Source organism: Mytilus galloprovincialis, chromosome 2, assembly GCF_965363235.1.
Source record: "Mytilus galloprovincialis chromosome 2, xbMytGall1.hap1.1, whole genome shotgun sequence".
Lineage (NCBI taxonomy): Eukaryota > Metazoa > Mollusca > Bivalvia > Mytilida > Mytilidae > Mytilus > Mytilus galloprovincialis.
Window position 1 is genome coordinate 69,115,418 of NC_134839.1, and position 72,089 is coordinate 69,187,506.

General features: G+C 31.6%; 1 protein-coding gene and 1 long non-coding RNA gene across 2 annotated transcripts; one reads left to right on the plus strand and one right to left on the minus strand.

Moving 5' to 3' along the window:
* Positions 1-7,075: 7,075 nt before the first annotated feature.
* Positions 7,076-15,638, minus strand: LOC143062382 (uncharacterized). The gene is made up of 8 exons (XM_076234093.1): positions 15,593-15,638; positions 13,846-14,025; positions 13,411-13,532; positions 11,592-11,727; positions 9,750-9,857; positions 9,195-9,407; positions 8,421-8,496; positions 7,076-7,322 (listed from the first exon to the last, which is right to left on the minus strand). Exons 4-8 carry the CDS (start codon positions 11,629-11,631, stop codon positions 7,121-7,123), a joined length of 639 nt encoding a protein of 212 aa, XP_076090208.1. The 5' UTR covers positions 11,632-11,727; positions 13,411-13,532; positions 13,846-14,025; positions 15,593-15,638; the 3' UTR covers positions 7,076-7,120.
* Positions 15,639-21,846: 6,208 nt separating this feature from the next.
* LOC143064249 (uncharacterized) lies at positions 21,847-29,607 on the plus strand. Its single transcript, XR_012975208.1, has 7 exons — positions 21,847-21,999; positions 23,644-23,835; positions 24,166-24,240; positions 25,501-25,686; positions 26,795-26,941; positions 28,345-28,375; positions 29,011-29,607. It is a non-coding gene; the product is annotated as an uncharacterized LOC143064249 (long non-coding RNA).
* Positions 29,608-72,089: the final 42,482 nt, after the last annotated feature.

Sequence of the window (72,089 nt, forward strand, 5' to 3'; positions counted from 1 at the left end):
ATATAAACGGAATGTGTATGCATGACAATAATAAATATCAAAGGTACCAAGATTATAATTTTGATACACCAGACGCGCGTTTCGTTTACATAAGACCCATCAGTGACGCTCAGATCAAAATGATAAAAAAGGCCAAACCAGTATAAAGTTGAAGAGCTTTGAGGACCCAAAATTCCCAAAAAAATAACATATATATCAGCAAGAACAATGGTATAATTTTACTTACTGTACAAAATGCATATCAGTAAAGTCTTAATTCGTATCAAAAGGAAAGTCATGGCTCTCCTTCGTATATATGTGTATTAAAGTTATCTATTTATCATACAAATAAATTATAGAATTAAAACTAACCATTATAAAAATATGTCAGGTGGTTAAAAGATCAAAGTTAAAATATAACCTACATTTTACCATTTGAAGACTAATGGACTTATCATACATCGCATTATGTACAATGATGTTGATGGTACAAACGTACATTCAGTTACCTTTGACATAGACTACATTTGTACTTCTCCAAACATTAACTTATATTCTGTCTGGTACAATGAAAAATTAACCATAGATATCCAACATGTGAATTTCAATGTTTGCATGTGTGTCTGCACATTAATCTTATTTTACGTATTCAATAAAGTTCGAAATAATATCATCATTATGTGGTCCACACATGAGTAACAATATTAGTTGAGAACAGTTCGAACATTAACAGTACCCTAATAAATATCGCAGCAATTTATCCGTCAACGAGACTGCAACCTAAAAATACACACACACAAAATGCCAAATCCACGGTTTATGTTCATACTGAGGTAATTAGCAAGAATAATCTAATAAAACTATCTCTTAGTTATATGACTACATGTTCTTCACATATAATAAAAATATGTGATTATTCTAAGTTAGGGCCATTTGCAGTGTACATCTTTTCTTGTCTGTTGTTTAAATATGGATTCCTTATCTGATGTCGTCATTGGTAATCAAAGCGTGTGTATGAATTTTCAGCTAATATCGCAATTCTACTAGGCCACGATCGCACTACGATCTGTGAAAAAAAAATGCAAATTTCGATGATCGTAGTACAATCGTGTAGATCGCAGTAAGGTCGTATCATGGGCGTGGTGAGGTCTTCAAGATCGTGATGAGCGTGGCCAACTTTGAACATGTTCAAAACAATCGTGATGCGGTCGTGGTAAAATCAGGTCGTAGTAGAAGCGTAGTGAGAGTGCACTAAGATCGTAGTAAAGCTGGGGTTACACATTCACGATTTTTACTGCCGTCCTTGACAGGAGTATTCCCGATTAAAATTTGTCAAAAGTCTGATCAAGATCCTGTAAATCGTGGATGGAAATTCTAACTTTAATTAAAATTTGTAAAACAAATAATTTAATCACGACAACAATCAGATATTGTTCAGGAAGCGTCGATATTCAACCGTTTCCAAGCGAATTTATCCCGATAATCCCATTCTCAATTCCGAGAAATCTACGTATTAAGCAGAAATAGAAAGAATGGAACTGTATTGATATGGAACACGATGTTGACGCTATTGGTGAGAACGTAGTGAGATCGCGGTATGAACGTAGTATAATCGTTGTAGGAACGTGCTATAATAGCAGTAAAAGCGTGGTAAGATCGTGTTGCAATCGAATAACTCTTGGTATGGTCGTGGTGAGAACGTGATGAGCGTAGAATAAGCGCGATGAGAACGTGGTATAATTGTAGCGGGATCGTTGTAGAAGCGTAATGAGGACGTAGTAGCATCGTGAAAGCAACGAAAATTTACATTTTCATGCCGCTCATACCTTGACCTCACCACGATCTGAATTCATTTTACATCGCGATGAGCGTGGTGCAATCGTGGTCTAGTGGGACTGGTGCTTAAGTGAATAAGATATGTGCTGGTAAATGACCTACACTCTGCACAATAGCACAATATTCCGTCAATCTATTGAAATTATCAAATATGACTACTTGTAAGCATTTATTTGCAGTAGCAGGTAAACTTACCACTCTTTTGTTTATCTTATACTCTTTTGAGACGCATGTTCCATTCCTTAAAATCAATGGAATTAAATCTAAAAGACGTCATATGGTTACTAAATTAGCCTTATCTCTAAAATGTAGAAAAAGCTACTATCACTCAAATTAAAAGCAAGTAAGATGGTAAACAGAATCTTCAAATTAAGTTGGAATTACTCGTAATTAGTCGAAGACCCCATATATAGCGGCGTTAGAGCAAACGTATATGTAGGCGATACAAATGTAAGTAAAACTATAACAATTACAAACTTAATTCCTTTTGAAATATCGTAATAAAGCGAGAGTGGCACAGAGTATGGTGCATACAAGTACTTAACCTACATACATGGGACATGTACATGTTATTCAAATGGTAGTTCATATTTCTTTTTAAAAATTTCAACTTTGTTAGATTTTCGGTTAAATATGACGAGATAAAGACTAAAATACTGAAAAAAACATCCACCACCTTTGGTAGTGAATTCACCTTTTTCATATTTCTTGTCACCCAAGTTTATTGTTACTTATATAGGTAGGATGTTCTCATAGGTTACCTGGACTTCTTTGATCATAAACCCTAAACGTTCGATAAGATCTGGTAAGTTAAGACTATTACCATAACGGATAAGTCAATGCCACTTGTCCTATCATAAGATATAACCAAACCAATAGTCAACCGGTGCATGTGAATACTTTTACCTAAAATATTCCAAACTGTAAAGGCTTTTTTTTTTGAAAATTCGATGGTTTCAGGGACAAAGAAAAATACTATGACAGAGACCTCTAAATGATACATCGCCAAATTAGGATATAACAAACAACACAAACAAACTCACACCTACTGCCATAAACCATGACCCCCACTCAAACTAAACTTGACATACTATATCTAAATGTCTTTTAATCTAATAAGCATATATAAATTCATTTTTCAATTTTCCCGAATCATGGTTGATACCATCATCATCAAGATCAGTTAAATTTGCAGTGATGTTAAATAGAATTTATACATGTAAGTCAAAGGATATAAAAGACCATGACAGATAGAAAAAAATACACATCGACAAATTAATATAAATCATATTCAATTATAAATACTTTAACCGTTTAACATTTCCCACTCTTCTTGCCTTTCTCTATCTTTAAATACGATTCAGCTTTTATTTATTGTTTCTTTACAGTTTTGGTCAAAACACATTTTGCTTTCCCGTCTACGCCTACAAGTGTGACCCGACACCGTATTAGAAGTAATGAATTAAGAAGTGACAAATAAAGGTCACAAGCTGTTATGTTTATTTTGTACAACATCAGCAGCATATTGATTTTTGAATGCAGATGCAGTACATGTATTACTAATAGATACAAAATGGCATCAATTTCCAGCAAGCTAAAGTATGAAATTAACAATGTTTTGCTGAATAAATACATATTTTACTAAAAATAATAAAACACATAGAATGTATATTGTATTATCATATTTGCTTTGCTGTGACCTACTGAAATCGGTCAAATATAAGTTATCCTCCTATTCCTGTAAAATAAACATTCGAAAAAAGAATTCTTAATGCGGGGTTCACACATTGCCGATTATTGCTCTCGTTTGAGATCAGACAGCGATACGACACGAAAAGTGAAAAAGTCGGATTACTATCCTCAATTATCTGGAATGTCCTATCATTGTCTGAACGCAGTCGTTTAAGTTCGTAACAGATTCCTACGGGTCGGGAAGGGTCCGAATAGTTCGACGAAGCACTCCGACAGTTAGGTGCGTCCCGTAACATTCAGGGAAACTCAGCCGATTTAGTCTAGTCGGATTACAATCGTGCCTATGTCGTGACAGATTCTGCTGTATCGGATCACAATCCTAACAATGTTCTGTGTATTCTGGACGGTGTCCTGTGGAACGGGAATGATCTGGGATAGTTTTTCATTGCTTTTTTTCTGCCGATTAAGTCCAGATTGCATCCAGATCTTGTCGATTGCGAACCGTTTTTGCCAAAACCGTTCCGGAACAGTCGCGTTATAAATACGAAATTCGTCAATAATACCCACGTCAGAGTCCCGACAATTACAGAATACAATACGACTGAGACCAGACAAAGCCGTTAGCAATGCGATAGAGCGGACGGTGATAGGATTATGTTCCGACAGTACCTGCAGATCCCGATTATGACGACAGTTTTCGAACGGATAACTTCCGTCAGCGTCGGTTTACTGTCTGGTCACTGTCTGATCTCTGTCGGATTACATTCGGTATAATCGGGACGCAGTCGTAACAGACTCGGTCGAAATATACCTGGCGAAAGATACAAATTGGATTAGAAGCAGATTGAGAACGGGATTATCGGGATAAATTCGCTTGGAAACGGTTGAATATCGACGCTTCCTGAAACATATCTGATTGTTGTCGTGGTTAAATTATTTTTTTTACAAATTTTGATTAAAGTTTGAATTTCCATCCACGATTCACAGGATCTTGATCAGACTTTTGACAAATTTTAATCGGGAACGGTCCTGTCAAGAACGGCAGTAAGAATCGTGAATGTGTGACGCCAGTTTTATGCACAATATGTGTGTCAGACGCCCTTTTATCTTGGTATTTTTAAATAATAATCTATTCATATCTACATATTTAAATGACAGTTACATAGAGCAAGGTGATACTGAATTTTAAGATGAATATAATTCAACGCATTATTTTTAACATTAATATGATCATGATGTTTAAAGTTATAATGTTCATTTTATGAGATTGGTATTTGTTACAATATATGGCCATGGTACTAAGATAATATCTTAAAAGCGTTATTTTTATTTTTGCATTTAGATTAAATGGCTTACTAGGTTAAATGTAAAAGTAAAGTTAAAATAACCATGCATCGTGATATTCAAGCTTGATATAGGTTACTAAGTATTTTGAAATCAACACATAGAAATACATGCATATCAAGTTGTGTAAAAATAAGGAGGTATGATTGCTAATAAGACAATTGTATATCAGTGAAATTAGAATGTGGATAAAAGCAACTATATGTCACTGTACGACTTTAAAAGGAACACAATATATATCGAAATATAAGCTATAAAAGGCCACGCAATGGTGAAATGTAAACAAATCAAATGAGAAAATAAAACTGACGATTTATGCTAAAACAAAAAGCAGCATAAACATCACCAAGTTAGTAAAACGGTATTTATCAAATTGAGTTCGACCATGTTGAAAGAGTATGATTTTCTATGCTGATGTCTGATATAAATTGTCTGTGAATAAAAATGTTTAAAGTTTTGGAAGGTAGCCATTGAAAAATATAGATCAGGCGGTTCAAGATGCATAATACATTTTAGGTTGGCGTCAATGGTTGTATTTTCATCAATCGTATTATTGGATATATTTGATGACTTGTTTTGAAGATGAATAAATGAAGGCAACAGTAGTATACCGATGTTCAAAACTCATAAATCGATAGAAAAAAAAACAAATCCGGGTCACAAACCAAAACCGATGGAAACGCATTCAATATATGAGGAGAACGACGACACAACATTAAAATGTAATACACACAGAAACGAACTAAGCATTAGACAAAATTCGATGTGAATGACAAATATAACATCAAAACTAAATACATGAATTTGGGATAGAAAAGTACCGTGACACGTCTTATAATAATGTGAATTCACACTCAATTAATTAAAAGAGGAAACAAACGACACAAAAGAAACAAGACATTTCACAGATGTAATTAAATTTTAGGAGTACTAAATGCGATACAAATTTTCTCAAATTGACAACCCCGACACATCCCACATGATGCCGCTTCAGCAAGTAAAAAATCTCAATTTTAACACAGTTAAATTCTCTGAAAATTCAGTTCTTTACAAATAGTTGAATAACAAAATTACCAAACTCCGAGAAAAATTAAAAATGCAAAGTCAATAATCAAATGGCAAAATCAAAAATCAAACACATCAAAAGAATGGATAACAACTGTCATATTCCTAACTTGTTACAGGCATTTTCTTATGTATAAAAAGGTGGATGACACCTGCTTTTATAGCTATCTAAACCTCTTACTTCAATGACAGTCGCACATCACATTAAACCTGGGTGTAACAATTCTTATCATGGGTAAGCAATAGTAAAGGAGGCAAGTTGTTATTCATAAAACGTGAACAGTTTAGAATTTATCAAGGACTACTGTGTCGGCAAATGAGAGGTTTGACGCCAACAAACTATCATACCCCTATTTCCTATTTTTATATCAAAACCTAGCAACAATATGTACGTGCTAACCCAAGTCATGAGTCTGTAATTTAGCGGTTGTCGCGTGTTGCTTTATCATATTTGGTTTTCGTTCATTGTTTTGTGCATAAATACGGCCGTTAGTTTTCTCGTTTGAATTGTTTCAAATTTGTCATTTCAGGGCCTCTATAGTTGTCTTTGCAGTATATGTGTTGTTCATTGTTGAAGGCCTTACGACGACATTTAGTTGTAAACGTCTACGTCGTGTACACTCTTTTGGAGAGTTGTCTAATTGCCAATCATTCCACATCTTCTTATTTATGTTTGTATATTAACTAGTATGGACAAAACAGTATTTAAAGATTTTACGACGGTGTTTGATTGATAACCTTTGTGATTCAAATGATCAATGATTTTACATTGATCGTTTCTTAAATTATAGGCTTTATATACTGTGAAGCGGTAAAAATAAGAATGTCGAATCCCGTTTGAATAAGAATTTTACAGCTGCAACAAAACCCCATTTTATTATCACGAACATTATTTATTAAACAGAAAAATTTTATGTATAAACTAGTGACACTAATGCGTATAAATGTAGTGATTTATGGACTTTTTGTCTTCTCTTGGTTTTTCTTAGAGTCATCATGTGTGTTGTCTTTTTTCGTCGAAGTATGTTTTATGCCCATTCGTAAGAATTTTACTTAAAAAGTATTTGCATTTTTCTTTATCGGCATATCATTCACAATTGATATATAGAATCCCCTAGAATAATGTTATTATGCATACGACACGATAATACTATGTAGACACAGCAGAACAGCACAAATCTCGAAATTATGCTTTATTTTATTTTCAATCATATACTGTAGGTTGGTTGAAGACTAGATATTCCTCGTCGTACATTTGATTTCTAGCTTTGAATTGATTGGTATCAGATGGTCCAGCTAATTTGTTATATTGAACTGAGGTGTAATAAATGTCTTCACTGTCCTCATCTGTGTTCGTGAAATGTACTTTTGGGACTGCATTGGCTTTTGATTTAATTGGCTTTTCCCTGAAATTAATGCAAATAAAGGCAACAGTAGTATACCCTGTTCATAATCGTTTTAAATCTTAAGTACATTGTAAATTGTAGGTAAGTTGGATAAATAGTTTTTTCTTTATTTTGCAGGTATATCTATAAAGAAAACAACATTTCCATGTGGACACATTTTGCAATTTACACATTTTTGTAGGTTTCCATTAAATAAACAAATTGATTACATTATTTTATATAAAAATTTCAAATTTGTTTAAATACAGACAATATGCATTAAGGACAACTAAATAATTATCCACGAAAAATATTACACATAAATAATCTATGTGTTGTTGATTAGTTAAATAATTTCTGAAAATTCCAAATTAAAATTTAACAATGATATCTCGTTTGAATCATTTCAAAGGAGTAGGTCCAGTAAGACCCCTTTTTGGCCCCAAAATATAGCAGTTTTACAAAATTGTTAAAATGTTAACTTTTAGTTATTTATTGGACAGTAGAATGCTTCTGCTACATAAATATGGGCTGCTTTTGACAATACAATGCACATATATCGGGTACTATCACCATTAAGTCATGCTAAATTACTGAAATCTTCACAATTTTAGCCTTTTACTTAAATTTTAGATGGTTTCCGTGTAAAACGAAAGTGGTCATCGTGTTCATCCTTAATATTAAAATATAAGTTGTATTTGATGATAATACATACGTATATAAAGGTTGAGGATGAACACGGATGCGGCCACTTTCATTTTTGAGAAAAACCATCTGAAAAGTGACTTTTTTCGGCATATTTGGTAGATTTCTCATATTTGAGCTTGAATCGGATCGTTTTTAATGACTAAATCAGTTAAAATCTTTCACATAAACTAATTGAATCAAATGAAATAGACACTTAAGTGTTTAAAAAGTGGTCAAAATCTTTCGTCAGATGAACCTCAAATTTGAGGCCAAAATCGGTCCTTACCGGACCTACTCCTTTGGTTTATTTTCGATTTTAAACGGTAGTGGTTTTACTCATTGTTGAAGGACGTACAAGACATATAGTGGCTGACATACACGTCAGTTTGACTCATAACGAATCATAAATTTAGATTTACACATATATCATACCTAGTTTTAATATAGATAAAAGCGGCGAACAACAACAAGAAAGAAGCCATTGCTACTGCAACACCAATGATTATAACTGCAACAAAAAGAAACGATGATAACATCAAAATTAATACACTTATCTTTTATATAGATAAAATGTATTGATGTGTTTAATATTAATATTGTTAAAACTACTTGCTGAAGACAAAGATTTACTTTGTATAACAATGTAGGCACATGTTACCGATAACGTTATGTTTTAGCATTGCTCCAGTTAAACAAAACATGTTAAATTACTTAACAAAATTTAAAAGTGAAGAAGAGGAAATTACCCTGCCAGGCACCCAGCCTAACTTCTTTTTTGAGTGGCCTTGATTGGAATCTACTAAATCGATTTATGGTTTGCCTTTCTTTAACTTCATATAGTTATTTTGGGAGATCTATAAATTCAATCTCTGTTCAACTTTGAATGTAATGCGATGTATTTAGCATGAATAAGACCCTTCTTGCTAACCAGACAGAGTAGAATTTATGACTTGATGAGATTGGTTTTGTTATCGAAAATCTATGGTAGTTTGTTTCCATTCGTTGCATTGGTGGATACAGTCTTCCGTTTGATTGTGTCAGTTTTATGGACTTTTGATTAACCTTGGAGTTCGGTATTTTGTTAAAACGTTTCTTCTAATTACCGTTGACAGAAAACATAATGTGTTTGTGTTTACAATATGTAGTTCGCTTTATACAAATGTTTAACACGTTAGATTCTATAATAAAATGATATACATGTATAACCTTTTTTGTTAGATTCTTGTGTTTGAGTTAAGGCTTGATTCGTCACTTTACGCCTTATCGTTGATAAAGTAGAACTTCTATAAATTGTGGTATCCCGGTCTATATCGACTTCAGTAATACTGACGATCACTGTATCGGTATTGTCAGAAGTAGCAACAATCATTGTAGGCGTTGATTCATTTAGAGAGCACCTGATGTCATCTGACACACCAACTAAAAAAGTAAATGCTAGTACAATTTGGAAAGGAAAATGAATAGAAAAAATACTCAATATAATGATAAGAAGAATCATATGGTTTCAGTTATTTCAATTCGCAAAAAAAAAAATGTTATTAGGAGATAAGACTTAAAATTGAAATTAATGGGGTACTTGAAATGTTCAACAATTCTACAAATATAGCCAAGTGTATAATATTTGGAGAACTATTTAGACCTACTGTTTTGAAGTCTAAAATATTGAACTACATCGTAAATACTGACATTGGGTCGAGAGAAAAAACACATATTGATTTCATCAAAATACAAAAATGGTAAAGAATCATCAAATTGTATTACCTTGACAAAGATACGGAAAAGTTTGTAAGCAATCTCCAATTAATCTATGACTATATCCATTATCATGCACATTCCTGGCATGACATGATCCAATATCAAATTCGTTATCTACATAAAAAAAAGTATGCATCGGATGAGTGAATCACATTTTATATGAATTATGTTTACGCCAATCTCACTCAATCTGACTCAATTTGAATATGCTTGTATAAACTGCAGTATTAATTACAATGTGTTGCACTTTCAATGATAATGTTTTGAGTATTATGTCTTCTGTGATACATTTAAGTTTTTATGTCACGACCAATCAACACAATTATTCTTACAGATACTTAAATAATGAACGGATTTCCTACAATTCAGACATTTGTAGCCCAAAGACATATTATAGCAATCATGGTATTTATTAATAAAGTACTAGGTATCTAAAACAAAGAATCATGCCAACAACAATATCTAACTTCTGCATCATAATGCTCTGCTGGTTTGTATGTAGTTTTAATTTAGGCAAAATAAAAAACTTATTTACATGGTTTTAAAGAGTACTGGTTTAAAACGTGTCTCTACCGTGTTAAAAAAAACCCACCAAAGCCAAAAAGAAACAGTCTAGTTCACGGCATGGCATCCTCTCTATTGCTGCTGGAGTTTAAATTTCAGAGCCTATCATCGTCTTACTAATTTATTGATTAATTATGTACGGTCGCAATGAATTTGTTTTAAATCAAATCATGCAAAAAAACACTAGCTCTGTGTTAAAAATAACCAAATTTGGGCACTTTAATGCCTTGAAAGAGGGGCGAAAGATACCAGAGGGACAATCAAACTCATAGATCGAAAATAAACTGACAACGACATGGCGAACAAAGAAAAAGACACACAGACAAATAACAGTACCCAAGACACAACATAGAAAACTAAAGACTAAGCAACACGAACCCCACCAAAAACTGGGTGTGATCACAGAAAGATTCATGTTCCATTCACGACTTTTATTGTAGTCCGTCAAAGGATCAATCGATTCTAACAATGTGTAACAAATTTACATGCCCGTCATGTGCGAATATTTAGTGAAATAACTTTTTTTTGTTTATACATTGTAGATGATTCAAATAACATTAATATTCACAGATAAATAATACGTAAGTTCTTTATCTCAAGTATGTTTTCAATAAGTCAACTTGGATCTGCTATTTTCGTCTTTTTTAAAATACATAAAACAAACATCCGACATGTTAGGTATCTAAGCTTAATTGCTATGGTGCCTTGCTATGAACAAAATGCAGTGTGAGCCTGTATATTCAGTAGTTGTCGTTTGTTTATGTGTTACATATTTGTTCTTCGTTCATTTTTTTACATAAATAAGGCCGTTAGTTTTCTCGTTTGAATTGTTTTACATTGTCTTATCGGGGCTTTTTATAGCTGACTATGCGGTATGGGCTTTGCTCATTGTTGAAGGCCGTACGGTGACCTATAGTTGTTAATGTCTGTGTCATTTTGGTCTTTTGTGGATAGTTGTCTCATTGGCAATCATACCACATCTTCTTTTTTATATGAGGTATTCATTGATTAGTCAGAAACCAAACGACACTAGCTAGTTCTTGGTCATTTTCGTTTTTATTTTGATATTCCTTGCAAAATTTGGAAGCAGCAATACTTGAAAAAGAGTTGTGCTTCCAGGATAGGTTTGCTTTAGACAAATATGTACAAATATTAATGACCTTTGATGAAGAGGGTATTCTATAAACTAATTTGGAATTTTCAAACGCATTTTTGCTTGAAAAAGGGTACCAGTGATTCTTCGAATAAAATTTAATCCGAAATGAAAACATGCTTTAAACGTACCCTTTTCATACAAAATTTGATGACGATCCACACCACACATATCGTATAAGTTTCCTGGACATATTGAAACGTCACAGGAATCGGACCTATTCACACTGGTAAAGTCTTCTAGATCATAACAAAAACATTCTGTGGTCTAAAATTATCATATTGTCACATTAAACTACATAAGTACTAAATAAAACATAACGTCAAATATTACAACTGAAATTAGTAATTATATTTAACAAAGCAGTGACACATACCAAAACATCGTATAAAATATTAAAGAAGCTTCTAGGCACATGGATATTGGTTAGTCTGTATTCATCATATTATTTGAACTAAAAAGTACAAAAAGCCGAAGAGTCTTTATCATGTTTTTGCTTTAAATAGTAAAGAACTATCACATTACATGTACAGGAGCAAACTGACTTAATTAAATATAACCAGCAACAGTTACCATTGATATATTTGGATATATCAGTTTCAAACACAAACATTAACAACCCGATTTCCTTACTCAATTACTATGCCCGTGTCCGATTAGATTTCAATAAACGTAATCTGTGTATAACTGGTAAATTATTAAATCAAGGGATTTCGTTTTAATGAATTACTGAACATTTCATTTTATAATTTCAAATGTAGAAAGGTTTTGTTTTGAATTTTAAATGTAATTGTAGAAACCTTGTTACTAATAGCAAAGTGCATTCATTTTTTTTAAATAATTTTACAGTGGTGGTGTTTACAGATCCCATAAAATTCACTAAAAATTTACATGTACAGTGGAGTCATTCTTAAAGGTCATTTATTTGGTACTGTTGTTAAAGCTCTCCAAAGATACCAAGATTATACTCCTTGATTTGATCTGTGTGGTCATTTTTGTTTTCTAGAACTCTTTTGGTAGTTCTTCGTGTCGATCGGAATTAAACAGTTCGTTATTATGTTTTGCTGTAACTTAACTGTCCCAGCTTAAGGAGAGGATTGTTCAGCGATCCCAACGCTTACTTCATGTATACGGAATTTGTTTTATCGTACGGTGACCTATATTTACTATAAAATTCACATTCATTGGTCTTTGGTGGATATTTGTTTCATTGAAAATTCCAATACATTTTTTTATTTAATAACATCTATAACATAAATGACATGTACATCTATTGTCAGTACTATTGAAATTCACGACATTAATCCTGCTACAATGGAAATTGGGACAACTATGCTCATAAAATATTTTAACACATGAGACAAATAAAAAAATCATTGTCTCCCTTGAATTTACAACTGCTGAATCACGAATTTTAACACACCGTCACTCAACGGGTCTAAATCTCATGAAACACAAATAATTATGTTAACATGTTTAAAATATTTCCTTTTCTTAAAAAAAGTGAGAATGGAAATGGGGAATGTGTCAAAGAGACAATAACCGACCATAGAGAAGACAACAGCAGAAGGTCAAAAATACTTCTTTGATGAATGTTATAACATGAGCAACACGACGGGTGCCACAAGTGGAGCAGGATCTGCTTAACCTTCCGGAGCACCTGAGATCACCCCTAGTTTTTGGTGGGGTTCGTGATGCTTATTCTTTAGTTTTCTATGCTGTGTCATGTGTCTTTTTCATTTTTAGCCATGGCGTTGTCGGTTTATTTTCGATTTATGAGTTTGACTGTCCCTCTGGTATCTTTCGTCCCTCTTTTATACACTAATATCAGACTTGTACTTTGGAAATAAAAATTAGATACAGTGTAATCTGCTGAAGCTGAATAACACAATAAATACAGAAGGTAAACGAATATTTTTTCAAGGATTGCATCATACATTGTACACTTACAGTTATGCCAAAGTGAGTAAATTTGTCACTTATGCAAAAGTCAGCACATATAGCAATGCGTTTATCGGCTTTGCGATGATCTGTTGGTGTCTTTTTGCTTCCTTCTCCAGTATAACATCCCTCTAAAATGTTCGAAAATACTTATTACATTTTTTTTGGCAAGCAATATTTTGGAAACTGTCTGAATTACTTGAAAACAATCTTGTATCTTAATATTCTACATAAAATTACTTAAAATGATAAAAATATTTTTAATATGATTGATGATTAATTCAAACCTTATTATTTATTACAATGTTTAATTTCTAATAACAGATAATTTACTTAATTTTCGGGAAATCACTTCATACATGGAATTGTATTAAACGTTGACATTTTTAATTTTTTGTGTGTCTTAAACATGATATATAAAATTAACATGTACCATTGACTTACGTAATTGTTTGTAAACTGGTCTCCCATTCCAAACGTATTGATATCGCTGACATGTTAACAAAGCTTTAACGAATAGTTGTCCAAAACTCAAAAGATTCCCGCCGAATTCTTGACATGATGATTCTGCATCATCAAATATTTTCTTTTCGATACCAGAATAGAAAATTGTAGCATTAGTTCCTAGAATGTCAAAGTCATATAGATTATTAATCTAGAAGTTACCCGACACACTTACAAATTGAAAGAAAATTCAAATTACAAATAAAATAACATGTCAGATTAATTAAACAATATCCCCATTTGCCGTTGAAAAATGTTTTACTTGCGTTTTTTTAAGCCAAAAATAAAGCAATTATGTTTCGGGAAGGATATTTCTGAGTCAGGGAAAAACATATCAACAATGTGTTGGTTTGGTTAATCTGAATAGGACATGACAAAAGATTAAAAGGGGAAAATTTCTTTTTAATTGGTTGGTATTAGTTGTTTTATTATCAAAAAGAACCATTTAAATTGATGTCAATCATACAAAGCTCTGATTCCTTTCACGGATTTGGCTATACTTTTTGGACCTTTTGGATTATTATAGCTCTCTTCATCTTTTATATAAGGTAGCACTCCACAGTTAGAAAATAAAATTAAAAATGAGCCACAAAATGTTTTATCATCTCCAATTCCTGGATTTCTAATACATTAACCTAACTGTTTGTGTTGTACATGTGCATATGTATGTAATCAGTATATTCCATAGATTTGATTTTCAAAAGTTAAAAGAGTGAAAATTAATTCCTTTTATGTGTATCCATGGCAACATTCTGCATTTATTTACCATAAAATATTGCAAAAAGGGGCGTGGACATGTCACATATCCCCCCCAAAATTTGGATCAAACTAGAATTTCAATGCCTTTGAGTGATACCTTTTTAGAAACTGTTTTCATAAATCTTCCAAATGATCAAATAAAAAATGGGTGTCTTTCGCCTCATTTTTTCGTAAAATCCAATTACAAAGTTCGTGCGATAAAAAGTTGGAAAAAAACATTACAATAATTGCCGGACCAATGTATGGTAGGGACATGCAAATACGGACTGTCATACAGAAAACAGCCTATATTACATACATTACATAATCTTGATGTTCATATAAACCCAATACAAAGGCTATTTTGATGCTCAGCTATCCAAAAATGAATTTTGTTGCACACTAGCTCTCATATTTGAAAAATCCACAGGGGCCAAAATGCGAAACTACACACCTAACTGTGGAGTGCTACCTAAGCTTTGGATTTCAAATATTTTGGACACGAGAATCACTGAAGAGACATGTATTGTCGAAATGCACATCTGGTGCAGGAAAACTGGTACCGTTAATGTTATTGCACATTTGTCTGGCCTACCAACTATTTACCAGAGACCAAAGGACTATGATGTAAACGATTATGATATAGGGCACTGTACGACCTTCAACCCATACCATAAAGTAAGCTATAAAAGGGCCCTGGATGACACACATTTGAAACAACTAAAGCTAAAAAAACGAATATCACGGTATATAATGATGAACAATTTTTCACTGACAATAAGTACAAAACTAATACAAGTATCCCCTTTAATAAAAAAAAATATGAAAAACATAACAATAACAGAAACGAGAAACGAGAAAACACATAGTGATACACAAATATATATGTAAAAATTTGTGAAATAATAAATGAAAAACACAAAATATTAAATATTATAGTTGTGCTTACCGCTACATGTAAAAACAAGTATTTGGCAAATTAAAATCAAATATGTATTCATACTGTATCTCCCCTTTCACTTAGAGAATTGTAGCTATTTTATCTCCTCCATCAATCAAATAATAAAATACATTTTAAGGTGACTATTAAATATATTTATTTTACTTTATTTTGTTTGTATAATCAATGATAATAGATGTATGTCTACTCCTTATCAGATTGGATCCTTATGTACGAGCACCCAAAGTATATCAATGCTATATCGAGAGCTTTAATAATCATTATCACTACCATTAAGTTTAAAAAATTTCTACCTTTAATATGCTTCGACAAAACTTCTATTAGGATTTTTAACGAAAATACTTTATATGCCCAATCTTTTCATTTAAATGATTTTCCGCATATATTTATAAACGTGAAAGACAACATTTTGAAATGTACATGAATGCATGTTTCTAAATCAAAATGAAGCTAAGTACTGGAGACGGAATTAGAATATTTACCACCCGTAAAAAATACAAGAAAAGGTAATGGAAGTTAGTTACTGTAATGAATTGACAGCAAACTGTATATGAACCTAAAGCTCATGTAAAAAACAAACTTGAGTTTTCCTCGTCACTCAAAAACACCAACAGAAACTAGAATAACCACATCCACATAAAAGAAACTAGAATTACCACATCCACATGAAAGAAACTAGAATAACCACATCCACATAAAAAAAACTACCCGTGTACTTGATAAGGACAGTAAGTGGTAACGAAAGGTTTAAGTTTTCGGAATTTTAGTTTTTTTTAGCTCAACTTTCCAAATGAATTGTGATATTTTGCCATCGCTTGGTGTCCGGCGTCGTTTTCCGTCTGGTGTAAACTATTTCAAAATTCTTCTCCTATTAAACTACTGCACCAATTCAAACCACAAGCTTAATTGATCCTTAGGGTATCTAGAATAAAGTTTGTGTTTTATTTTCTTTGTCATCAAAAATCATAGCCGCTAGGGATAACATTTAAGGAAATTTTGCAGTTTTCGGTTAATATCTGGAATATTATTACAAATAAAGATAAATTGTAAACAGAAAAAAACTTTCATCAAAGTCAGATCTACAAATAAATTAACTTTTTAAATGACTGAAATTGTCAGTTAACCCCTAAGGCAGCAACCATTTGATTTTCTGGGGGGGGGGGGGGCTATGGTTTTTTTTTCTGTACAAACTTTTTTTTTCGCCTGCGGCGAAAAACAATCTATTGTTTTCGCGACAAGTCGAAAACAATTTTTTTCTTTCAATTTTAGCATTACATATAGTGGCAGCTGAGGGTGAAACAAACATTTTTTTTTCTCAGAATCAAAAACAAATTATTTTTTTCTCCAAAAACTGGAAACAAACTTTTTTTTCCAAAAAAAACCATAGCCCCCCCCCCCCCCCCCCAGAAAATCAAATGGTTGCTGCCTAAGTGAGTTATTGTCCTTTATAGACAATTTTTCACAATTTGTTCATCTAGTTGTTTACTTAAAAAAATCTTTTCCTTTGAAACTGCTGAATCAATTTCAGCCAAATTTGGTCGGAATAAATTTCAGACTATCTAGTATAAATTTTGTATTTTATTTTTTGTACGTCAAGGAACATATCCACTGTGGCTAAAATGGAACATAAGGGTAAACTATTGAAAAGCAAAAATAATCATTGATGACAGATTTTTAGCAAACAATTATAGGTGCGCTGTGTAGGCTATTGAGACCATCTTGTTTTATTTTATTTGTCGATCTGCAATGCTCTTTATTATAAACACTCAGGCTAAAACTACTTACGGTTCCACAGAGCGAAAATCATTAAAACATGCAGCAAAAGATGCCCTTGTTTTTTATGTATTCTCCGTAGCATTTTTCTAATGTAGAATTTCTTCTTGAGATCATTCTCCTTAACTTTGCAAAGCCATCATATTTCAACGTGAACAAGATAACAACTTTTAAAAAACTTTATCCGTTCTCATTGCAGGCAGTTTTTGACTTGCATGCTTTCATAAAAAGTTAAACTAGTTGATGCTCTTTAATTCTCATGTATATCTTCCTTGTCCTGTATACTCAAGTTAAGTATATTTATTGACCATGATACAACATCAATTGTCTCATTCCATTTTCTTTAACATCTTGTACAGTATTGAGATCATGTTTTTTTCTGCATTTGGCATAGCTATAACTGCATACATGATAATTATAGATAATATGCAAACTAGGTGTTCATTTTATAATGGGTTGCTAATAACAGCTTGTTACTTTCATGATTATAGTAAATCATGATATTGTAATTGCAACTTTCTGCGGATTTACATTAAGCCAATACGATCAAAATTTATCAATGATGGTCAATAAACATAATTGTTTACGTTGTGTCTTTAAAACTGTCCATGAATTTATATAATATACTAGCGTGTTGTTTCACCGTAGAGGAAACATGTATGGCCTTTATTTCGAGAATATTTTGACCGATATTTCAGAATAGAATTGAAAGTCTTTTCAGGTTGGGTTTGTCTTGCCAACTTCAAAAGTTTAACTAAGGCGTAGTGTTTCCGGCGTTGGCTGTAAAAACAATTGTTTCAGTTTGTGTAACGGATACTTTGGGCGAGTCATATTTTATCTGCACATCATTTTAGTGCACTATTAAATGATGACACATATTTGGAAATTCATGAGGACTTGTAGATTTTTAAAAAGAAAATCAACTTAAATATACCCGATATACATTCAACATGTCAAAATGTTTCCCTGTAAAATACCATTCAGTTCACTGGCAATATCAAACATTGTTATAAATAATATCTATGTCAATTTTTGTATGAATTTTGACAAGATAACGATAAAAGACTGAGATGAATTGAATAACAATACCCTCTGTAAATAAATAAAAAAAAATAATGCATATTCAATAGGACAATCACTTAATTACGACAAAATAATACCATATACAAATACATCTTGAAGACAAAAACTATTCATACAAACGATTCTTTCGAAAATGGTACGGACGCCATCAGGAGTAGGCTGGCCGTTATGGAATATCTGTTTTACATATGACGACGGATATATTCAAATGACCAAACTTCCTTCCTCTTTCCTCGAATGTGACCTCCGAAATAGGCTTATCAACGGGTTTGTACTTTCATGAGCTACACGAAAGGTACGGTAACCACTAATGAAGAAGTATCTGCTTACCTTGTCGTAGCACCTTAGATCCTCTTTAGATTTTGGAAGACTCGTGTTTCTATTCTTTAGTTTTCTATGTTGCGTTTTCCGCACTGTCTTTCAACGTGTTTTTGTTTTTTTTTTTTTTGCAATGGTATTGTAGGTTTCTTGTCGACTTATGAGTTTGTTTATATATTTAGCCTTTCTGCTAAGGCGTTCCTATCTCGAGAATGGAATACCTTAGCTGTATTTGGCAAACCTTTGAGGAATATTTGTTCCTCAATGCTCTTCAAATCCGTACTCTATTTAGCCATCGTTTTGTTTATTCGAGCGTCACTGATGAGTCTTTTGTAGACAAAACGCGCGTCTTGCGTAAATACAAAATTTCAATCCTGGTATCTATGATGAGTTTATTTTTCTACGGACAAAGCAAGACAAACGTGCATACAATACGACAAGTTGTAAAGGAGAGACGAAAGGTACCAAAAGGACATTCAAACTTATAAGTTTAAAAGAAACTGACAACGTCATGGTTAGAAAAGAAAATGGTCAATAGACAAACAATAGAGCACAAAACGCAATATAGAAGAAGGAGGACTGAACATCACGAACCCCACCAAACACTTAGGGACAATAGTGAACAAAAGGGTAAAACATGCTACAGAGAAGAATAAGTGATCAGTATGCTGGAGTGTCTCATCGACAACATATTTGTTGAATTTGGAGGTAGACCTTTTCAACAAATTGTCGGCATTCCTATGGCAACGAAGTGTGCGCCTCTCCGTTCTATTATAAATTCAAAAATACTTTGAACGACAAACGACAAACTTATTTTACTCGCGTAGTGGTATTAACTTACCCATATGTGGATTCTCAAAAATTCCAACGAACTTCTGGACAATTTTAAATCTAGGTCTATTTCTGAAATTAATTCTAACATTTTTATTTTTTTTCCCTGTATACTAGCATTCCCCATGTGAAATTATAAAATTGTTTTGAATAAACATTGAACGACCAAATTTATTCCTATATGACGTTTACATTTTCTGACACGTTTCAGACACGCGAAGCAATGAATGTGTTTTTTTTTAATTTGATAGATGCTTTTGTGTTTTTTTGTAAATGAGTTTTTGTTTTGAGATTGTAACACAGTGTTGACTGTTGTACCCATATTTTGACTATTTTATTTATTATGTCTGTTTTGTTCACGCATCGTTGTAAATATAACGAAATTTGAAGAATAAGCCATACAAGTGAAAGGTTTAGTGCAACAAAACCATGTTCAACCCACCATTTTTTACATTTGAAAATGCCTGTACCAAGTCGGGAATATGACAGTTGTTGTCCATTCGTTTGATGTGTTTTGTCATTTGATTTTGTCATGTGATTAGGGACTTTCCGATTGAATTTGTATCGGAGTTCAGTATTTTTGTGATTTTACGTTTTTCCCAGGTGCTTTAGAATGGTAAGCAGATCCTGGTCCACATGTGGCACCCGATGTAAACTATCTGTAGTCTACAAAAGTGCACGATTTATTTTTCATGACACACTTTAATTTGTTTCTATGGACATTAAATATGCTTGTATGTAGCGACGCAGTATGGTTTTGTTCAAGGTCACATCGTAAAAATGAATTATCCTCAAGGAAACTGTTCCTGCCTGCACCTAAACTGACAGGATGTTTGACTTTCAATTCAAAAATGTATTATATGACAACGGATATTTAAAAGTATCAATTGATGTCTATAATTAGTTCCCTGTTATGATTTTTGAAATATGGTGTAAAGCAATCGTAAAGGATGCGAGATAAATGTCAATCAGACTACAAACAAACAACATAGAAAAAACACGGAAACTAAGTTTTGTTGTGAACAAGAACCGCATTTCATTTATTTAGACCTTCCATCATTGTTTAGACGACCAAAAAGCGACAAATCACATTGTTCTTTTCGAATCTTATTAATTATATATATTCTTGCTGATATTGTTCCATATATTATTCTAAAGGGATTTTCAAACTGGCTTGTTTGTTTTTTTTAATTTTACGATTTTTTCCCCCATTATTCTTAAAGTTTAGGTCGGGTGGAAATACACACCTATGGTGATTTTAAAAGGACAGAAAGAGGAACACTTATTAACAATTTATATGTATTACAATTTCCAAAAAAAAATCCTAGCTTTTTTAACTTGATATTGTATCATTTCGTACGGAAATGTTATGGCCAAAATTCAGGATAAACTTGATTAGTTTTCCTTACCTTGATCGATACACTTCCTTATTTCCAGTCCAGTTCTTTTCTAATATGAACGTGTTTTCTGTGACATCTTAGGTTTCAATGAAGATTATTTATTCTTACTTAGAATTTATACACCTGATATTTCTTGTTGTTTTTTTGGGGGGAGGGGGTGCAGGGGTTGTTAATAAATTGTTTCTGGTTGGGAACAAAATCAGATTAATTCTTTATGTCCCTGCATTCAAATTTTGACCATTAATATTGGGAATGTTACGTGATAGTGTTTTAATAAACTGTTCATGTTTTTGATTTTTATCAATGTCCTCTGTTTCACAACTTCTAAATTAACATATATGTAAGAGTTACAGTTTGCTTTCAGAAACTACACGCAATGTTTTATAACGGTAATGAGCAGTAATGATTTACTTATATAGGAAATATTTCCATGTCTATGTAATAGTATAAAGCTTTTTTTGAACTGTTTTTATAATTGTACATTCTTGTCTTCACTATTTGCAATGCATCTTCAAGAAAGTAAACGGAAGGAGTGTTATACAAGACAGATGTTCGTGTGTTTTTCTCAAAACAGCAAAATTGGCAGTGGTTTTCCTTAATCGAATTTTATAGTTTTTATTTTTTATAAGATTTGGTGTACATGTTGATCGGAGAATTTTGGAAAGTCTCTGTAAAGTTCCTCCATATCTTGTAAAAAGAATGAATGTCACAGTCACACGATTATAACAATAAGGATTTTTAATTGGAACATTAAAACGGAAATTGTACAATATTTTTCGTTAAAAGTATTATAATTATAGTACTTCAAATAAAAACTTCCCGTTTCGAATAGGAAACATGCAATATTTGTAATTGTTGGTGATCTGGTTTGATGCATTTGATATGATATATAGTTTTTGTGTGATCAAATATATTTACTAGAATATTCATATAGGATTATAGGTCTAAACATGATAATAGTATGGATTCAACTTGTTTCTTTTTTCCAAGGTTGGTTTTTATAGATTCGTGTATATTTAATAGACGAACACTTTAATAAAAGATTTAGTTTCTTAAATCGAAACATGTTTCTTCATCTTTTTTTTTTTTAAATTTTAAGCAATTATTGTAGAAAAAGTGAAATGAACTGTTTTATTTAGGAACATGTGTATTGTTTGTTAAGCATTTTCAGCATTTATATGGTAATTAATCATTCATATAAAGCATGCATTTTTTTAACAAGCAGTTGAAACTAAAATTGAAAACTAAAATGTATTGAATTTTACACTAAATACATGAACCGAATACTATGCTTTATTTCGGAATGACTTTTTAGAAAATAGTTATCAAATAATCAAAAACATTTTTATCCTCTATCAATGGAGAAAAAGAGAAAATAGAGCATTTATAGTTTAGTAAATAATTGAAGAAACACGAGCAAAGAAATGTATTGATCATTAATGTCAGATTTCTGAAAATAAGCAGTCAGCTCGTGACACATTTTTTTGGTGAAGAATGGAAACCATGTTTATGTTTATCACAGGTATAAAGAAAACATACAAAATTAAGTTTTAAAAAGTCTTACATCAATTCATTTGACAAAGACGAATAAACAACTTGTACGACGTTTTTGACATTCGCATTTTAGCAAAGTTTCATCATTGTAATGTCAGATAGCGTAAGCATTTTATTTCATATTTTCCTCTTTCATTTTTTGTTTCATCCCATAATCTCGTTTTATCTATTGACACGTATCTTATTATGATATCTCATTTTATATACGTATTTAAGAAGGAAATTAAAGTTACTGCAGAAAATTTTAATTTGAGGAGATATTAGATATGGAAAAAAAATCGTTGTACGAGTTTTATGAGAAATAAGCAAATAATTTGTGTAATGAGGTAAGTTGATAAATTTTACTGTAATATAAATGTCTGACTACCATTTGTCAAAACCAGCTTAAAACTTAGGAATGATTCCATAACATGTAATTAAAATAATTTTAAAGTGCAAGCCAGCTGAACATTTCATTTTTGATATTCTCTCTTTTTTAATCTGATTAAACTACCTACAAATGTATAACATCACTAGAAAAGAAGGAGAACAGAGTAATCGAAGCAAAAAGAACATCTTATATAAACTAGATTGCTTACTCACACCACTCCTACAATTTCAGCATCAAAGTCATACCATTGGGTTTTTTTCTCCAGCTGCCATTCCAGTATTATAAGTCATTACATCTGTTTTGAACAACGTGAGGTTTTCCATCTAAGCATTCATCTAGTGACAAAATCTTCTTAAATAGATTATTTCTACAAGTAAAACTTTATTATTGAAAGATGTTTGGTTTACATTGGAATGCATATATATATATATATATATATATATATATATATATATATATATATAAGTCTGAAAATTACTCCAAACAGTGTTAGAGTTAGATTTTCTACTGACAATTTTTTGTTCGTCCCTGAGCGGGATTCGAACTCACATCTTTGATACACTACATCACCAATCGTTTAGCCTCATGTCCAGTGCTCTAGACCACTCGACCACATCCGCTATATGTCACTTGTTTAGACTTGTTTGTATATATATATATATATATATAGATACGATTTGTTTAGTAAAAAAATACATCATATATTGTAGGTATTTCATGCCTTTTATTCCTTCCTAACCAAACATTTGACTACCTTGACGCGGTAAAATACTGCGCTTCCAAAAACAACAGTGTTTTGTCAAATTTATCAGATGCAAAAAAAGCAAGAAACCAATGCGTGCTAACTAATTGTGATGTATGGTATAAGAGAAGGCAGGCAGATCCAGATTTAGGTTCGGAAAGTAAGTATTAAAACAAAGACAATTGATAATTTCTTAATATCATTTTACGACTATCAATGAGAAAATGATTAAAAGTAGCAACTGATATATGCTTTGACTTTTGTTCAATTTAGTCCGAGGGTAAAATTAAAAATAGTATCCATTTCTAAGGAAATTTTAGATTTTTCTATTTGTATTTGTTCCTCGTAGAATTATAAAAAGGTAAATGAAAAGTTTAAATGGAAACGGATTTAAAAATAAGATAAAGGTCCGTGTAATGCTGACATGAAGCATTTATCAACAACAATTTATTTACATTTACTTGAGCGTGGCACTGCTCTCTTTTTATAGAGCCTGATGGAATGTGTTATGTGTACGGTAGCTACTGGAAGCCATGTAGGGAAAAGTTGTGGTTCTTTTGTAATGGTGAGAATTTTTAATTTAAAGATAGGTTAAAGCAATATAATCATTACACTGTACTGTTTAATAATACCTAACAAATGTTGGTATTCAATCTGTCCTATGGAAAACAGGCAATCATGAATAAATACTGATTTTGTGACATGGATGCAAGGGACAATAGATACCCATATCCATTGTTTTTCCATTAAGTAATATTTATGTAATAAATCACAAATAATAAAAACAATATTCGTCCGCTGATTACCCCTATAATAATCATTCACCTGCTGTGAATAAAAGGACGGTACAGTTTTGTGAAGGTGATTTTTACCGATCCTGCAGACTTGGACGAAAATATCTGGATTTATTCACACCATGACTGTGATTTTTCACTAGCCAAAAACGTTATTCAAATATAGAGTGAGGTTTAATAAAGAATACTAATTCCAGCGGTATCCTTGCTATCTTCCTATCGAAATATCAGAATTCAACGGTAATTGACCTTCTAGTTATCAATAATCAGCAAATTGGCTAAACGTATGCAAACACTTTAAAATATACTAGTTTTATAGTATACAAAAGCGACTACTTTTAAAGCAAAATATGCAGTTTGATTTTATACGAAAATTGTTCAATTCACAGGTGGTGAGTGTTTTTAAACATTGGCTTACATTAGTCTTCAGTTATTGAGATGTGTATCCTCTAATTATTAATATACAGATTCCTATTCAAAATTGAAGTAACGTTTTAGTATTCCTTTCATGATTAATTCCAGATCTTGTTTTTCTATCACAGAGAAGTAACAGCTAATACAGACACTTGAAATAGAAAAAAACCCTTAGTTAATCCTAGTGATAGATATGAATAGTGCCACATTTATTTTTATATATGAGATTGGCGTAATCATTTGTTTAAATACACAAAATTAAACTTGATTCCATCAACAGTATTTTTAGTTCATCTAGAACCAAACGAAATTTTAATTGGAGAATGAATTAATTGCACGTACTATTCCTGTCGAATGTTCTCACATTTAAACGAGAGTTTTAAAGGAGAAAACAAAACTTTTCCCAAAGGGCTGATTGATCATAAAATGAAAAAATTATATACAAATTAATTTGTACACTATTTTAATGAAAAGTCATTAGAAATAATCACATTTCATCCGTCTAAGAGTAAAAATTCAATAACGTATACACACACTGCTAGATATTATGCATTAACGTACGTTTCTATTAATGTAAACACAGTAACGTGTTTTTTTTAATTTCATTTCCACTTTAGATGGAGAGAATCCGGGATCAGTTCAATGTTCAAGACCGAAAGGGATCCTTGCATGTTCACCACCGGCAGGCCAAATCATTGACAATAGGATGCCTTTCTCATTAATGGACTATTCTGATGACCACTCACGTAAAAACACAAACGGAAAGTCAACAAAGAAGGATATTGGTCAAAACAACTTGATTGGTATGGCTAAACAAGTATTAGCTTGCTTTTCGAAAAAGCTATCTGTCTCTTTGCATTATTATATTATAAGTGTATGTCAAATGAATATATATATACATTCCTTGATTATTGAACATTTACACACAAGTTGAGTGATTTTTTAGGAGTGAAAGTCTTTTTGCTATTAATTTGAATTTATTAGAAATGAGATATAGATAGACTTAGGTACAAATGTAGTATTGTGTAATATGTAAGTTATCTAATTAAAAAACATCGCTGATGTATTATTGACTAACAAGACAATAATTCACCTCATCTGAATCTGTAATTATGTTACTTTCAATTTCAACCCTTAGTTATGTTTGCGTTAGGTGTGTTCAACTAATGAATGAGAGGTTTTCAAGATTGAAGGTGGAACAGGGATAAACAACTTTGCTGACTGTTTCGATTCCCAACAAATCATTATTAAACAAGTAAAAAAATATGATTAATATATCTCTAAACTTAAAATATGAAATCAAAAAGACCTATACTTATATGCATATGCACATGTATGTCAATATTGGGTCATATCAAATGTCAATTGTCAATTAGATGGCGTCTACATAAAATACACATGAAATATTGATGCATATTATCGAGTCAATGTTTTGTTTAATTGTTTATTTTAGACAGTTTGTAACTTGCATAAACGTTTAAGTATGATATGAATTGAATATAAGAATTTTAGTCAAATCAATGAACTTGAATTTGACGGTTAATGACCCCTTTACTATATGGGTAAATCTTCTGAAAGGAAATTGAATTGTCACTTTTCACTTGTCGTGTCTATTGTCTTGACCTTTCACTTTGACCCTATTAACTTCTTGTAGCGTTTTATGTACCACTGATTAACACATTCCGTGGTTGAGTGGTAGTCCAACATAGTTTAAACTGGAGACAAGTTTTGACACAATTCATATCAACATATTGCATCTCATTTCATATCAGCAGGTTACTTTCATATTAATTATCTTATCGACAAGAGGTACTTGCATAATGTATATATTTTTGTTTGTTTGTTACAAAATCTGCGTTTGATTGTATGCTTTTTTGTAGTTTTTTTATTATTCATTTGTATAACTTTTAGATTTGAACTTCTACGAATGGATGATTTTAGCAGGCGCTGTTGTTCTAGCTATCTTTGGAACTTTGGTCGTTGTTGGTGCCATTTTGAAATGCCGCAAACCAAATCAACTTGCAAAAGACAAGTTGCTAACCACCAAAGAAGACACTGGTAAATTGTGATTAAGAATAAATAGGACAAACGTATCACAATACCTATTTTCTGATATTGAAAAAAAAGTAAAGAAAGGAGTATATATTAAGTATTTTCCAGTGTACTGCAAAAACGAAAATATATTACTTTACGATATGTAACAATAGCTAGCTATAAGTATTAGGTATACAGGAAGAAAGTCACCACATTGTACAGCACGTTTACGTGTATAGCTTGATTCCAAAATTTGGAATGGCTTGAATTTTAGTTTCTGAATAAATTTGTATAGGATGGACAGACTGACTAATACACAGAAAGACGGACAGACTTACCAGTAACACCAATTATTTAGATCAGTTCAATACGATGTATTTGTATTATTCTGCTGCATTTTAAAGGGAAGGGAACAGAATATCATTACGTTACATTAAAAATACAAGCAACAACAAACACATTACAAGATTTTGATCAAGTTTAATATCTGAAAACACTATCAATGATTTCAATTAGTGGCCGATTAGTTTTAAAATTTTAACGTTATACTCTCACTGTGCGTGTACATTATTTAGCTGATTCAAAAGTACAATGTACTACACAAAGGATACATGTAACCTATTACTGAGTCTTTCATTTTGAAACAGAACAATCAATAAGCTATTTGATGATAAATGCATCATGCCATAAGATATTACTCACGCCACTGGCAGTTGTCACTAGCGGAGAAGGAAAGGCTCACATACCTGGAGCAACTACATTTACGCCAGGAGTTTATGGGTTTCATGCTGTTCAATTTTAAGTTTAATGTCAAGTGAATGTGGACTGTTATTTGTCTATTCATCATTTGTCCTTTGGGTGTGGTTCTTGCTAACTTTCCTCGTGTTTTTATCGTCTATGATGTTTTACGGAATTCATGTTTGCAGCAATATAAACTCAGCACCTGTATATTGATTATATACGTCACAGTTGATACGATATTCTAGCTATTTCGTTTCATATCATGATTTCTTAATGAAGCTATTGAACAAAGGGTTTCAAACGCTTCGAAAGTTTAACGGATGCCAATACGATTTGGTTGACCGTTAATAAATATGTTTCTCACATATGACCACTGATTGGTTTCTCTATCCCGTCGTGCTTTCATCGATTGTGACCTCACCGAACATGACTTATCACAGAATATGCCTTATTACATAATATTTTCTTTCATTGAGCGACACAAAGAGTGCCACTTACGAAGTTCGGTCTCATTACCACAACACACGACGTCATCATTGGTTTTTGGTTGAGCTTGTAAATCTATATTTGTGTGTAGATTGTTTTCGACTTTTCGTATTCTTGTACTTTGAGGATGAGTATTGCAATTCTTTTTTCGACTTACTATGTTTGCCAACCACTTTATATCTGTTGTCTCTGTTTTGTAGATCTAGGAAAATACATCACTGACAGCAAATGGTGAGTTCTCTTTTAACGTTACAATAACTGAAGGCTTTGCTGGTAAATGAATTATAATTAAACAAGTTCTTTTTATATTTTATATATAAATAAGAAGATGTGGTATGATTGCCAATGAGACAACTGTCCACAAGAAACCAAAATGACACAGACATTAACAACTATAGGTCACCGTACGGCCTTCAACAATGAGCAAAGCCCATACCGCATGGTCAGCTATAAAAGGCAATGTAAAACAATTCAAACGAGAAAACTAACGGCCTTATTTATATAAAAAGAAAATGAACGAAAAACAAATATGCAACTCATAAACAAACGACAACCACTGAATTACAGGCTCCTAATATGGGACAGACACATACCTAAATAATGTGGCGGGGTTAAACATGTTAGCGGGATCCCAACCCTCCCCCTAATTGTGTAAAAATATTTTGATATATGTATGGTCTTTGCATTTGGTAATATTATCATTGACTATCGGAGATATGTTATAAACACAAAAATCTTTTAGAAAAACCATTGTTTATATATAACAAACGACAATTACTGATGACGTAAAAATGAAAAAAAATATGTTTATACACCTAATATTGATAGAAAAGAACAATAGTTTATTTACTTCTTCTTTATTTTAGGTACGAAGGCACTCATAGATTTATAAATGAGCCACCTCATATTTACGACAAATCCATCAATGCACCACCTGACATTTACGACAAATCTATCAATGAACCACCGCACATCTACGACAAAGCTGAAATTACAGTCTATGATTATGCAATTTAAACTCAACTGTCCGAGTGTTCTTACAACGATATGACAATAACTGTTCATAAGGAACATTTTGACGTTATGCTTCAACTAGAACGTAGTAAGAATGAGTAGAAAAAGATATTTCTTTAAAATGTCTTCTCAAGTAGCATTAAAATTCAATGTAATAAAATAATTTAATAAATCAAAAAATAAGAACATAAAAAACTAATTGTTTGACCAAAAAGAGTAATAATGAACACACGCTACGCTCGTCCATTAGGAAAGGTGTTGGTAGGTTTGTGTTTATAGTTGAATTCATGAATTTATATTAACATAAGCAACAATAGCTGTAAATCTATAAATTCTTAAAATTGTAAAATTGTAGGTAGTTAAGTTCAAAGATTTTGTACAGTAGTAATTTTAATTTTCATTTTAACTTTTTTGTTCATATTTATAACAATTATATTTTACAAATTATATTCCTGTCTTTTACTTCGAGACTACTAAGTATATTCTTTCTTCTAATTAAGAACTCGTGACAATAGAAGATACTTAGCATTGCATTAGCAAATCATAATTTGTACTTTCTAACCTCGTTAAAAATACGACCGTCGTCGCAAATTCGATTGTGAAATCAATCCCTTGTTCCCAATGATTATTTGGAAAAATAAAATGGATTTGTTTATCAAGTTTAAGAGGCAATACAGAGGAGAACAGGAAGAATATTTTGCAGAAACATTTACACTGTTTAAAAAATAAAAGGAAGTTGGAGATGTATCTTTTTATCCAAAAGTGTTATAAATCCTAGAGCTGAATATCAGTTCGTTCTTTATCTGAGATTTAGTATCCCAAAAACATTAACGTAATGTATTAAGCTATTTAAGCTTCAATTTGCAGTAAAATGTGAATGTAAGTAAAGCCATAGCTTCATATATTTATATATATATATATAAAGTTAATTTTTAGATTTCTTGAAATATTTTTTGTTATGCAGTGATATTTTTTTGTCGAAGTAATATATAAAATATGATAACAAGAAATATTGCATATCAGATATATTTTCAATTGGTTTCCATATATCATGATAAAAATACTATTGCACATGGCTTAAGGTGTCTATCCCTGATGTCCTGACATGGCATATAAAACATTTTACATACACACATCTTATATAGTTTTACCGTTTTGAAAGAAATCTGTATTGAGATATATTTCGATTATCATTTTAACAATTCAAGATTGCGTAAACTCTAAATAAGTACATAGGAGCGTGATGTTTTTCGGTCTGTGCGTCTGTTCGTTCGTCTGTCCTGCTTCAGGTTAAAATGAAACTCCATACACAAGTTCCCTATGATATGATCTTTCTAATTTTAATGCTAAATTACAGTTTTGTCCACTGAATGTCCCGGTCCACTGAAAAAAATAAGGAGAGTGAGGCATCCGTGTACTATGGACACGTTATTTTCCCTTTAGTATGAAATTCAAAACAGTGTAGCTGTGGCCATTGATTGACCCATCAAAATCATCCATTGACTGGGACAATTTACGTGAACGTTTATCTGTAACAACCACTGTTCATGACGTACCTACGATAGACATTTAAACTGTGGGGTCAACAAAGGTTTCTTAACGCCTTTAATTATAAAATAATTCGAAAAATTAATCAGGAATAACCTTTGTGTTTTGATTTATATAATTGATATAAATCAAAATATCGTGTTATTTCTGATTAATTTTTCGAATTACTTTATTTAGGTGTTGAGAACCTTTGGTGACCCCATAGTTTAAGTGTCTTTAAAAAGTACATAGTGAGCATTGGTCGAAACATACAAACGTTCACCTAAATTGTCCCAGTCAATGAATGATTTTAATGTGTCAATCAATGGCCACAGCTACACTGTTTTGAATTTCATACTAATTTAATTTCTTCTTGTTTCAATTGAATAAAGAAGGAGTTAAAAAGAACGTCATTGTGGTTTTCTTTTAGTATTGAATAACGCTTTGACATTCCATACATGGGGAACTGCTATTTTGCATGTTGCGTGTTGAGTGTTGCGTGTTGCGTGTTGCGTGTTGTATAAAGAATAAAGTTAAATGACATGTTTTGTACACTAAGGAAGTCTTTTCTTTCTTTTTAGTTTGTTGTTGTGCGATTGCTGCTTCAATGAGGTCATTCAAAATTATACTACAATACCTTCGATAGATGAATATAAACTAAAGTTTTACAATACCTTCGATAGATGATAGATTTATGTCATAACTGAATGAATGAGTCAAATTTTTTCTGCAGTATATTATGCTTGTAGATATCCTTCAATTCATTTGAAATTTATAATTAACAACAAAAGTCATTTCAACTTGGATTCTGGAGACTGATAGTATTAATTAGATGATATGGGTACTTTGATAGAATTATATGACCTGTTAATTATTTTCAATGACTGATTTCCTCTCAACATAGAGATTTTTATATTCGGCTAAAATAAATAAACAATTTATCAAGCTAAAGGTGAAATTATCTCTAATAGTGACCCCATACAACAATTTATGAATTAAAAACCATTAAAATTAAGGAACGCGCATGTGAAACGGTTTATTTGTCCCACCCCACCCCCTTTTCGGAAAGTCTTCACTAAACATACTCAACTTTTTTCAGATTTTAACATTTATTACTTTTTATTAATTTTATGTAAACGGACAGAAAGTCACATGACAAAAAAATCTCAAATAATTTGTTGTCAATTGTTTGAATATATAAGAGAAATATCTTGAAATATTTACATTTTAATACATATATTCATAACGGTGCTTTGCTTTTGCGCCAAAAAAATCTTTCATTTGCGCCAATAATTCAGGTAAATACAGGTAAATGGTATAAAAAAATATTTAAAAAAAAAGACGTTTAATGATAAAGACAGTTTTTGTTTGCATAATAAAACATATTCCTCAGAAAACCATACAAAGTATGCTAAAACTTCGTTAAAAAACAGTTATGTTTGAGGGTTTGGAAAAAAAAATCAAGATTAGAGAATAACGGGCAAAAAAAAATAAGATTAGAGAAATGTGTGGTCTAATTTTTTGAAGATAAGAGAAGAAAGGGGTTAATTTTTTAAAGATTAGAGAAAAAAGGGGTGAAAATTAAATGTTTACAGAATAACAGACCCAACATCCAGACCCTCATGTTTCTCTCAACATAATTATTTTAAAAGGAGTAAAATTGCGAGACAGTTTTAAGAATTATACACTATAGTAAAGTTTAAATTCTGTCCATATCAGTTGTTATCCTGAGCAGGATAAGTTATTATTCAAACGCACTATGTTTACATACTTTAAAATCAAGAAGTTAAAACCTAAGATAAAAGCATTCTGCGTATATTCTTTTTTTTTCACTAAAATGACGAATTAAAAATATGTGTACAACATTAAAATCATTAAAAACATACAAAACAGAATGGATTTTCTTAACTTAAACATAAGTGAAAAACGTTTATAACCAAATTTTACCAATATACATGCAAGGTATAGTACATGTACAAGTATTTACTCACCTGTGTTAAACTATTAATGCAATTAGGAGCAAAAATAAAATGGCCGCAAATGAAAAATTGAAATCAACGCAAATGAAAGAATGACAATTTTAAAAATCGGCGCAAATGCCATACACCCATATAACCTTGTGGCGCATATGAAAGATAGGATTTAAAAAAAAAAAAAAAATGGCGCAAATGCAATGCGCCCATTCATAATAAAGCTTTGGAAATGTGTCATTATAATACTTGAAAAATAAAGAATTGTTAAATTGTAACCATGCAAAGGATATATTTCTTGGCACCATGAAGCCATTTGTATCTTATATGAATTTGGGCGTGAAGTGACATTTGTTTTTTTACCATCATTAATATTTTTTTTAAAACAGTTTTAAAAAAATAAGAGTTTTCTTATTCAAAGAAAATAATCAGATAAAATAAATTGTGACTTTTTGTCCTGTGACTTTTTGTCCTGTGACTTTTTGTCCCTGACCTTTTGTCCTGTGACTTTCTGTCCTACATTCTTAATTTTGACCAGGAATTGGATACTTTCTAACATGAAGCATTTAGTTCCAGTTCACACAACTTTAGGAACAGGATATAAAAACAAATAAGTCGGAAAATATAGAGGTAGTAATGAGAGATGATTAGAGTTGAAACAAAATCAGACATTAAATTTAACAGTCAATGGTCAGTCTGCTTAAGTACAGGAAAACAATTAATCTCAACACTCCTGAAAATAGCAAATTATTGTCAACAATTAAATATAAAAAAGAAGATGTGGTATGATTGCCAATGAGACAACTATCCACAAAAGACCAAAATGACAAAGACATTAACAACTATAGGTCACCGTACGGCCTTCAACAATGAGCAAAGCCCATACCGCATAGTCAGCTATAAAAGGTCCCGATAAGACAATATAAAACAATTCAAACGAGAAAACAAACGGCCTTATTGAGCGTAAAACAAATATGTAACACATAAACAAACGACAACCACTGAATATACAGGCTCCTGACTTGGGACAGACACATACATAAATAATGTGGCGGGGTTAAACATGTTAGCGGGATCCCAACCCTCCCCTAACCTGAGACAGTGGTATAACAGTACAACATAAGAACGAACTATAAAAATCAGTTGAAAAAGGCTTAACTCATCAGATGGACAAAAATATAAGTGGACGTGGCCGGGTACTTATACATCCCGACACAAAAAGACACAATGAACAGATCTGAGAGTACTCGCAGTTATCTGACAGCTAGTTCAAAGCCACTAACAACTAATAAAAAAAACTGCTTAAAGATAAGATATAGCCCAAGGACAGTATTTTAAACTTTGATTAAAAGGCAGATATTGAAAATAGTGCAAACTGAGTTGACATTAGTTGACTGATAATAAATTTTACAGCTAAATTTGACAAAAAGTATATGTAATATCATAGGAGGTCATATAACATCCTTGGTATATCATAATTAAACGTTCTTCCAATTTTACAAAAAATGTAAAAGAAATAATGCAACACGCAACACGCAACACGCAACACGCAACACGCAACACGCAACATGCAACACGCAACACGCAACACGCATAATAGTCGATTTCCCATACATGACTCAATGCCAACCACATTCTTTGTCAATAAGATAATACTAGTATGTAAAATATGGCTTAAAATTAATTCAGCTGTAGCTTAGGTTTTCATTACAAAGTTACAGTTAAGAAATATTTTATTTCTTCATTTGAGTACTTCGTTTTTCATCGAATTGAGAGAATATTTCTTTTAGTCGATCGATATATTTATTTATTGAGTCTAACTATATTATAAACAAATGAGTATAAGCAAAATAAACTGAGAAAAAAGACTTTTAATAGGATATGAAATACTGCCGAATACACTAAATTTTCTATTGAGACTTCAACGAATCTGTTGTTTTCTTCTCGGTTTTGTCTTGACCGGCTATATTTATTAAAAAAGTAAAATCACAAAAAAAAACTGAACTACGAGGAAAATTTATTAAGGAAAGTCCCTAATCAAATGGCAAAATCAAAATCTCAACCTCATCAAAGAAATGGACAATAACTGTCATATTCCAGACTTCTTACATGCATTTTCTTATGTAGAAAATGGTGGATTAAACCTTGTTGTATAGCTAGCTAAACCTGTCACTTGTATGACAGTTGCATCAAGTTCCATTATATTGACAACGATGCATGAACAATACAAACAGACACAATAGATAAAAATGTCATAAATAGGAGTACAGCAGTCAACAATGTGTTTTAATCGTAAACACTAAAAAAACAAACAAATGTAACAAAGAAGCACAAAAAGGCATACATCAAATCTAACAACCTTATTTATTGCTTTTTTATTATATATTTACCACATAAAAGGTTTTAAGTACTGGGACTGAATCCTTACCCTGAAATACACATGGTTAGAGTAACATTAACTCTGAAGTCGAATCACGCATTTGACTTCACAGACGTAGAAAGACAATATTGTTTTCGTTTAAAGTATGAACAGAATATAGTCTATAGTTCATTTCGACATATCCTCTGCATAATCTAAATTCAAAGTTTCTCTTGTCCTTCTGGCTGCTCGTCGTTGCTAATTGTGGATTTCTTCTAATAAAAGAACCACGCTATTATGAATCTAAGAAACACAAAAAGGCATAACGACAAAGCACATTTGCGAACATGAAAGATAAGAATACAAAAATTATAGAACAATAACATAATGTCGGGATGCACAAATACATAATTACGTCAAATGGATATCACGAATAACAGACTAAACAGTAAAAATAATATCAATAAAGACAAATAAACGAATACTATAACAGTTATTAAGATGATAAACGGATGAGTTGCGTGCTGAATTTCATGAATAAAACCACAATTAGAACTGGTGCTGAAACACTCTACAAAGATACCAAGCTTAACATTTGGTACTTGTTTTGTCTTCACAAATCCCCTTAGTAGCCTAATCATTATAGTTAGACCAAATGAACACGAAGCCAAAGAGCATACATAACAAGCCATCTTTACATGGGATAGACAAACAAACAAAATCATATCGAATAATCAAATTTACAGAAATGACCATATCACAAAGCGCTGGGCTGATGATACAGTAACATGCACCTCGGGTTCGAAATTACCAACACTGAAATAGACGCACACAGTTAAATATTATGATTCTTATCAGTATAGAGTTATGGTATCTTCTCTACAAACTGTTTTCATTTTGTTTCTATCGGATGAAAATATTTGCCGTCACCGGTGAAGATAAAACACCACTTTTTATACTATCTTAAAACGTAAGTACGGTCAGAATCAGTTGATCAGAATGACACGATCTTTCTCAACTGAAATTTTCAACAAAATTTGCAAAAAAAACAGCAAAAACAAAATCAGCTACAGATGATCTTATTGATTTGACTCAGATCGTTAATCCATCCAATTTAAAAAATTTAATTGATGTTTATATTAATGTTTCATGTTCTGTTCGACTCGGCTTCTGTTAAAATCATTATTTATTTAGGTGGACGATACACATTTTATTACTATATTTATGATATCTGTGGTAGAGACGGCAATATTTTCTTAACCGTCTTATGAACTTGGTGCACGTGTTAATTTTTCAATCTTTGTCAGATTTATTCAGTCAGTTGCATTAATAAGTTAGTAGCAGTATAGCAGTGCAAAATTCAAATCAATCATACGCTTGATGTGTATTTATTATGTTTGAAACATGTTGTATAAAATAAGAGTTAATGACCGTAAATGATGACTGCTTTCCCATTGTTGGGTCTGGAAATAACTGTTTAGATAAAGAGAAACTATAAGCATATAATATAATATAATACTGTATCAAAGAACCACATAAAACTCTATACAGAGAAATACATAATTAAATAATATAATAGTGCGTTACACTATGTAATCTATGATGAGCATATATATTGATATTGCCAAACTGTAATAATAACTACAGTTGTATACCATTGTTCAATAAGCATGCATCGATTTAGGGAAAACAAAATCCAGTGCACAAACCAAAACCGAGGAAAACATGTCAATTTTAAAAAGTTAACATCGGAACAACATAAATTCTGACCTATAACAAAAATAAGCTCCAACATAATTTTTGTAATTTTCTGGTAGTAAGGTAAGATAAAAATAAGAAGATGTGGTTTAATTGCAAACGAAACAACTCTCCACAATAGACAAAATGACATAGAAGTACAACTTCAAATCGATTTCAAAAATTCATCACAATCAAAATCGACAATCAACTCTCTTTGGGTGTAAATGCATCTAAATATCACATTAACCATTTATAGTGTTTTTAATGGCTAGAATAAAACAAAAAATAATACTTACAAATAGGTCAACGTAACTGAATAAGCAATCAAAAGTATTCATTCCCCAGATAGATGACTTTCCCCTGTTTCGTTTTTAAGCACTCTCTTAAAAATTAATACAGTAGATAGAGATGAATAGTGTACATCTGACATGATCAGCAAGAATATAAATATAGATAAAAAATGTATGTCCTTAACTGTATTACTATGTTTAAGCTAGCAGGTCGTTTATTTTCTTTACAATAATAATAGATAACAATAATTAACAAAACTACAGGAAAATACCACTATTGCAATGAAAATCGTTGGCTTCATTTTAAAGGTTTATCAAAAGTTATATAAGTATTTTAAGATATTCTCTGAGAAGGTCTAAATTTTTTTTTTAATCTTTATTCTACTCACAATCATGAATAATCAGATAGAGACTAAAATGCAATAATTGTTTTAATATTTTTCTGCAATAATGTGTGTTCTGTCATAACGGATGATAGTTTATCGTGATGATGTATTATACGATATTAAATATAAAATGTTACATAAGAAAACCTTCATATTCCTTAATGAAGCAATTAAACCGTTAACGATACTAATTTATGCTCTTTAATTTCCTACTGTATTTGGCCTTTTTAACGTTTTTATTCGAGAGATGCTGGTGAGTAGTTTGTAGAATAAAGGCGAGTCTGACGTAACTCTGGTTTGTATTTGAATCTATGGTGAGTTTCTTTATTAACTCCATCAGATTAAAATTTCGAAAACAGTATCTCTTCAATTATGCTTTAATCAAAATATAAGAAAACCAAACACTTAATACTACCATTAAAGAGCTGACACAACCGAAAAAGGCTCAATAGATAACCAAACCCAAACAAACAATCAGAGGTATGCATTGATATAGAGATAATCCTAAATGTTAAATTTTACCCGAAGTTCTTAAATATCAATTTTCGATAAAACATTATTCGTATTTATGCTGTATAGAAGTGCTGTTAACTAGACAATGTATGCCCCCAAGGAACAAAAGTCCAACAGCTCATTAACAGTACCGAATGCAATATCATATATTTACCGTTTATATAATCCAGTGGTTTGTGTGTGTTGTTTGTAATTGCTGATATTTGATGATATAACACGAAAACAACTATATTAGATATAGCTTAATTAAGGTGGTACATAACACTGCATGGAGATAACTAATTCCGTTCTATTATTATGTGAGGCAACGTTTAAATATATGAAGTCGTCATAGTTATATACAATACACCAGGCTGAAACTTCTGTATGTTCATGTACGTTTATCTTTAAAAGTTTCATCAAAAACACGAAATAGAGTATAAAATTTGAAAAGCATTGAAGACCCTTAAATTCTGGATATATTTCATTATTAGTTTGTTGTGTGTTACCAAATACAGCAAACGACATTTTTTTTTAAATCGAATTTAATTATAAGTTGAGATGAAAACTGCAATAATGAATATTTCGTCAATTTATATCATCTTAGTTTAGCGGTATGTACAGAGGTTTTAAAATCTTATAATTATATAAGATTATCGTAAAACTTTATTTCCTAATAAAATAAGAAAAATATTAGCGAAAAGCTGAACGGAACTTATTTTCGTTGACGTTGAAACAATTTCTTTTCAGTTAATAAACGCCAGAATGGTTTACCTTGGCTATACAAATCCTGTGTACTTGGGGGTACTTTGGGGACAGGTCAACTATTTTCACGTTTTTTTGTAAAACAAAAAGTGCATTTGCTATTAACATTCAATCCATAGCGGTCACTTCTATATTATCTAATGATTATCTATATAATATATCAGTGACTGCCGTGGATAGTTAGTAAACTTGGAATTGGTAGAAATTCAAATAGCATATACACTTAATTTTTAGAATATTTATGTTAATCAGAAAACAGAAAAACAGAAAACAAACATTAACGGACTTTGGAAAAAAAACAATTGTCCTGTAACTTCAGTACCAACAGGTTTAGACTTTTGATACCTTGCCTAAAATGTATTTTGGAAAATGCATTCTACAACAATTTATATACTTCATCTCGGACTAAATGCCCGCGATTTCGCGGTTGTGTTCTAAGACATAGACAAGACTTCCAGTTTCAAACTAACACCTAATTTTCATAATTACTCGGGGAAAGGACAATTATTTTCGCGTTTATCTTATACTACTATAATATATAGATACTCTCTTTATGATATAGCAGTGATCGCCAAAGAGAAGAACCTTGGATTTGATAGTTAATAGAAAAGACACTTTATTTATAATATACTTATGTTGATAGTAACAGAAACGCGAAAATAATGAAATTAAACAGAACCCAAAAACATAAAGGACTTTGGAAAAAAAGGGAGAAGGCGTAAATGTTGTCCTGCCTCCAAGTACCTATGACTTTTGATGATACATTTTCTGAAATTGGCCAGACAAATCTTTCACAAAAATTCATCCTACTACAGTTTACATACTTTCAGCCATGCTCTAAATGTAGGATTCCTTGTATATTTCCTTTCAACTATGTGATTTTTAGTATCTTTTCTTTCTAAAACTATTTTAACAATTGGTCAGTTTTTGTACAGGTCAATTAGCATTTTGTTTATTAAAATATGAATATGATCGCCTCTCTCTATATAAAATACAAATATGTAGTATGAATGCTAATGACACAACTATCCAACAGTCACAAAATTAAGTAGATTTTAGCAATCATAGGCCGCCATATGGCCTTCAGCATTGATAAAATACCCATGTCATATAGCACTTAGCATACTGTAAAAACCCCGACATGACAAAATATATAAAACAACAAACGAAAAACAAAGACAAGCACTGAATAACAGGTTCCTATCATGGGACAATGCCTTATAATATATTGCATTACCTTTACCTTACCTGACCTAATATTAAGCCAACCCATCGTCAATATTGAGATTTGATTTGCTTGTCTGGCATGACTATTGTTTTTAATTTGTATTGTTCTGTTATATGTGCATTTTCACTTTTGTGACTAAAAATGATGTTTCTACATACTACAAGTTTTATACTCAATCCTGTTGTTTTACTGATGGAAACAACCAATTGGTCAACATGAAGCTATTGCTTGATCACGATGGTGATAATTTACATTTTGAGACGACGGAAGATATATCAGGCTATGTGTCAGTGTAAATGTATATCTATGTTTGTGTCCGACACTGCAAATGTCTAATATTAAAACGTAAGGAACATATGTTACGTAGTTTTCTTTCAGAATTTGGCTTTACTTCTGGTCCTTATTGTTGGTTTTTTAGGTCATCAACGCTCAAATATTTTTTTAGTTTTTAATAGATGTGAGCCTAAGTATCGTAAAAAGATAATACAACATTGAATTGATATTTGGTGTTTTAACGCCCCTTTAAAGCACCACTACCAGTTTAATTGGTAGATAAGTGCTTGGAGAAAACCACCGACTTTCGATAAAAAAAACTGCCTATCCCAGTCAATTAAGATTGGAATCGAGTGCACCTGCACGAGCGGGGTTGGAACTCACAACCTCAGTGTTGACTGGCTAGTGATTACTACTTAGACCACTCGGGCACAGATGTCCGTTATTATAACATTAATACTGACTTTGAAGGATGATTAAAAATGTAAAGTCCCTTATCGAATGACAAAATCAAAAACTCAAAAAGAATGGATAAAAACTGTCTTATTCCTTACTTAGTACTAGTATTTCCTAATGTACAAAATGGTTGATTAAAGCTGGTTTTATAGCTAGTTAAACACTTCGTTTGGATGACAGTCGCATACAATCCATTTTATTGAAATCAATGCTCGAGCAAACCAAAGAGACATACCTATAGATAAATATGTCAAAAGTTGACACTCAACATAGTGTAATAATCTTGATGACTATAAAGCAAACAACTTTTTATCAAAGAAAAACAAAATGGATTAGTTACCCTATAGACAAAGCACACAAGCAAAAATGAAAGACAAGAATACAAAAAATGACCATAATACAATAACACAATATCTTGTGTATAAATACCGAGCCACGCCAAAAGAATATTACCAAAAATGGTTTTGGAAATTCGTATCTGGAGCATTGGGATAAGAATAAATGCTTTTCAATTATGCATATATTTAGTTTCTGATATTTTTTTTTATAGTAGTCTTTTTCCTTTAGTGGTTTCCACACTATCAATTATTCAATTATGGTTAAATTGTTTCATGAAATCAATTAAATGTATATACCTTTTAAAGGATTTATAAAAATCAAAGAAAAAAATGTCTTATCTAAACTTCTTTAATTCAATAACATAACAAACTTCTTCAATCTAAAAGTCTTATCACAGTCTAACAAACAGACACCCCTGTTTAAATGCATTTTATAAAAAAAAAAACAGTTCTACAGTATTAGTGTCTGCTTTATAACATTAATGTCACCCTGTTGAGGCGCAACAAAGATACCAGGTTTATAAGGAAACCTATCATAGATACCTAGGTAATGTAGAAAAATAGTTGTCCTCCTCGTCAGTTCCTTGGTTAAATATTGATATGAATATATGAACAATAACAGTTCTTCATTCTGATACATATGGTGATCAGTGGTGGAGGCATTTTGTACCATGTCCCGGAATAATTACACAGAATTGTTGGAGGCAGCGCCCATGATCTCTTTTGTATTATCCAAGATTCCGATATCGTCACCAATTGAACAAAGAGAAGCAACATAATTATTTTTGTTGAACCCATTTCGTTTTCGTTATTTTCCGGTTTAAAAAAAATGCTATAGTGTGTGTTTTATGAATGCATCTACAGTATGTGACTAAAAGACGCAGATACATATAATTTATATTGAGGTATTACATCAGCAGGCTTATTATCACCTTCTCCAATTACAATTATATGGAATTATTGTCTTTCAATAACTAATTTGTGTAACTACCGACTGGGTAAAAGTCCGTCTATGGTGCTAATTGTACTATTTATCGTATATTTCGTGAAATTATACCACATACATGTAAGTAGATTGCATTTTTTGCCTTTAATATTGATTCACTTATAGGGTCTTTGCATCGGAATTAAACACATTTATTCCAAAACCAGTTATTGGCATGACACCGGTTATGTTCTTCTCATATATTTTATGATGGAAAAATACTAAATCCCTAGCGGGAGGGATTATGCTTGATATTCATATGATGAAAACATAATATTTCAATTAGTTTAATTCAGGGGTGGAGCTAGCATGTCAGTAACTGCTAGTAGTTTTTTGTTAGTTTATATATTATTGTCATTTTGTTAAGTTTCTTTTGTGACAATTATGTATAGAATTATAGTATTTAGCTGTTATTACCCCCTGGTGCCCCTTTCAAAAAATTTCATCCGCGTGGTCACTACAGCCTCACTTTGGTTCAATGTACATGACGTCTCAGATTTCATAACCTCTTTGTTCCTTTCATGTGCAGAGCATAGTTCTAGTTTGTGAATTTATATCTAGAATTTTATCAACTGTATTTATTCAACTTATTTGGATTTGACGTTTATAACATGATTGTAGTCTATTTGGACATACAAGTAACGTAGTATGTGCTAGCAAGTTCAGAAAGAAACTTTTGTATATTTGGATTTATCATGGCCTCCAGACGTGCAAGGACCAGAAGCCATATTGACAATTCTAATCCCACCAATTGGAGAAGTTCGCAATTAAAGGATGCGTTAAAGGAATTGGGCATAAATATTTCGATTCAATTGAGTAAAGGTGCGCTCAGAAAGTTGTATTTAAACAATGTAGACAATAGGACAAACGTGAAAATGTCGTACAAAATAGTCCAGACTCTTCGGACAATCCAACTATTATCGTCACAAATAATAGTTCTGTAAACAATTCAACTGACGAAAATATTCCAACAAACGATGATTCCAACCGTGTTTTAGAAGAAAATTTTATTTCAGCAAATATAAATTCTGCTTCAAATTCAGCGCCGTGGATTAATCCGGACATAAATACTCCGACATCTGCGCATATGCAAGAGGCAGTGTCTGCCCAGGTCAACAACATGTTGTTGATAAACACAATAGAACTTGGTCAACAAACTCTGAAACAAGTTAATAGTAGACAGAATATGCTGTAAGAAACAATACCATCTTTTAATTTACAGTCAGCTATGGCGGTATCCTTCATGCCTCATTCTACAACAACTCAAATGGCCGAACCGGCCCCGTAAACAAACCATCTCGCCAAAATTAGCCAAAACGACTCGTACAAAATGCCAGTATACTCAGTTAAATCGTTTGGTGTGCCGGCTTCATCCGTCAGCGACACAGATATGATTTCGCCGGAAATTAGGCAGAATATCATCACAGGTAAAGATATAAATATAAACTCACTATTGATACCAGACTATGTTTTAAATGGAACAACTATGTAAGGTTACCTTTTGGTTGTCGTTCAAGTCCAAGACTTTTTGACATGTTATTCACAAGCATATGCTGGATAGCCATGAACAATTATAATATAGATGTCATTTTATTCATTTATTGGATGATTTTTTAACCATAGATAAACCAAATTTTTGTGGTGAAAGAACTATGTATTTATTATCATTATACTTTTACATTGATATTGTTATATATATAAATTAACTGTTTACAAAATTTAGATTTTTTTTTAAATACTAAAGCTTTTCTACCTCAGGCATATATTACCTTAGCTGTATTTGGCAACACATTTGGGAATTTTGGATCTCAATGCTCTTCAACTTCGTACTTTATTTGGCTTTTATAACTTTTTTGGATTCGAACGTCACTGATGAGTCTTTTGTAGACGAAACGCGCGTCTGGCGTATATGTAAAATTTAGTCCTGGTATCTATGATAAGTTTATTTACAACCACTGGGTCGATGCCACTGCTGGTGGAGATTTATTTCCCCGAGGGTATCACAAACCCAGTAGTCATCACTCTTTGCGCTGACATGAATCATCATTGATATTGTTATATATATAAATTAACTGTTTACAAATTTTGAATTTTTTGAAATACTAAGGGTTTTCTACCTCATGCATAGATTACCTTAGCTGTATTTGGCAACACTTTTAGGAATTTTGAATCTCAATGCTCTTAAACTTCGTACTTTATTTGGCTTTTTATAACTATTTGGATTCGAGCGTCACTGATGAGTCTTTTGTAGACGAAACTCGAGTCTGGCGTATATGTAAAATTTAGCCCTGGTAACTATGATGTTTATTTATAACATTATCTGCTAAAAAGACAGTAGGCCCAGTTTTTGAATATTTGGGTTTTATTTTAGACACTGTTAACATGCAAGCTCGTCTGCCACAAGACAAAATTGTTATTATTACTGATTTTATCAAAACAATGATACATAAACGAACCTGTACTAGGAAAGACTTGGAACAATTATTGGGTCACCTTAATTTTGCCTGTCGTGTTATATTACCAGGCCGTGCATTTGTGACTTACCTATATAAACTCATGTCAACAGTTAAAGAAAGTTATTATTATGTACATCTTAACAAGGAATGCAAAACAAATTGGAATGGTGTAAATTTATTTTTATGACAATCAACTTACTACAGCGTCTAGTATTTCGTTATATACTGATGCTTCATCTACCATTGGTTTTGGTGTTTTTTTTCAAAAACAAATGGTTTTATGATAAGTGACCAAAAGAATTGCCAAGTTTTAAAGACTATTCAGAATCGATGGCATTTTTAGAACTATACCCTATAGTGGTTGCAGCTATTTTATGGGGTAAACAGTGGTGCGGAAAAAAGATCCTCTTTTATTGTGACAATGCTGCTACAGTTAATATCATTAAAAAAGGTCGCTCTAAAGAACCATGTATAATGAAACTTATGAGACGTTTAACAATGTGTGCTGTTTTTAACAATGTTGCCGTTTTTAGTGAACATGTACCTGGTGCGAGTAACACTATAGCAGATGCTTTATCTTGTTTCCAGATACACAAATTCCGGGAATTAGCACCAGAAGCCGAGATGGATCCAAAACTTTGTCAGCCACTGTCCGAGATCCTTAAATTTGGACTGCACAATAGACAGTTTGTGGAAATATTCACTCTCCAATAACACAACTAGGGTATATAAGACAAGAATCGAACTATATACTAGATTTTTTTTGTTAGATGGATTTACTTGGGATAAATACAGTCTCCCACATGTGTCAGAAACCTTGCTAATGCGCTTCGTAGAATATTGTGCTGAACACAAACAATTATGTCATTTTACAACTTAATTATATTGATGTGGCATGAGGTTTCATTTTTTAAAGTATGGAGGTTTTAATTCATAAATCAGTTTCAGAAAGCCTCTTGAGTGTCTTAAAACAATTTTAATTGGTTTAAAGAAAAAAACAAGGGGATACTGTCAAACGCAAACGTTTACCTATTACTATGTCTATTTGTCAAAAATGTGTAAATTACTACATACATGTATTTTTGGTAATTTTAATAGTATTATGTTAGAGGCTGCCTGCACAACAGCCTTTTTTTTTTAGATGTGGTGAATTCACTCTAATGAATCAGTTTGATCCTGAATGTAACTTATGCTGCAGTGATTTCCAAAGCACTGCTGATTGTATTTTTGTAACTCTTAAAAAGTCTAAAACTGATCCTTTTAGACAAGGAATAATTACTATTCCACTTTACAAAACAAGTTGTTCGATTTGTCCTATTTTATCGATATTGAAATACAATCAGTTGAGGCAGTCTGTGTACTCCTCTTATACTGAGGCTTTTTTCATCTCTGAAGATATGAAACCTTTAAACAGAAAATTTTTCATTTCACATGTCAAAATTTTACTCCACAAATTAGGTTTTTCTTGTGATTCCTACAATGGACACTCCTTTAGAGTTGGTGCAGCTACATCTGCTAAAGAATCCCGTCTTGAAGATCATTTAATTCAAACACTTGGTAGATGGTCATCTAATTGTTACACAAGATATATTCATACTTCTCCTAATGTTCTTAAGAATGTTCAAAAACAATTAGCAGAGACAGACAGAAGTTAGGTTAAATTGTACTGGCAACAAAGGTTCCCCATTTCACTTGGGGGCTACAGCTGCTTCACACCTGTATTTGGCCAATTCGATACAATTTCGTCACATTAGCCTTTGTATCTCATCCCCAAGTTTTAAATTTTATATCTATATGAAAAGGGGGATAACTCAATTTTAATTTCAAAAGTGTCAAACAGCTGTTAGTCCCCAGTTTTTCCAAGTTGTAATTTGTTATGTAAATATGTATATATGTTGTGAGATTACACATGCTTAGTAGTAATAAAATATTTCTTTTATCCTATCGTTTGTTAACAGAGATAGATTCAAAGCATTATAGAAGTGCTGGTATAAATTCGTGAGACAGCAAAACAATAGAATCTTGGTTAAAAAATGTACATATCTAAGAGGCAGCATTAGGTCAACTTGGCAATAGTATTTTAGTACGACAGTAAAGGACTTGTAAGTTGGTAAAGTTTGCTCAGGTCACTTTGTAGTTTGGTATATAAGTCATGCAATATAGTAACAGGTTGGTAAAGGTCCAAGATTGTTTTTCTTATACATGTATCCAGTTCCTTTATTGTGGTATATGCCATGAAACATTTACTAGGCTGTTCGTACATGTAGATATCGTGAGAAATATTGGGTTCATTACATTAGGAAATGACAGGTCTATAAATTACCTATTCTGACATAGACTCGGACTTCACTCAAACTGAGTTTTACTAAGCGTATTGTTTCGTGCTTGTTTTTTTTTACATTGGCTAGAGGTATAGGGAAAGGGTTTGGATCTCGAAAGGCATGTTTACCCACGCCGATTTTTTGCGCCTGTCCCAAAAATTTACATGTATCAATGATAAGGAATAAATACCAAATAGCTGTCATTAAATCATTACAGAACATGGAAAACCAACTCATGTCAGAAATATGTCGCATTGGGTTGCAGTATAGTTTTGTTAACATTTATAGATATGACATAAATTGCATTGAATATAAAATCTGTCCATGAATGTTGCAGAATAAAGAGAGCAGTAAGCATTTCCTGTTTCAGTGACATAATAATTCATATGCCCAAAACGTAAACACTAGAAACAATTATGTTCCATTAAAATATCAATTCGCTTTTTTGCCTATAATAAATATATGTATATATTTTTTTGAAAACAGTTGGGATTAATAAATAAAGTGAACTTCAAAATATGATTACCCTTCCGGAGCACCTAGTCATCTTTTCGGTTATTTATTTTTGTTCGAGCACTGTTTTCGTTTTAGTGATTTCTTTACATTTGTACTGTTTTTCTTTTAATTTGTCTTGTATACTTATTGTTTGAATGTTGATCTTCTCTCTGATATCGACACCTTCAAAAATGTTTCCGTGATAGATTCTCAACTATCTTTATTAATCGGCAAAATAACAGGATCCGTACTAATTGTTATTTCAAATATCATAGATGAATATAATAGGACAGACAAGGAACAGCCAATAAAACGCATATGTAATGTATTTAATGAATTTGGCTAAGGAAAGCTCCGAGTGATTGTACAGGAGGGCTTTTAGCGATTGTTCAGTAAACTTGCAAGCAATTGTACAGTCAATTAAAATATCCGACATTTAGAAAATGAATATATTGGAGTTTCTAATTGGACAATGACTTTCAAACTTTCAGACAGGTAAGACTATACATCAGAAAAGGTACATATAAAAATTCTGATAGTAACGATGTGTTTTTTTATGTTTATTAAATATTTTTGATCGCTGCTTTGTCACAGTTTTGATCGATTTACTCGGAGTCCAAACATTCTAGTGAAAACTTTAGGATGCATATGTCGTTTTTATTATTTTATCGGTTCATATATATGTATAGATTGTTTTGATTATCAAAACTTGAAGCAGAAACGTTTTATAGTAACACTTGAGTTCATCAAACTTTTCATCAAGCAACTTGTTATTGTTACGAATGTCGGAGCCCCGCTTGTTTCCGAATGACCAAAGTATTATGAAATCGTACAGTTCTGTTCCCACACTGTGATATAGTGAACAAGTATTTTGAGACAGAAAGACAGGAATATCAGTAAAACATGAGCAATACGACGTACCGGATGCATGTTAATGTAATGAAATTATTGAAATTAAAGATTCATATGTTTATCTTGGTCTGAATTTAAATTACAACGGAAACTTCTTTCAAGCTCGAAAAAAAAACTGGTAGACCAAGCCGAAAAGGCACTTTATGCTCTTTACATGAAGATACAAAATATCTCACTACCGATGGATTTACAGTTAAAATTATTTGATGCATTGGTGGTTCCTACTTTGACCTATTCCTCGGAAATATGGGGGTTTGAAAATAAAAATAATACTGAAAAATTACATCTACAATTTTGTTCGCGCATTTTGGGGGTGCGATCCTCAATTCTATGGTGTTTGGAGCTTGAACTGCAGATCAAGTTAAAAATTGTATGTTTTGGCACAAGCTTGCAACAAATGATAAAAAAATATCGGGTAACTGTATAAGTTACATTGGTACATGCATGAGCATGAAGGTTATAATTCCAAATGGTTTAACTATGTAAAATCTGTGTTTACTGACTGTGGCTTATGTGAAATATATAATATTCCGGAGCCAGTTGATTATAATTATACTAAAACTAATGTAAGGCAGCGTCTCCAGTACCAGTTTATTCAAAAATGGTTCTCTGATATAAACAACTCATCAAGGCACTACAAACTCCTCAGAGTCTGAATTGACCAGTTTTTGTGCTCGACCAGTAAAATCGAGCACACATTTTACTCGACTAGTCTCGACATTGTCTCGACTGTACTTAACTGTACTTAAGTGTACTCGACTAGGTCTTGACTTTACTTAATTAGTCTGATTCAGTACTTTATGATCTTTGTGTAGTCTGAAATGGTCTTGACTAAGGCTCGACCTGTCTCGACCTGTCTTGACTAGTCTCGACCTGTCTCGACTAGTCTCGACTCAGTCTCAACCAGTCTCGACCTGTCTCGACTAGTCTTGACCTTCAAATTTAGTTTTGACTTGTGTAAATCAGCCCATCTAACTAAATTAAATATTGATCTTACAAAATTCAAGCTTATAAGGTAGTTTGATTTATTGCTGTGAAATGAAAGAATTTAATTTTACAATATGTAAAAAGAAATTATTATATAAAAATTCAGATAGGCATCTTTAAATTTTTTTATAACTTTTCCAAATCAACTTGGATTTTCATCAAACTATGCAGATATCTTAGATATATATCAAGCTTATTGAATCCCATTTCATTTAGTTTTTTGTTGTATTGCTGTAAAATTTAAGAATTAAAGTAATCTTGGTATAAAAAGCTAGGATTTGCGATTGGGACAAAATAGAGATAGTACACTTTAATTTTTTTAATAACTTTTTCAAATCAACTTGGATTTGCATCAAACTATGCAGCTATCTTACATATATATCAAGCTTACTGAATCCCATTTCATTTAGTTTTTTGTTGTATTGCTGTAAAATTTAAGAATTAAAGTAATTTTGGTAAAAAAAGGCTAGGATTTACAATTCGGACAAAATAGATATAGTACACTTTAAATTTTTTAATAACTTTTTTAAATCAACTTGGATTTGCATCAAACTATGCAGCTATCGTACATATATATCAAGCTTACTGAATCCCATTTCATTTAGGTTTTTGTTGTATTGCTGTAAAATTTAAGAATTAAAGTAATCTTGGTAAAAAAAAGGCTAGGATTTTCAATTCGGACAAAATAGAGATAGTACACTTTAATTTTTTTAATAACTTTTTCAAATCAACTTGGATTTGCATCAAACTATGCAGCTATCTTACATATATATCAAGCTTACTGAATCCCATTTCATTTAGTTTTTTGTTGTATTGCTGTAAAATCTAAGAATTAAAGTAATCTTGGTATAAAAAGCTAGAATTTGCAATTCGGACAAAATAGAGATAGTACACTTTAATTTTTTTAATAACTTTTTCAAATCAACTTAGATTTCCATCAAACTATGCAGCTATCTTACATATATATCAAGCTTACTGAATCCCATTTCATGTAATTTTTTGTTGTATTGCTGTAAAATTTAAGAATTAAAGTAATCTTGGTATAAAAAGATATTTGTAGAGTTTGATGAAAATCAAAGTTGATTTGAAAAAGTTATGAAAAAAATTAAAGTGTACCATCTCTATTTTGTCAAAACTGCAAATCCTAGCTTTTTTTTTACCTAGATTAAATTAATTCTTAAATTTGACAGCAATACAACAAACTTTATAACAACCTGTGATTCAGTAAGAAGAATACATCACCAAGATAGCTATATAGTTTCAATAAAATCCAAGTTGAATTTAAAAAGTTATTAAAAAAATTACAGTGTACTATATCTATTTTGTCCGAATTGCAAATCCTAGCCTTTTTTTACCAAAATCACTTTAATTCTTAAATTTTACAGCAATACAACAAAAAACTAAATGAAATGGGATTCAGTAAGCTTGATATATATGTAAGATAGCTGCATAGTTTGATGCAAATCCAAGTTGATTTGAAAAAGTTATTAAAAAAATTAAAGTGTACTATATCTATTTTGTCCGAATTGCAAATCCTAGCCTTTTTTTACCAAAATTACTTTAATTCTTAAATTTTACAGCAATACAACAAAAAACTAAATGAAATGGGATTCAGTAAGCTTGATATATATGTAAGATAGCTGCATAGTTTGATGCAAATCCAAGTTGATTTGAAAAAGTTATTAAAAAAATTAAAGTGTACTATATCTATTTTGTCCGAATTGCAAATCCTAGCCTTTTTTTACCAAAATTACTTTAATTCTTAAATTTTACAGCAATACAACAAAAAACTAAATGAAATGGGATTCAATAAGCTTGATATATATCTAAGATATCTGCATAGTTTGATGAAAATCCAAGTTGATTTGGAAAAGTTATAAAAAAATTTAAAGATGCCTATCTGAATTTATATATAATAATTTCTTTTTACATATTGTAAAATTAAATTCTTTCATTTCACAGCAATAAATCAAACTACCTTATAAGCTTGAATTTTGTAAGATCAATATTTAATTTAGTTAGATGGGCTGATTTACACAAGTCAAAACTAAATTTGAAGGTCAAGACTAGTCGAGACAGGTCGAGACTGGTTGAGACTGAGTCGAGACTAGTCGAGACAGGTCGAAGCTAGTCAAGACAGGTCGAGACAGGTCGAGCCTTAGTCAAGACCATTTCAGACTACACAAAGATCATAAAGTACTGAATCAGACTAATTAAGTAAAGTCAAGACCTAGTCGAGTACACTTAAGTACAGTTAAGTACAGTCGAGACAATGTCGAGACTAGTCGAGTAAAATGTGTGCTCGATTTTACTGGTCGAGCACAAAAACTGGTCAATTCAGACTCTGAGGAGTTTGTAGTGAGGGGGAATTTTATTTACACTTTAAAGAAGAGTTTTGCTTAGAATCATATCTGTTAAAATTAAAGCGGGGTCATAGAGTAAATAAATGTAAATTAAGGGTACGTAATACACAGTGAAAACAGGAAGATGACGAAATGAGCGAATTTGTCCACTTTGTAAAGCTGGTCTTGGGGATGTGTACCACTATATATCTATATGTACCAATTTTGCAGTTAAAGATTTAAGGGGGAAGTTCATACCTCCATATTATTAAAAATATCCAGATGTTTAAAAGGTGCTGGGCATGCTTAAATATTGTAATAAAAATGTGCTGTCTAAGCTGTCATTTTTTATTCAAAAGGTAGAAAAGATGCTTGTCTGATATAAAATTGCAATAAACAAAGATTTATTTCTGATGTATAATTTAAAAATGTATACTGTATGTATTATGAACTATGTATACTTTATGTATTATAAACTATGTATACTGTATGTATTATGAACTATGTATACTGTATGTATTATGAACTATGTATACTGTATGTATTATGAACTATGTTGTAATTTATATTGTGAATAATATGTTCCTCAAAAACATCTCTTTGAAAAGTAAAACCATAACAAGAGATTGTAGACCATTACAAGACTAATAAGGGCTCTGATTATTTACTACGTGATGGATTAAATGACAGATATTACGCAACTCATATATGGTTAGAATAAATGTTCATTTAAAATTTACAAAACAAACGTCTTTTTAAACAATAACTGAATATTTGTATTGCAAATTAAAATCAATTTCCATTGTGCTGTTCTATCTATCTACTCACACACACACACACACACATACACACACACACACACACACACACACACACACACACACACATCATTTTCTTTCATATGTATTATTATTTATTTGAAAGTGACCATTATAGATTCAAAATGATTCCACTAGGAAATGCATCTTAAGTTGCGTCTGAAACCGTCATTTTGATCTGAGCTTTATGTTTAAAGTTTGAAAAATGAAATGTTCAGGAAGTTTTTCAGACAATATGAGACTTATACACTGCGACAAATTCAGTACAATTTACTTGCTGTTTAATTCAGTACTGTTCAGTGGCTTTTAGTTAATAATTCACGATGTTAAAGTGTACAAAAATATTTGAGCTACTGACCAGTCTGAAAATAGACTGAATGAACTTCTCTTAACAGACTGCAAACGAATAGTTTAACAGTACTATATAACTTTTTTGAATTTTGGATCCTCAATGCTCTTCAACTTTTTACTTGTTTGGCTTTATAATATTTTGATATGAGCGTGTCACTGATGAGTCTTGTGTAGACGAAACGCGTGTTTGGCGTACTAAATTATAATCCTGGTACCTTTGATAACTTTTAGAATAGTGAATAAGTTTGAATATTGACTTAAGGATTGAAATGTTTTTAATTAATTTGTATTTTTAATAATCATTAAAGAGCTGGTCAGATCAAAGTGATCGTTTTAGATCATTACTGGTTTCGCAGTTTGAGAAGAAGGTTAACTGAATGTCATTTTTTGCATTTTTTTAACAGATACTATATTTTGTCTTAGTGCACAGTATTATCTAGCGAGTCAAACGATTTCGACAGAAGTAACATTTAATATATATTGTTCTGCCTTTTGATAATAAACAAGATTGTTTTCACTGATTTTGAAGTTTGCGGTGCTTGACCAACGCTACTAAAACGTTAACGATAAAATTTCTCGATCAATCAAATGACAGTCTCTTTGAAAAGTAAAAATTTGAAACGATGGAAGGATTAATCAAGTCATAGTGGTCTCTGATTATTATTAACGTTATGGATTTCATGACCGAGTTCACGCAACTCATTTATTCATCCAAATGTCATTTATAAACACTATTAATTTTTGTTTAATTGTTCGTGACTTGTTACTTATAATATATGATTTTTATATTGGTGATATATCTCATAATAAATTTAATAGTCCAATAACGATTAAGCAAGTCATTTGGTCATTATGTCTTCTAATATATATTACCACTGTAAATATATAATTACAAAATACAGGTTATTGTTTAGAAATAGATATGCGTGGAATAATAATTATTATTCTTTACGTATACATGCTTTTATTAGATCTAGTTTGAGGGTTCTCATATATATTTACATGTACAGTATCTATAATAAGAGATTATGACGACGTTGATGGGGGTGACCAACGTATCAGAAAGCGTGATCGAGATGTTAAACGTATCCGATAGCGTGACGTGAATATTTAACGTATTACATCGCGTATTACATGAGAACAGTAATAGCCAATCTTTGCATTTTGCTTCGTACAAGTTTAGAAAGGAAATTATTCCAAGACTTTTAAATTCATACACTGACATTTCCTTCAGATAAAATAAATTGAAATAGATCTACCAATAAAACAGATCTAAAAAAAAAAAAAAAGTAAAATGACAAAAATACTGAACTCCGAAGAAAATTCGAAAAGGAAAATCCCTAATCATATGGAAAAAACAAAAGCTCAAACACATCAAACGAATGGATAACAACTGTCATCTTCCTGAATTCTTTTGTAGAAAATGGTGCATTGAGCCTGGTTTTATAGCTAGCTAAACCTTTCACTTGTATGACAGTCGCATCAAATTCCATTATATTGACAACAAAGCGTGAGCAAAAAAACAGACTTAATAGGTTGTGAAAGAATGAACAAGTATCAAAGTATCTATTAGTACTAATAAAACCAAACAAATATTTGACAAATATGCACAAAGAGGCATATATCAAATGTAAAAACCTAAGACATTGCTTTTTTTATTTTTATTTTATTTTTTAAATTATTTTAAGCATTTGGACCGAATGTCCATATCAACATGGCTCTAACATTGAATCGCGCGTATGACTTCAGAATGTAAACGTCACACAGGTAGAATTATAGAATAATATCGTTCAAAGTATGAAAATAATAAAGTCTATAGTTCTTTATGGATATCATCTGCAGAATGTAAATGAACAAGCGACTTTGAAAATATACTGTTGCAGTTGTATACATTGAATATCTAAGTTTATATATTTAATGTATTGTTTTACATGTTTTCTTTGCATCTTTGTATATGATTAAAGATATATAGAGTCATTTTTGTGGCTCTTTATAGGTTGCTGTTCGGTGTGAGCCAAGGCTCCGTGTTGAAGACCAATACTTTGACCTATAATGGTTTACTTTTGCAAATTATGACTTGGATGGAGAGAACTCATATCACATCTTCTTATGTCTATTGACAATCATACCACCTCTCATTATCTTTATATCATAACTACAATGTTGTCTCACCTCACCTCACCTATCCTCTTCATGCCGGTCGGCATTTAAGGCCCTCAATGTTGTCTACATACCTGAATTGAAATACCGATTCTACTGTTAACCATATTACGTTCGTTTACAAACAAATCAAAGGAATAAAACAATGCAATTGCATGAGTTCCGAACGGAGTGAAACTAACTGCATCGAAAAGTTAAGCGTCTGCAGCTTTATGTGTATCATTCGTATGATGAATCCTTTTTGAAATCAATTATTGGTGTAATACGAAAAATAAAGGCAACAGTAGTATACCGCTGTTCAAAACTCATAAATCCATGGACAAAAAACAAAATCGGGGTAACAAACTAAATCCGAGGGAAACGCATTAAATATAAGAGGAGAACAACGACATAACACTAAAATGTAACACACATAGACGAAAAAGAGTCGAAAAAATGAATTTGACAGTTGTCGGAAATTAATCCTACATTTCATTGCAGTGGACAATTACTTGGTCATACACATATTGAGTGTTTCAAAGCAACCTCATTTTTGCATTTGGTGTTTAAATAGAATATTTTGGAAACTTGAGATTACGTGGTTACTAAACATGCCAAAGCTTGTATACAGGTAAATCGGAGGTGAACATCCAGTGATGATTTTTTCTTATATGCAATGAAATGGTATGTGAAATTGAGTCTTTAACACAGGACAGCATCACTTTACTCGTGCCAAGTGTTTTTTTTTTTTTTGTTTTTTTTTTAAACGAATGTTAAGGTAAATTCTTTGAAAAGTGCAAAATCAAAAAATCAATAGTGGTATTAAAAAAGGCTTACCATGGGTATCCTATTGTGCTATCATGAATTCATTGATTATCTCATTTTGAGAGAACATTGGGGTAACCAATCATGTACTTTTTCTATTATTTCTAGACTACGGTAATTACAGAATGGCTTCTAGTGTATCACGTTTCTTTTTTTCTTTTTCTTTCGGGTAAATTAAATGAAATTTCATGGCTTCAAATATATCTCTTTTCCAGAGGTTCATATTTCAGTAGCTTTTAGTTCTGTATTGATTATAGGATGTAGGAGTTCTTATATATTTTATGTAATCAGCAAAATTCAATGTCAGTATTGCTTGAAACTAAGAAATACAAATTGTGCAAAGAACGAAAATCATATAGACTGTCAAATCGAGTTATGTTACTCTTTTGAAAGCTTAAAGTATTTTGAAATGAAAGTAGCTGTTAAATGTAACATATTTCTAAGTTTCTTCAATTCGTAGTATTGAATGACCTTTCATGATAAAGCTATATACTTTCCTACAACCATGAAATTACAGAAAATTCAGTAAAATGGCCGATTCACTAAGAAAAATCGAGTGTTTTTTAACTGTTTCTGGTCAATGTCACAATCTATATCGATAAGGATTTTATCAAAATTAGGCTTTGAAATATTGTTGTTACTTATAAAAAAAACGTATATCGATAAGTGTAAACTTAATATAGGCTTGTTCCCTTATTGTCTACTACGGAAGCAGCACAACTCTTGTGGCCATTTTTGTGTGAAATTTCATATGTAGAAATACTTCATTTAATAATTCTTATTCAAAGACGGAAGAATAAATTATGATTATTATAGAATGTGATGTCCGTATACCAAAATGGACTTTTAAGATAAGCTAAAAAATCAACAAGTCTGTTATTCTATGCGTCTAATTTGTTTCTTAATTCTTCATACAAAAAAAAACATATATTACATTTCAAATGATCCACTCCTAATACTAGATTCCTGTATCAAAGACAATATTAAACAAATATATTAGAGGATCAACTAATAATCAAGTGAAGAATCATTTATTTATATGTCACTTGATATAACCGGATCTTCACCAAACAACACAACACGCAGTGACATAACAATTCCATATCACAATTCCAATAAATTTATTAGTATGATATTGAAAACCGTGATGTACCTATTAATATTATTTATATGAATGTATAAAGGCAATTCAATCCGATTAACCTGCTCTTGAGACACTTTCACGTCAGTGTTTGTGGTCATTTTGTGCGTCTTTGTTACACATATTGTAGATTGCCCGTAACAACACATCTTAATATATTATACCAGTATACAAAGCTGATAAAAAGGATGTTCCGACGATTAGTTCTCATGCTTGTACTTGTCCAATTGGTGGTAATTTCAATATCTGTAAGGACGGAAAAGAGGACATGGACGCTGCCTCCACGAATTTTGTGTAATTATTCAGGAACATGGTACAAAATGTCAGCACGACTAATGTCCATTTGTATGAAGACGAAGAACTGTTTTTGTTCATATGTACATATTGCTCCTTGGGCACCGTTGTAGATGCTGAAGGTGGATTTATAGAATGACAATGATAAAAGAAGTCAAAGAAGAAACTAACATAGTGCAACCGTGTTAAATTATAAAAAACTATTATCACAATCTCTTTTCTCAGGTTTGTTTCGTTCTTTAAAATTATAATAACAATTCCAAATTGATGTATTGATGTTAAATTTTAATTCAAAATTATATAATAATAATGAGATACATTTTATATTTATTTTCAGCCCACATGAATGTATAGGTTAACAAAGTTTAAGCTAATGTATCGTCTTAGAGTCCCTTGTTAATGAGTATCAAATTCAAAAACGAAATCTGTTGACATTTTAACAAAGTTGATGTTCATTTTATATGTTTTTGAATTAAACATAAACGTGAAATATTTTTTCGGAAAATTACCACTTCATACAGGACAATTAAAAATGATAGAATGAGTGCACCGCAGGATATTTGTTTTGTTCTATATAATATTTTTGTCCAGTAGGATAATTTCGGTCGCGCATGACACATTTTTGCGATAGGATATTGTTTGTCCCTTAGGACATTTGTTTTATCTGATAAGATATTTTTTGTACCGTAGGAAAAAAAATATTTCTAGATTTGTTCTTATGAGAAAGAGAACAAAATAACTGCCTCTGTACTTGTTTATTCATAGAGTCAAAATATGAAAATTGATAGATAAAGGCAACAGTAGTATACCGCTGTTCGAAAGTCATAAATCGATTGAAAGAAAACAAATCCGAGTTACGAAATAAAACTGAGGTAAACACATCAACTATGGGAGTTAACAAACACACTAAATTCCAACAAAAAACAAACGACTATGCCACGCACAAAAAAAAACGAACTATAAAATAACATCTGCTATTTTTTCCGTACTTGGTACATGACATTTTAAGAAAAAAATGATGGGTTGAACCTAGTTTTGTGAATAGCCAAACCTCGTGCTGATCTACTGATAAATCGAATATTGAATAGTGTGCATGATAATTACATGAACATATCATTATCAATCATATACATTCCAACAATGCTAAATATTTTTGTCAAAGACAATTTTGTAAAATAAGGCATCGAAGGACAACTACAACAATAATGGCTTACTAGTAATATTCTAAATTCGAAACACAATTCAGTTTTATTTTTCACAGAATGTTGGATTTGGTTAAGGATGGTTAGATTTTTTTATATAAATACTTGCGCACAATATTTGATAATTACAGGCGTACCATCCCACGGTGATTGTTTGCGGAAGATTGCATACAAGCTATTTTTTCTCACTTATTCAATTCAAATATGAAATAAAAAAATATACCTTTATGTGTGCTCATTTTAGAGATAAATTGGGTCTAATTTTTTTATATTTCCTGGAAATTTCTGTTTCTAGGGCAGAACTATTCTATCCTTTAAAAAGATTTTTTGTTTTTGTTTTAAAAGATAAACACAAGAGGATTTTTGTAAAAACATTTGTAAAATCTTTTCTACATAAATTCAATTTCAATTTGTGTAATAACTGTTTGGAAATAATAATATTTTATCACATTTTCCTTATCTTAGTATAAAAAATGACCACTTTTTACAAACTAATGAAAAAGTTCACGAATGAATTTCATTTCTGTATCAAATTTACTGATAATTATAGTAAAAATTCAGTCCAATCACTTGCAGCCTTCTACAAAATTTTAGATCTACCTTAATTTTTAAAATTGACAAGAATTGTCTAACAATTTCTTATTTTCTTAATTTGACTTGACAAAGGTGGGCCAGCAAGAATCGTTTTTGCTTTATAACTCTGAATGTGTTTATTTGGTTGGTGCTCATAATGAAGGTAAACTCAAACATAGTGAGGGGATTCCGCATATTTAACATTGATTTTATGGAAGAATTTAAGTTCAACATTTGTTTTAAGGCAATGTCGTTTAACAGCAAAATTGGTAAATCGGTACGTCTGGATTCCTATTTCTATACTACCATATAGACATTTTCTCGTCATTTATACTTGTATGCCACTAATAGTTTGAATTGGAAGTTAAACAGCCATCTATTTATCTGTCAATTCTAATTTTTCATGCATAAGTCATGAAACAACAGCATGAAAGAATTACAGATTTGCACGGTAGATGGGAGGCCAAAAAAAATGAAAGTATTTAATACTCAATCACATTTGTATACAATCGTAATCTATTTTGTTTTCGATTTGAATTACTTATTCACTTTGAACAATTTAAAAAGAAAAAGGAAAAATAACTTAAGACGCACGGTCTCATTGTTTACTCAAGTCTGATAATAAATTTGTATATCTTCTTGATGAAAGAGAGATATGTTTTCCGACACGAAGGATACAAATATTTAGTAGGCGAACTGATTTGTTAAATACCCCAACATCTACGTGAGAACTATTATGCACTTCCATAAGTGTTCTAATTATACATAAATGACCTGTCCAGCAATCTCGTGACAACATGACACGATATCATTTTGTTAACGATTGAATATTACAGTACATACAATAATCGATTAAACTGACATAAATTGTTAGAGTAAACAAATGTATTTAAAAAATAAAGAACATTTGTGTCAAAACGACTCTGCAACATGGAAATTCAAAATGCCGAAAAACAAAACAAAAATGCAGAAAAGGCACTTAATCTTGAGAAAACCTTTCGGAGAACCTGAGAGTATCCCTATTTTCCATTTTTTTTTGTGTTGCTCAGTCTTTTTTTTTCTTTGTCTTAATCTGTATACTGTTGGATTTTTTGTTCTTTTCGGGGTTTTTGCCACTGACTTTGTCTCAGAAAAAATGTTCCTATATACCTTATTATAACACAAGGTACTTAACTTACATTTTAGAAAAATGGCAGGTGATGACGAAGTTCCGTTATATGCCGCTTTATAGGCTGTCAACCCCACTAAAACTTGTTATATCGTAAATCTAAATTGATTTATATTTACAATGTTGTATAACATGCCTACATTTGTTGTCGGAATCATCCGTAACAATCCTACCAAAGCATGTCGATCGTAATAATTTTGCAAACCGCTGAAGAATTGGCAATAAACGCGTCACATCTCCTTGTATATCTCGGTTTCCGATTGGTCAATTCTATGGGAAAGTCTAAATGATTCTCGGAGTTATCTGATCTTGTTTCATTTCATACGTAAAGTCAAGAGAGAGTCTGCAAGACATTGACGTCATGGGAAAATTTGTAACTTATTAGACATACCACAAACAACACTTGTTAGATTTTTTCACGGTATATTATACAATTTTACTAACTGTATGATAAGTTCTATTCATACGAAAACTAACAGGTTTTTTTTTAAACAATTTTTATAATAAATCATTTACTGCGGACGTTTATTGCCAATTCTTCAGCGGTGTGTAATATTATTACGATTGACATACTTTGGTAGGATTGCTACGGATGATTCCGACAACAAATGTAGGCATGTTATACACCATTGTAAAGATAAATCAATTTATATTTACGATATAACAAGTTTTAGCGGGGTTGACAGCATATAAAGCGGCATATAACGGAACTTCGTCACCACCTGACATTTTTTTTAAATGCAAGTTAAGTACCTTGTGTTATAATAAGGTATACAGGAAATTTTTTTCTGAGATAAGTGCCTGTGGTTTTTGCCTTGATATTTTTTTAATTTGTCGGCATAAGCAAAACGTAACAAAATTAACAATGATTAACTTTTTGTCATTCTACTAAAAAGGGCATTGCGATGGTGGTTCGTGTCTTATTTTGAAATACATTAATAATTGCATTGGATGTTCGATGATAATATATATGCATGGCCTAAATAAGTATGTAACTAACAATTCTATAAGTGACAACAGAAAGAAGGACGAGGTTTCGTGTTTTGTTCCTCAAATGTCAGATACATATTTAAAAGGAAAAATGCAAACATACGAAGAATTTTAAACAGAATATTAACTTCTACGTCATTTAGTCTCTGGTGGAAAATTGTAGAGAATTGGCAATCATTCCACATCTTCTTATTTTCAAATATCTAGAGTTTAAGATTTTTATTTTTTTATCTGAATTTTTTTTTTTCTCTTTCAAAAAATAATATTTAGAAAAAAGATAAACATTTACTCAAACCTCTTTTATATTATAGTTAACATTGCCATAAAAGCACGAGGTTTAACTAGTCACAAAACCAGGTTCAGTCAACCATTTTTTACATAAAATGTCCTGTACCAAGTCAGGAAAATGGTAGCTATCTTATAGCTCGTTTCTGTGTGTGTTACATTGTCGTTAGGTTTTTTGGTACACTTTATTGTGCCTGTTGTATCTTCGTTTTCCTCTTGTAATTGGTGTGTTTTCCTCGGTTTTAGTTTGTAACCCGCATATGTGTTCTCTCAATCGATTTATGACTTTCGAACAGCGAAAGACTGTTGTTTTTATTTATAGGTCGGTGACATATACATTTTGTGCTTTATTGGAAAGGATACACGGAGATTTTTCTTCCTTAACATTTTAAAAAATAATCAGTGGAAGATAATTTATAACTTGAGACGTTTCGCAATCCTACGTATAATTATAATGTATACTTTTCAAACCGGAATGAAACTTTTTTTTTAGATCAAACACAAAGAATATTTAGCTCTAGACATGGAAATAAGAAGATGTGGTAACATTGACAAATGAGAAAAAGCAGATGACTTAGAAGTAAAATAAGCAAATTTAAATAAGCAGTTCTAATCTGCAGCATTTAGCAGACCTTGACACAACGTCATCAACCTTTTGCGTCACAATCTAGATGCGTCAGACTGCTTGGTCTGTTTTACACATAATTATATCGTTTGATTATATTTATCGATAAATCTGTAATTATAAATATTGGTTACATAATGAGAAATTTAAAAATACAGCAATTTTATGTTTAATACCAACGCGTGCAGTTAAATTAATTTCCCTTTTCTTTAACGTCATCATTGTCAAACCAATATACATTTGAAGTATCATTTTAACAAATAATGAAAACTATATATGCAAAAGATTTTATTTCCTTACCTCAAAACAAATTATATTTCACACACCGTTAACATTACGTATAACATTAATAAAATATGATGTCATCGAGTCCAAAAATAGTTCAGATCTACATGCATGTGAAATAAAAGTTATTCGTTTGAAATACATGAATACTTAGATTACGTTTTGTTTGGTTTTGTTAATCGCACAAATTGTTTGATTGACAATTATATCATCTTTACACGAATATATTTTCTCCATATAACATGACAGCCGTTCATATATTGTATTTTTGCTACCACACATTAAGTGTATATTTACAAGAACAAGTTCCTTCCTTCAAACATTTTGGTATAACTCCATGTTGAATGCGGAAAAATGTTTTTTGAAATTTACAGATCAGTTCGAGTGATTGTCCCCATGATTTCTTCTGTAAACTTTCCGGCTGTTCATTGTTTGATTGACTAGAACATATAAAAACTCCAAAAACAGCTACAACACATACTGTGTTTAGTAAAAGACCCATGACGTCTACAAAAGCTGTATCAAACTGTTTGTTGGACAAACTAGGCAGTGTTCTTTTATGGTGTGTAAATAACGAAAGAAGAAGTATGGGAAGCCTTAAAACAGGAACCTTATAGACATGATAAGTAACAGTAGACATATGGTTGACACCGAATCTATTAGCGTAAAAGAAGTTTGTATGAGAAGAAACCACATAAAATAGAATGAAATATAAAATGTTGTTCGATGAAATAAGGCTGACTATGTTGAAAAGTTATAATTACCACAACTAAAAAGCTTTGATTTCATCCCAAGAAATGTAAACAGAGGAATGAAACACTATAATGTTCAATGGAAAAAATAAATAATACGAGCGCGGCTTATATACATCAATTTAGCTCCGTCGTTTTTCAACTATGAAGAAAAGGAGATGTATCATATACGTAAATGATGCAGTGATCAAACGACATATCATACATGATATACATGTCATACACTGCTGAGTTTTAAAAAGCTGAAATAAAGCTTAAATAGAAGCTAGGAAAGATACGTCATTGACACATAATTCAGTTAATGGTAATTATTTAACTTTAAAAAACAACAACCGAGGAATTTCCTCATTAGTTTGGACAGGCATCAGCGAGGTAAACAAGTTTTTCTTCATCTCAATATTTCACAATCATGTAAAACTCAATCAGTTGAATAAAAGTACGTTACTTGCTGATATATATGATGGCTGCACTTCAGAGCATATAATCCACATAGGGACAAAGTACAGAAACGCATGCCATTGTGTAATGTCTGGTATATATTTAAAATACTTATAAAACATAGAAACATGAAGAATCATTAAATAACTACAAATTATAAAAGAGCGATTGACACCTATCCCGAAAGCAACTAATACAATGATTAAAAACAAGTATAGTAATAATAATATTTTACTGTATATATGTGAATGCAATTTAGCCTTTTGAAATTTTAAAGGGAGATTCCATAACATGTTTATTTCACACATTACTTTTTCCCTTAAAAGCTGGATGTGAAATTAACAGTTTTATTGCCGGGATAGGTATGACTTTTATTTTTTCTAAGATCTGTTTTTCGTTCAAGCATGGGTAGTATGGTACTGCTAATGTGACATCGAAATTAGCAAATCAGTACGAAGCTTTGTACTAGGTAATCAAATGCCTTAATCTTTGGACGGTCCGTCGGATAAACATTCATTGGGTCCATCATAGAAACATATTTCACAATGAATTTCTGGTTGTTTATTATTACTTACTGATTGATTAATGTTTCTAAAGGTTTTTTCTTGAACTTTGGGTGAAAAAAAAACATACTGTTCTTGTAACGTCAGTGTTATTTTTATCTTAGGCGGCAACGCATGAAAAACACTCAAATGATCTCGTTGAAAACAAAATTGTAACCTTTTGTTTGATATATAATTCTAATAGGGGAAATACGTTAAGGTCGCAGTCTTGTATCTATTTAGAGTAAATTTCATTAAAAAGTGACTTTCTCTTTATTCCTCTGTCTGTTGAAATATAAATTTATTTAGGAGAATTAAATTGATTTATTGTGTTCTAAAGGTGTTGCAGGGTACAAATGTTAAATTAGAAGTAGACAAAAGGGTGCATGAACAATTTTGTAATTAACTTGGCCATGCCTACATTTCTTGTCAGGTTAGTATAGGTGTCAGACCACTTAATCACCCACTCTAATTTAGAACGTATAAGGTATCCCTTCCCTGAAAAAAATAATGTTTTCGATGTCATTGTTTACTCAAACTAACCAACAAATTTGCAGAAATGAAAATTTTGGCGAAAGAAAAATATTTTAAGACCATTTTAAGCTTAAATGTACGCGTCCTAGACTACATTGAAAATTGAGGATTAAGGTGCTCCAAAGTATACTAATTTAAGATTTTTAGAAATCTAGGGGTTATTTTTAGAAGACTAAGTACTTTGGTTCCAAACGACAGTTCTTCATTATACACGACTTTAAACATGGTTTGAAATATGCACGTAGAAAGATGATACGTGTATATTCAGGACATACCTAGTTTCACTCAATAAATGTTGAACCTAAGGTTAAACTTTAAGTAAGCTGTGAAAATTGCTAAATTTGGTTGAATAGACAGGTATTTTGAATTGGTGGTCTGACACCTTTTAAGGTTCATCATAACAAACGGACAAATATGGCTGTATTTACATGCCAAAAATTACTCTGAGTACAGACTTACCTGTGGAGTTGGAAAAGTTTTAATGCCTGGCATCCACTAGATATAATAAAGTTAAATTCATTTTGTGTTTCAGAAAGATAAAATCTCTTTTGGATTTTGATGGGCATTTTTTTTCCTTCATGCAAAAGGTGTGAAAATTAACTAAGTTGTGGTACAACTATGAGATGCTCCCTCAGGTAAAAAACCGGTTTGTATTGTTTTGATTGTCCTTAATTGACATGGACAACAGGTATCATCACAACTATAGATGAGTTAAAGAGCTTATCTGAGTCAGTGAGTGGACAGTATCAAAGTAATTCAGGTGTTTGTTTATTTTTACACCTTCTGCAGAAAGGAAAAAAAAATGCCCATCAAAAACCAAGAAAGATTTTATCTTTCTTAAACCCAAAATGCATATAACTTTTATATATCTAGTGGATGCTAGGCATAAAAACTTTCCAAACAGCACAGGTAAGTCTGTACACAGAGTAGTTTTTGAGTTGAAAATACGGCCATATTTGTCCATTTGTTATGATGAACCTTAATTTCACATAAGATTCAATAATGATACAGTTTGCTCATGAAATACGCAATTCGAAAGGTTATTAAAACTGTTTACATTATATGTGATGTTACAGAAGTGGACGAATTAACACCTTAAGTTTTACCATATTTAATATCATGTTTATAAATTATTTTTTTTCTACGGAACACTGTTCGGGACCTATACAGAAAGACAAAATACCCACTCAATACATGTTCATTTTGCGGTCAGTGTAATTATTTTGTGCGCTAAATTATTTAAATATAATGTGGCTTCCTTAAAAAAAGTCTGCCTGTCACCTGATTATGAACATTTTTAAAACATTACAAACAGTAAAGTTTCGTTGTTTTATTAATGTTTTCTATCATAAAGCGTAAGTTTTCTATGTTGTGTCATGTGTACTATTGTTTGTCTGTTTGTCCTTTTCATTTTTAGCCATGGCGTTGGCAGTTTATTTTTGATTTGAGTTTAACTGCCCCTTTGGTATTCGTCCCTCTTTTTTGATACAACCTATCATCATTATAAAGGTGAACTGCTTAACCTAATTGCGTTAATCTATGTTTATGGGTAAGAAAAACTAAATCGATGTGAATTAGGTTTATTACTAATAAAATTGTACGATAAAAAAAATATAATGGAAGAAAGTTAAAGATCTGAGTTTAATCAGATTTGATACATGCCTAAAAACTGCAAGCTTAGGTATATGTTGTTAACTTGGTTTTATAAGCTTTTCAACGTTTGTATTAGGTTTTGAATATTTGAATAGTTTGGTATCAAACATCACTTAAGAGACTCAATTGTGGAAATGCGCAAGAAGCTGTAAAATCGGTACCGTTTATGTGTCACAAAAATTCCTTTCTCTGCCGTGCTGCTGTCTGGGTTTTTCAACCGTGTATTCGGATTACTTCCTGAAATTTTGATGTTGTTTTAAAGTACGGAATGTTCTAAATGGTTATGATGGTTTCATATTTCATCAAAGAATGACATTTGAGGCCTAATCGTTAAAGTCGTGAGGTCATGTATATTGATGAAAAACACAGCAAAATATACCCCAATAGTATTGGAGAGAAGTCTTGATCAATCCTATAAAAAAAAACATTTGCAAAAAAAAAAAGGTTTATTTAAACAAATAATTGGATGATCATTACCTATAAATTATTTACAATTATAAGTTTACACACGAAGTCTCCTTCGTCTACGTTGATCGCAGTGAAATATACTTTTCAATTGTTGCATAAATTGTTGACAAGAACACCCGTATAAAATAATGTTTGTTGTACTATTAAACAGAAGAAGAAAATCTGTTATTTCAGCAATTCCAAGCAATAGATAATCGGGTTCATGATAAAATAGTCTACCATATGATGATAAAATAGCATCTGGAAGAATACACACTACAAATGAAATAATATTAAGTAAAAGAGTTTTGGTTGCTTTCTTCTTTGCTTTCCTCAATCGAGTTTTCTGGAGACGAAGCAAAATTAAAATGCTCAATACTGTAATTATGACTATTGGAATAAGTGCACGTAAGATGTAGTAACATAAGTTATAAGCTTTGCTAAATGTTATAAGCGTTTCACTTTTCTCTGTCGTTTGGTTAGCTGTAAATGCCTCTCTTAATTCCAGTGGAACAGATAATGTCAAAGTGGTGATAACAACGAACACTGATATGACGACAGCACGCGTATGCGTGACGATTCTCCTGGCTTTTTGTGCATACCGAACGCATATAAATCGTTCTGTTGCGATAGTTACTGTTATCCAAGCTGTACACGTCATAGTAGAGTTGAAAAGATAGTGCGCATAAGGAGCCAAAGACTTGTATGCCCTGTCACTCACTGTCGAGCTAACTGTTCGTCCTAGCATGATGCAGATAAAGTACAACATATCATTCAAGACATGCAATAGATTTGAACCAAGCAAGATCAATAAGAAAGTATTTGCAGTTGATCTCATCTTTTTCCTGGACAAAACAATCATACCAATAATGTTGGCTGGTATACCAACGAAACAAAAGATTGGATATAAAACCAAGCCGGTTACAGAACGCATTAACAGATAGAAACCGAGATAGCTTGATATTTCTGTTGAGTTACTTATATCCATGTTAGATCCTTTGTACAAGATACTTTATAATCTGAAAGCAAAAGAATAAAGATAAGGGAATAGGGAAAACTATTACATAAATAATCATAAATTATTTTCATTTCTTATTATATAATTTTTTGATATATATCAATATTAGTATATAATACTAGAGATACAAAAAGATGTATGTTTTCAGAGAATTTTTTTTCTTTTTTCTTAGAATAAAAGTATTTTAAATTTAGTTTATACAGATAAAAAAAGTTAAAACAAGTACGACACCACAGTTCGTGATCTATGTCCTCTATATAATTAGTTTTACCTGAACAGAAAAATGAAGATAATAACTGATACATAAAAGGTTTCTTTTTTTCATCTGTGGCAAGACATATTATTCGAAGAATTATTATTCAAACAATATCTTAGATTTGAGGCTTAAGTCTTTACATTATTTTGTTACTAACAGTCTTAACATTTTTGACTACTTATACTAATTATTTTTATTTTAAAAATTCAATAGAAAATCAAGAATATATACTTACGTCTTAACTTTAGTGTAGAAAGATTGAAATTGACTTTGTTTTGACTTTTAAAGTTATAAACCTTGCGACGTCACGGATATCGCACGGAGCCGATGTGCTAATTAACGGGAAGGGCTGTATTGTAATGTGACTTTCAAAGAAATGAAATTAACATGATTTTTCACTAGTTGAGACTAACGCCTTTTATATGTAACTCCTGAGAAGGTTGGTTTCCAGCTGTAAAAAAATAGTGGAATCATATACGACATGGCATACTTCCATTCGATTTTTAATACATAATGAAAAAAAGCATTTTAAAACACGTGAACCAAAAAGTAATCAGTAAAACAAAATAGAAGGTCATCTCTGAAATGAATAGAGATACACACATTGATGCCGACACGTATACAATTGACAACCCCCAGTAGAAACTTTTACAGCCGGCTAATGACATGTACTTCCAAAACTCCATAAAAAAGGCAATGGTTACTCTACCGAATGAAAAATTAGAACTAGTTGATTAACATCTTGGAACACATGTACATGTTAGACAACTGCTATATTCAAGATTTAAAGAATTATTAAAAAGATTATTTCTATTTTCGGAGGGGGGGGGGGGGGCTGTGGATTTTTTTGGAAAAAAAGTTTGTTTCCAGTTTTTTAAGGAAAAACATTATTTGTTTTTGACCCTGAGAAAAAAAAGTTTGTTTCACCCTCAGTGGCCACTATATTTCATGCTAAAATTGAAAGAAAAATATTGTTTTCGACTTTTCGCCAAAAAAAAAATAGATTGTTTTTCGCCATAGGCGAAAAAAAAAGTTTGTCCGGAAAAAAATCCCATAGCCACCCCTAGAAATTCAAATGGTTGCTGCCTTAACTATCACATATGTTTGTTTTTGATCGGTGTGTGATATATTAAATTATACACTTAATACATTTCAAAAAAAAAAAAAGCTTAGCCGCGTTCAAGAAAGTATGAATAAACTCGTCATAGATATCAGGATTGAAATTTTGTACGCCAAGTACTCTTTTTTTTCTACAAAAGACTATTAATGACACTCGAATAATAAAAGTTAGGAAGGAAAAAAATTAAAGGAAGGAATGAAATGCAAAGAGGACCAACAATTCTTAAAAGGTTTACCAAATAAAGATACGGTAATCTATTCCTTGGCTAGACAATCATTAGTATTTCAATAAATTCAAAGTTTCTGAAACACAAGTTAGGACAAACATTCACCAACTAACTGTCTAGTTCAGTTTCTGAAGCTAGTACTCGAAAATAACAACATTATTTTCAACAACCAGTAAATTTTACAAATTGACGATACAAGTATGGGAATAAAAATACCACCTTTTTAGCCACTTTTCCTATTTCGAAGGACGCATATACGAGGTCATTACAATTAATTCTTTAACTAGACACGCACAAAAAATCTAACCTACACAAGTTTTTTCCCCTCTCCGACCAGATACCACAAGATTCACTGCGCCATGAGCATTCATTTCAGTCAAACCTTCAAACTAATTGATCAACAGAATTCAAACTTAAAAAATATCAAAGATAACAAATACAACTATATAGTAAAAAAGATATCAATCCAAGCAAGAACCTTGAATATCAGGTGTTATATTACAGACCATGAGAAAAACGTAATTGTCTGTGCTCAAAAGATGCAAAACTGAAAACAAATCCATCAGCGCATTTACAAATGAAAACAACGATACAACATGTATTCAACATCTTACTGTAAAACGGAAAATAATGATTAAATTATGTCATTACTTGTTTTCGAAACAGAAACCATAAATGAACAGATTCAAACTGAAAAATCATCGATGACTTTAGTATATACCAAAGGGAGATTCTGTTCAATCACTAGACATCTCTTAAGAACAGGACATTTTTTTTGAAATAATAAACGTTCGCGCCAAATGGAATTAATTGTGTTTTGTTTTTTTGTTTTTTTTTTTAGTACGCAGTCTCTTTTAAAATAATACAGAAATTTCAGGATTATAAAAGTTTAAAATTGCATAACCCTGTTTATTTAAGATACATACGGGCACCGTCTCAGTAGTGAATTCTCAACTTTTAAAATTATACAAGCAAAGCTGTCTTTCATCGACTGACGATTTTTGATCGACCATTTGATATCCCTTTTGTAATCTTGCTGTACATAGGGATTTGAAAATTTAACAAGACTCTCAGAACCGAATATGGACAAAACAATTATGCTAGGTAAGAAAAATGTCATTTGAATAATTTTGTTTCCAATACAAGTGGATTTTTTCAATACTCTGAACAAGCCTTGATTTTGTCAAGATTGGAAAAATAAGAAAATGTGGTTGGTTTGTCAATGAGACAAATATCTATCACAGACAAAAGGATGAGTATGTAAACTACAATATGACACTGTACGGTGTGCTGTGATCAGTGTGTGGGAGAAACATGTATGATCTGTACAAACAACAATACGGCACTGCACAGTGTTTTGTGTTCATAGTGTGGGAGAAAAATGCATGATGTTTTCAAACAACAATAGGGCACTGTACGGTTTGTAATAATCAGGTACAATAGACTGACATAAAACATCTGCATCTTTTTCGCAGATTAAAACATTGCAAACTAGTGCGTTCGTAGACATTTAAATTAGCACATTTATTATATTTTATAACTTATTAAAGCCCGACCTTTGATAGCAGTTCACAAGGACAAAGGAAAAAAATGAATACTGGTGAGGTCAAGAATTAATATAAGATTTTATGTAATAGTTACCCCATAAGGACGCGATGTGTCAGTGTAAGATCATCCCGATGGCCGGAGGCCAGAGGGTGATCTTACACTGACATACCAAGTCCGAATGGGATATTCATTTTACATCCCAGCTGTTTTAGATTAGACGAAAAAGCATTTACAATTCATAAAATCTAGTTAAGAACGCCACACAACCATTATAATATACTGTACATATTACTATATGATGTATACCCTTTATGACCCTTAACACGATGAGTCGATATCAAACAATGTCAACTCGCCCCACTGGCCATTCGGCCCACACTATATCGCCACTTTATGAAAAAATCGCCCCACTCTTGTAATCGACTCGCCCAACAAAGTGTAAAATCAAACTGAACAATCAGTCTGACAACTCATTTATTTAACAAAAAGGGTTTAAACCCCACTGAGTAAAGGTCTGCCAACTTCCCCCAGTTATAAAAATACCTTGCTTTCTTTAAGTATGTTAAATTTCTGACGTATCCAGCCGTCCTGGTGAAGTGGTATGTGTCGTGGCTTGATATGCTAAAGGTCTTGAGTTTGAATCCCAGCATATACACTGGATTTTTTCTACGTGAATTTTGATAGATAGTCTTCTCCGTATAATTAATTATAAGTTTTATACTGGATTTGACATTCCCGCCAAAATGTTACAGAACAACGAAAAGCATGCACAACAAAGAAAACTTAAACTGGGGTGATCTGGTAGGGATGATCCGGCTCAGATCACCCCTGTTAGAACAAAGGAGCTGGGATGTAAGAATTGTAAATTTCAAACTGCAGACCCCTTGGGTATATCAAATATAATACCAAATTGATGGGACACGGAATCATATTTCAAGGCAGTGATATCATTCGGTAAAATCCTCATTAAAGGATATTCATTCCTTTAAAGAGTGACAGTCTTCTAAGTATATCAGCAAAATTTGAATTGTTAGTAGTTCCCGACTTGCTTGTCATAGTTTTGTAAATTAAACTGTCTTTAATCTATTATAATAGAGCATAAAAAACCACAAAAAGGTGAAAATCGTTATCAATGGTCATTAACTACCATAAGGAGTGGTAAAATGATTTCCTATTTATCGTCCTAATTGTAGTTCTTGACTTGCTGATAATTTGTGCTTATTTAAGTTTCTATCTATCTATCATAATTTTAATACAAAAACGCAGAAAAACGAATTAGGCAAGGTGCGCTAAAACTGCAAAGTTTCCTTTAAATTACTTATTCAGGGACAGCACCCAATAAAGGGTTGTCTGGTTCCCGTCTAAAATTTAAGAACAGA

Bases quoted from the DNA above. Each gene is read 5' to 3' on its own strand.
- LOC143062382 (XM_076234093.1), bottom strand. From the start codon at position 11,631: ATGTGTGGTGTGGATCGTCATCAAATTTTGTATGAAAAGG. The intron at 9,858-11,591 runs GTACGTTTAAAG...TTTTTTATGTAG, and splicing joins TCAAATTTTGTATGAAAAGG to ATAACGAATTTGATATTGGA. The intron at 8,497-9,194 runs GTTATACATGTA...TTTTTGTTGCAG, and splicing joins ACAAGAATCTAACAAAAAAG to TTATAATCATTGGTGTTGCA.